This window comes from Macaca thibetana, chromosome 9 (assembly GCF_024542745.1).
Source record: "Macaca thibetana thibetana isolate TM-01 chromosome 9, ASM2454274v1, whole genome shotgun sequence".
Lineage (NCBI taxonomy): Eukaryota > Metazoa > Chordata > Mammalia > Primates > Cercopithecidae > Macaca > Macaca thibetana.
The window spans coordinates 23,358,625-23,430,713 of NC_065586.1; the positions used below are offsets into that span (position 1 = coordinate 23,358,625).

At 39.3% G+C, this 72,089-nt stretch overlaps 1 long non-coding RNA gene across 1 annotated transcript; it reads right to left on the reverse strand.

Annotated features, from left to right (window-relative positions):
- Window positions 1-16,588: 16,588 nt before the first annotated feature.
- Window positions 16,589-43,018, reverse strand: LOC126962348 (uncharacterized). Its single transcript, XR_007728661.1, has 3 exons — window positions 42,709-43,018; window positions 28,151-28,302; window positions 16,589-16,778 (listed from the first exon to the last, which is right to left on the reverse strand). It is a non-coding gene; the product is annotated as an uncharacterized LOC126962348 (long non-coding RNA).
- Between the last annotated feature and the right edge of the window lie 29,071 nt (window positions 43,019-72,089).

Sequence of the window (72,089 nt, forward strand, 5' to 3'; positions counted from 1 at the left end):
TACGTATGTTACCTTTGTTTCTTAAGAATAGTCTTTTCACAGCGTTAAGACAGGTACCTTTTCAGTCTTTTTCTAAATATTTTGCATTCATGGATATGAAATGGGAATATTTTTAGTTTTCATAGTATCAAGATTTGTATGAACTTATTATAGTGAAATAATATACACTATGATAATTTCTGTTTTATAAATTGTTTTGTACTGATTGAATGAAATTACTCATGTTCGTGTACACTAATATATAAATATTTGTCTTCTCCTAAGGTCCAAGGTAACAGGTTGTTTATGCCAGTGGATCTCCAATTTTAGCCTGCATCCAAAATGCCTGGAAGATGCTGGGTCCCACGCTGAGTTTCTGACTAAGTAGGTCTTGGGAGGGGCCGAAAATATGCCTTTGTAACAAGTTCTTAGGTTATGCTGATGCTTCTGGCCTGGGGACCCCACTTTAAGAACCATTATTTTATTTTTGTTTTTGTTTTTGTTTTTTTGAGATGGAGTCACGCTCTATCACCCAGGCTGGAGTGCAGTGGTGCAATCTCAGCTCACTGCAACCTCTGCCTCCCGGGTTCAAGCGATTCTTGTGCCTCAGCCGCCCACATAGCTGGGATTACAGGTGCCTGCCACCACACCTGGCTAATTTTTGTATTTTTAGTAGAGACGGGGTTTTGCCATGTTGCCCAGGCTGGTCTCAAACTCCTGACCTCAGGTGATCTGCCCGCCTCAGCCTCCCAAAGTGCTAGGATTACAGGTGTGGGCCACCGTGCCTGGTTGAGGACCATTAGTTTCAACATTCAGAAAGATGCTCTGCATAGGCTTGCCTGAATGCTGGAAAGTTTCTGTGACAAATAGACACAGAGAGAGGATCCCTCACAGATGTTCCAATCGTAAGTGCTTAGGTCATATATCCCCGTTTAATTTCATAACACATGGAATGCTGGCTCAGGTGACGGGGAGGGGGCTAAGGCTATAAGCCCCATTTTAGCTATTGGAGAGTGCAGGCAGGAGTGGAAGAGTGTGTTAGTTTAGCTTTGTCCAAATTGAATTGGAAGTTCAGGTGGAGCTATGCTGAAGGGAAATAAAAATTATGAACCAACACTCAGGAACAAGAACAGGGCTGCAGAGAGAAAGAAAACTAACAACTTGTTGACTACCTAATGATAGATGCCTTCATTGACTCATTTCATTTAATCCACACCAGTCTCCTGAGGGCAGGGAATAGTATTCTCATTTTTATAGATGATGAAAGAAACTGAGATTCAGAAGGTTAAGTGACTTAACACAAGGACACTCCCAAATTGTAATTGTCTGGGCCTTAAATTGAATGCCAGCTGGTTTGTTTCTAAACTTTCTATTTTATCTGTGGATGAGGGTTTGAGAAGGGAAGTAAGGCAGAGTGTCACATACTGCAAAGAGATCAGGCGGGATGAAAGCTCAGAAAGGGCCACTTAGATTTGAGGTCTGAAATGAAAAGCTTTAGCATTTTGGTTATCAGTGCAAGTCCCCCAACTGCAGAGGGCAAAGAAGGAGAAGCAGTAAGTGAAGACTCACTTTTGAAACTCACTTTGGCTCCTGCCTGTAATCCCAGCACTTTGGAAGGCCAGGCGGGAGGATCCCATTGGGCTCAGGAGTTTGAGATCACCCTGGGCAATATAGTGAGACCTTGGCTCTACTAAAATTCCCCCCAAATCAGCCCAGTGGTGTGGTGCCTGCCTGTGGTTCCAGCTACTTGACGGGCTGAGGTGGAAGGATCCCCTGAGCCTGGGAGGTCGAGGCTGTAGTGAGCTATGATCACACCACTGCACTCCATCCTGAACGACAGAGTCTCGCTCTGTCTCAGAGAGAGAGAGACAGAGAGAGCAAGAGAGAGAGAAAGCGAGAGAGACTTTAAAAAGGGAAAAGCAATAGAATGGTACCTTGAGGATTAAGATCTTCCCTTACATAGACACCCATGCAAATTGGTGGGTTGTTTATTCAGACACGGGCCATTAAAATATTGCTTCAAGGTTTTGGACTACGTTGAACTGATGTCTCTTGATAGATTTTTTTCCCGTCCCTACATCTGTTGGAACACTTACAAACAAGCAGGGTATTCCAGTCTTGTCAGACTTCTCCTGCCAAATATGCTTAATTATGTAACTGGGTGAGGTGTGCATTGCCTCTTACATAAGAACCGGTTTTTCTCTCGTTTATCAAGTTGGATTGGGCCACTTACTTCTCTTCTGTTTGTGTGCATGTGATCTCTGATGGGGAAGGTGCCGGTAAAAGCATTACTTAACTGACTTTCAGTTTTAGTTTAAGCTTTAGAGCCAGTGAGCTCAAGTTCTTAAAATGCTTAACATGGAGAAAATCAACTCTATTATATTTAAGTGCTTGAAGTGTTTTGCCAGTGATCCAAAATAAATGAAATAATGAAATATTAAGTTACTGATTCATATGGGTTCACATAAAAGATTGTGTAAAATATTATTCCATTCCTGCTATAAACTCATTATTTTGTCTTTTTATTTTGGAGTTATGTGGAGATAACTTATAAATGACTATAGATTTTTTTTTCTGCAGTATGACTACAAAAGATTCTTAGTTGATTTATTACTGAACCCCCAAATATTTAACAGGTAGAGCTAAGAGAGTGAATCATATATTAAACCTGAACCTAATGTAGCTAAAATTCTTTTTAGAAGCAGGCAGGTTATAAAGTAATTAACACATTGCTGAGATACTAATCAGTATCTAAGGGAAATGAAATTGTTTCTGTCACATGAGTTCTCTGAATTGAAATAGATTTTAGAAATGATTTATGGATTTTTTTTTTGTCTGAAGAATATTCTAGCTACATTTTCAAAACTTCTAGAAATTCTCCCTGAGGATTAGTATAAAAGTACATGTGAATCTATGCTCTTTTATTTAATTGAAAATACATATATATATTCAATTAAATAAATATAATTTGACTGGGTGACTCGCTGTGTCACCCAGGCTGGAGTGCAGTGGCGCAATCACAGCTCACTGCAGCTTTGACTTCCTGGGCTCAAGCAATCCTCCCACCTCAGCCTCACAAGTAACTGGGACTACTGGTGTACACCACCACACTCAGCTACTTTTTAAAAATGTTTTGTAGAGATATGGGTCTCACTGTGTTGCCCAGGCTGGCCTCAAACTCTTGGGCTCAACCAATCCTCCTGTAGCGGCCTCCCAAAGTGCTGAGATTACAGGCATGCGTGACTGCACCTGGCTAAGCTGTGTTCTTTTTATTCTTTACCAACATAAGAACTCAAGAGTAGACAGACACTCTGACTTCCCCCAAAGTCAACCCTACGCATAGGTGAATTTTAACAACTACAAGATTTACAGCGCGTAGGTGAATTTCACAGCTACAAGATTATAGGACTATCAGCAGTTCTATTTTTTTCCCCCATTTGGTCATTTACAAGCCAGTAATGACACCATCCTTTTCCCTCTAAATCACCTGAAAGAAATCCCAAACATTAGACTATTGCTTTGGGTTACACACTAAACAGGTAAATGATCCAGGAGGATGGTCCAGGAGGACCACTAGAACCTACTACTAAAATATGTATTTGGTACCATAATCTCTCTGGTCTGTTTCCTCATCTGTAAAATGGGGATAATAGTAGTATCCACCTAACAGAATTTTTAAAAGTAATTATTTTTAATATGAAATAGAGACAGGGTCTCCTTGTGTTGCCCAGGCTGGTCTCAAACTCCTGGGCTCAAGCAATCCTTCCACCTTGGCCTCTCAAAGTGCTGGGATTTCAGGCATAATCACCATGCCCGGCCTAGAGTTGTCATGAAGAGTAAATATTAATACATGTAAAGCCCTTAGAACAGTGCCTACCATAGAGTAGTCCACCAATTAAAGTGACACATTTATTACCTAAGAGGGAAGAGAGAATAGGCCATCTCTCATGAAGCTGTCAGCAAAGAGTGGTAGAAATGTGGAGGCGATTGAAACTGGATGAATTTGGCAGTTCAGAATCAGATTTGATGGCACTGGGGCAAAGGACGCTGCCCAGGAGGGGTGCACCCTGACCAAGATTGATCTGTCTGCTTAGGAGGGCACTTCCCGTGGACACGGTGTCTCCCAGTGTGTGGCCAGGGGAACGCAGGGGCAGCCCACATTTGCCTTCAGTCCACTGCCATCTCTGAGCACAGGCCCCAGCCAGGGCAGCCTTTGAAGGATGCTGCTTTCTTCCACTCAAGATGCAGGGTCCATCTAACATTAAAAAGGATGCTAATTTTTTTTTTTTTTTTGAGACTCTTGCACTGTCACCCAGACTGGAGTGCAATTGCAGGATCTCAGCTCCCTGCAGTCTCTGCCTTCTCGGTTCAAGTGACTCTCCTGCCTCAACCTCCTGAGTAGTTGGGATTACAGGTACGTGCCACCTCACCCGTCTAATTTTTGTATTTTTAGTACAGACGGGGTTTCACCATGTTGGCCAGGCTGGTCTTGAACTCCTGACCTCAAATGATCCACCTGCCTCGGCCTCTCAAAGTGCTGGGATTACAGGTGTGAGCCACAGCGCCCAGTCAAGGGATGCTACTTCTTTTCCAGGCTCTCATTTCACATATCCAAATGGGAAAAAAAAAAAAAAAAAAAAAAAAAAAAAAAAACCATGTTGTTTACCTCTTTAAGCCTGTGTAGTCAGATACTTTTCTTAACCAACCTCTTTACTCAAAGAATTGCAATGCCTCCTCCAGGTGTATATTTAGAAATGTTGCCATGGTCACTGCTTCCAGTTTGGGCGTCTGTCATTTGGCTGTTGCAGCCTGCAGGTGAGACGCTTCTCACGGTCACATCGAATCATGTCTGGGCCATCGTGGGGGTGGGGAGTGAGGGGCTCAGAAAAGCCCGTTACTGCCATCAGCACCCTTGCTGATTGCTTTATGATTTTACTTTAATTGGGCAGGTCACATGGCCTCCCTGGAATGACATTCTGTCCTTTATGAAATGAGAGTGCTGGCTGAGCCTCTAGAGCACCTTCAAGCTCTGATGTCATATTTGATTGATGTGACCCCAATCACTAAAAAGTTGACTTACTCTAGGGCTGCTAACATATTTCTTACATACCCGTTACAAAAGCAAAACCAGAAACCTCTTCCACTCAGTAACAATCTCAAATAGATTGGATCTAGTGACCCCCGAAGCCACTGTGACAGTTGACTTCTCCCTGGGCTCCATTCCCTCTGGTCTGACCCCTACTGTCCCACTTGACTTGAAACAGGCTTTGCTGTTATTTACTTTCTGAAGACTCTCAAACTTCAAGCCGGTTCGTCAGAAAACCTCCTGGGCTCCTGAGACTTCATGGAAGTAAAAGGTTTTAATTCTAGTCTATGCAGGATTGAACATGGTGAGACTGTTCAAAATAAGTATCATCTAGGACTTTTCTGTTATTGACAACAGCAGATTTAATACGTGCCCAGTAATACTTTGAATAGGGTCACTTTCCAGACATGATCTTGATAACATTTGCTAGGCATTTGGCAACATTGCTTCGTGAAGTTTATAAGCAAATTGCTTAGCAACTGTGGAGAGAGGGCATGCAAATAAAATTATGAATATGGGACTACGAGGTTGCTGTGAAATTACACAATTGTGGGTTTTTATTTTTTTTCTTTTTTTGAGACAGAGTCTCGCTCTGTGGCCCAGGCTGGAGTGCAGTGGCATGATCTTGGCTCACTGCAAGCTCCGCCTCCTGGGTTCATGCCATTCTCCTGCCTCAATCTCCCGAGTAGCTGGGACCAAAGGCGCCCACCACCACGCCCGGCTAATTTTTAGTAGAGACGGGGTTTCACTGTGCTAGCCAGGGTGGTCTCGATCTCCTGACCTCGTGATCTGCCCGCCTCGGCCTCCCAAAGTGCTGGGATTACAGGCGTGAGCCACCGCACCCGGCCCCAATTGTGGTTTTTAAAATGTATTTAGGAATGACAAAATGACCATCAAGAAAGATTAATGCTGACTCCATTAGTGACCGGAGAAATGCTAGGGCAAATATAAATGAGATCATGGATATAATTCAGATGCTGAGGTGATTTGCTACCTGTACATTCCTAGCAGTCAGCTGTTTAAATATCTTGATATTCTGTATCTGGAAAACATGCACCTGTCATCTTTGGATGACAGGTTTTGTAAATTATTTTGTAAGCTTTTTGTGTTTAAGCGTGTTCATTGAGTGTTCACCTTTGGATGAAAGGTTTTGTAAATTATTTTGTAAACTTCTTGTGGGTAATGATTTTCTAATATTCTTTGTCTTACCCCAAGAACCTGAATTCATTATATTCACTATATAGATTCAGCTATTTGAAATGCTTTTTAAGATAAAAAGAGAAAATATCTACATACACAAATACATTGCATAGTGTGCTTCGTAAATATTTTAGGTGGAAATGTGTTCCCCTTCTCTGTGGGAGAAGCCTGCATAGGTTCTCGAGTAAATTTGTTTAAAATGTTCCATTTCTATTTTACCATTGCAGGGTGGGGACCTGGAAGATTTAAGTCATCTAATTGCATAAACCCAAAATTTCCTTAATATAAGTAATGTATTTTATTTTAGGTTCTGGGGTACATGTGCAGGTTTGTTATATCGGTAAACTCACGTCATGAGGGTTTGTTGGTTTGTTGTACAGATTATTTTGTTGCCCAGGCAGTAGGCCTAGTACCCAGTAGATATTTTTTCTGATCCTTTCCCTGCTGCCACTCTCCACCCTCACATAGGGCTCAGTGTCTGTTGTTACTCTCTTCATGTCCATGAGTTCTCATAGTTAGCTCTCACTTATAAGTGAGAAGGTGCGGTATTTATTTTTCTGTTCCTGCGTTAGTTTGCTAAAGATAATGGCCTTCAGTTCCATCCATGTTCCCGTAAAAGCCATGATCTCATTTTTTTATAACATATATTTTTTCAATATCAAATGATTTAATGTTAGAAATAGTTCATTTACTAATAACCCAAGCAGTTGCAGAAGTATCTTCTCTGTTCCTGAGATTTTCACCAGGCCTAGGCATATATACCAGCCTATTCTTCAGCACAACTTAGAAAGTGTTTTAAAGTTTCATCTTAAAAGACATGGATATTGGGATGTGCTTATGGTTCACCATAGCATGTATTTCATTAAAAGAAAAAAGAATGTGGGTATTTAAAGATATTTGGATATTTTTGAGTTTTCAACATTATGACATAGATACATTAAAAAATATAGGTGATAGTATTATGAATACCTAATGTACTGATCATCTGATATAGGAAGATTATTACAACTATAATTGAAGCCCCTTGTGAAACCTGCCTCCCACCCTCCTTCCCTCTCCAGGTATTTTTGTTTGTTGTTTTTTGAGATGGAGTCTTGCTCTGTCACCCAGGCTGGAGTGCAGTGGCGTGAACTTGGCTCACTGCAACTGCCACCTCCACCTCTCAGGTTCAAATAATTCTGCTGCCTTAGCATCCAGAGTAGCTTGGATTACAGGCACCTGCCACCATGTCTGGCTAATTTCTGTATTTTTAGTAGAGACATGGTTTCGCCATATTGGCCAGGTTGGTCTTGAACTCCTGACCTTGTGATTCGCTCACCTTGGCCTCCCAAAGTGCTGGGATTACAGGCTTGAGCCACCGTGCCTGGCCCCCCATCTCCAGTTTTTATACTTTTACTACACACACACACACACACACAGCCTTAAAAAATTACGCTATCTTTGGCATGTTTAAGTTTTTATATAAATTGTATCATTAATATACATATCCCTGCTTTTGAAAAGTTCAAACACTTCTATTGCTATTTAGCAATATGTTTTTTAGATATCCATTTTGGCAGATCTGGTTCTATTTCATTCACTTTCACTGATGGTTGCTATTTACTGGGTGAATAAATCCAAAAATTTTTCAGCCATTCGTATTTTTTGTTTTGTTTTTGGGATCGTGTCTTCCTCTTTCACCCAGGCTGGAGTACAGTGGTACCATCTGGGCTCACTGCAACCTCTGCCTCCTGAGTTCAAGTGATTCTCCTGCCTCAGCCTTTCCAGTAGCTGGGATTACAAGCATGCGCCACCACGGCCTGCTAATTTTTGTATTTTTAGTAGAGACAAGGTTTCACCATGTTGGCCAGGTTAGTGTCGAACTCCAGACCTCAAATGATCCGGCTTCCTCGGCCTCCCAAAGTGCTGGGGTTACAGGCGTGTGCCACTGCACCCAGCTTCTCTCCAGCTTTAATTTTTATATAAATTGTATCATAATATACATATCCTTTATTTCAAAAGGTTCAAAAACACTTTTATTGTTGTTTGGCAATATGTCTGTTTTTGTTGTTGAGACAGAGTCTCGCTCTGTCGCCCAGGCTGGAGTGCAGTGACACGATCTTGGCTCACTGCAAGCTCCACCTCCCAGGTTCACGCTATTCTCCTACCTCAGCCTCCGGAGTAGCTGGGACTACAGACGCCCGCCACCACGCCTGGCTACTTTTGTTTTTGTAATTTTAGTAGAGACGGGGTTTCACCATGTTAGCCAGAATGGTCTCGATCTCCTGACCTCGTGATCCGCCAACCTCAGCCTCCCAAAGTGCTGGGATTACAGGCGTGAGCCACCGCGCCCAGCCAGCAATATGATTTTTAGATTTATCCATGTTGACAGATCTGGCTCTATTCACTTTCACCAATGGTTGTTATTCATTGGGTGAGTAAATCAAAACATCTTTCAGCCATTCTTATATTGCTTATTTCAAAATTATTTTCAGTTTCAAAAATATTGTATTAAATATTATTTTATAATTATCCACATCTCCTTAGAAAATAATTTCTTTAGTAATATATATGTAGCAATAGGATTGCTGGGTTATAGGGTACACCCATCTTCACTAGATGTGGCCAAATTGTTCTCTAAAGTGATTGTATTAATACCGATTGATAGGCTCCACTAGCAGCGTTCCCTTGCTGATTCTCTCACTAAAATGTATCATCAGAATTTTGTAATTTTTCCAATCTGCTGAGTGTGAATAGAATAACTTAATGTTTCAATAGGAATTTCCCTGGTTGTAACTGAGGTTGAGCATCTTTTTATATATTTACTGGCCATACCGTTTCCTTGTTCTGAGAATTATATCTTTTTTCCTTATTTCTTAGGTTGCTTACGTTGTTAATGATTTATAGGAGTTCTTTATAATATTTGGTCATGAATCTTTTTTCTCCCAATCTGTGGCTTATCTTTTAATTTTTAAATGCTATCTTTTAGGCTGGCCACAGTGGCTCACGCCTATAATCCCAGCACTCTGGAAGGCCAACGTGGGCGGATTGCTTGATCCCAACAGTTCCAGACCAGCCTGGGCAACATAGTGAGACCTCATCTCTACAAAAAATACAAAAAAAGTTATAGCCAGGCATGGTGGCATGCACCTGTAGTCCCAGTTACTGGTGAGGCTGTGGTGAGAGGCTCCCTTGAGTCTGGGAGTGCCGCTGCACTCCAGCCTATCTTAAAAAAAAAAAAAAAAAAAAAAAAAAAGTTATTTTTCAATTAACAAAACATTCATTAATTATTTGAACATTTTTCTGTTTTCTAAAATTTTTCATACCATGAAATCATAAAACTATTTTCCAATATTTTTCTAAATGTTTTAAATGTTTTGTTTTCTTGTTTTATCTTTTAACCTACCTGTAGCTGAATTTTGAAAACTGTGTGGGATAGGGATCTCATTTTATTTTATTTTTCCAAAAGAACAACCAATTATTGTAGCACAACTTATTGAACACAACTTTCCTATGCTGGGAATGGGAAAAATTGTTAATCCTGTTTGGGCTTTTCTTCTTGAAACGAAGAGCGTTCAGTTATTGTCATTTCTGAGAAAACTTAATATATTATTGTCTCTGAATTTTTTTCCTGAATTTTTTTCTACTTTCTCTTTCTAAAACTCATATTATAACTACATTAGACCTTTTCATTCTCTTTTCCACATTTCTTAACTTCTTTTTCATGGCGTTTTTCACTTTGATTCTCTATCTTGCCTTCTGTGCAATTTCCTTAGATTTAAGTTACTGCTTATTAATTATTTCTTCAGCTGTGTCTAATATTCTCTTTAACATTTCCATTGAGTGTTGGTTTCAATAACTACATTTTTCATTTACATAAATTCTATTTTTCTTTTTCAAATCTTTTTGTCTTTTTAGTCCTTATTAGCCTTTAATCAAATCTTTCAATCCTTTCTATGTGTCATTAGTTTTACAGATAGCCAATTTTACTTTTAATTTAAACATATTTCTAAAAAAATCTCTGATAATTCCATTACCTGAGTTCTTCCCATCATGTGTTGTGTAGATCGATTTCATTAGAGTTTCTTTTTTCATTTGTAGATTTTGAAAGGTGAACTTAAGCAGGTTTTTTGGGTGGGAATCTTGTACAATCTCCAGAACAGATTTTAATTTCCTTCTACCAAGGATATTACCAGCTTGGCAGCAGTTCTTGTTGTTAGATTTTTGGCTTAGACGTCTCCAGACAACTGAATATAGTGGTTTATGCCTCTTTTATGTTTTTATTTATTTATTTGGGGGACTGGATTAAGAGACTGGCTAATTTTTGTATTTTTGGTAGAGATCTGGTTTAGTCATGTTGCCCAGGCTGCTCTCAAACTCCTGGCCTCAAGCGATCCACCCACCTCGGCCTCCCAAAGTGCTGGGATTACAGGCATGAGCCACTGCGCCCGGCCTCTTTCCCTCTTTTGGATGGCAGTGTTCAGTATACCCTTTGCAGAGGGGAAAAACTTTAGGGTGCCTTTCTTGACTCATGAGCCTCAGCTGAATCTCCTTTTTCTCAGAAAGACTCCAGGCCTCAACTGTTACTCATGTGGTCGTTAAGACCGTAGCCTTTTGTTTGCAAAGACAAATAAAACCCTGTAGAGCTGTCTAGCATTACTAGCTCATTCTTACCTTTCTGGTTGAAGTTTCTTCATCATTTTTGGCCACTGTAGACCTGTTACCTTACTACATTTTGTTTTGTAGCCGGAACGTTTTCCGGTTTTCCCTGTAGAGGGTGAGGTAACTCCCTCATTGGCAGAAAAGGAGGTCCATTTACTTGACTCTGCAAGCTTGGTTATCAGATAAGTGTCTTGGCTTAGAAAGAAAATGCCTTAAACAGTAACAGAACTAAACAATTACAGAGTAGAATATACATGTTTACTTTATAAACATGTAATATATTCACTTTAAAATTGGTGTTGTGCTTTTGACGGCATTAAACTGTAATTTCAGGAAAACAACTGACTCTTTACTGAAAATGTTTTTACCCTTTGAACAGGTAGTTACTGAATATCTACTATTTGCACAACAGCATGTGATACGCTTCAGATTTCAGCAGGTTAACTTCCGACCTATTTCTGTCTTTCAGCCAAAAGATAAACAAACTGATGTTTGAATCAGAAAAATGATAATCAATGCTGTGTGTGTCTTCCCTGTGAAAAATGCGTCCTTAAAACAAAACAATAAAGAGTGTAAATGGTGCTGGAATTTTGATAATTTTGTCATGAGCATACTACCCATTGAAAGTAATTAACCCTCTTGTTCTTTACTAAGTGGATATGTAGCTTAGTGGAGTACCAAGGGCTTGCAACCTGAATCTGATTTTATCTTTTTTTTTTTTTTTTAAAACAAATAATTGTGACTCAAGGGAAGACTCAATGGATATATCTATACTTATACATATGTGTATGTTCATTTTGCTCCCTTAGAAATAATATCCTGTTGTTTGTACCAATGTTCTAGAAATCTGCAAGCCTGGTTAACTCAGTAAGAGAATGCACAGGGTCGCCAGTTCACATCTATTGATTTGGTAGAGAGAGAAAGCAAGAATACAATAGTCCCAGCGTATTTATGTTTTCTCTTTCTGTGGTTTCATTTACCCTCAGTCAACCACAGTCTGAAAATATTAAATGGAAAACTCCAGAACTAAGCAATTCATCAGTTTTAAATGTCACACCGTTCTGAGTAGCATGATGAAATCTTGCGTCATCCTGCTCCATCCTGCTAAGGGTGTGACTCATCCCTCAGTCCAGCGATCCCTTTGGTCACTTAGTAGCTGTCTTGGTTATCAGATCAACTGTCCTGTTGTCGCATTGCTTGTGTTTGTCACCCTTATTTTACTTAATAATGACCCCAAGGCACGACTAGTGTACTGACTATTGTTGCTAATCCCTTACTGTGCATAGTTTATAAATTTAACTTTATCATAGGGATGTGTGTATTAAAAAAATAGCATATACAGGATTGTGTTCTACTTAGGGTTTCAGGCATCCACAGGGAGACTTGGAACGTATCCCCTGTGGATAGGAGGGGACTACTGTGCTGTGAGTAATGCCCATATCCTGTTACCCTTCTGAAAGGTCACCACAAATGGGGTTTGAAGCAAAGTGTTGTCTTGAGAATAATCAGAATTGACCAAATAATTCACGTCATATGACTATACCAGAATCTTTCTGTGCCTTTAAATGTCTAAAGGATCTCCAGGTTTAAGGATTATACAACAACTATCCTTTGAGTCAACAGAATTTATAAGAAGTTTGTTTCAAGGTCACTGTGACCTTGAAGCAAGCTGGCCCAGAAGCAATCTCCAAATGGCTCTTCCTGTGGTCCCAGACTATTGTGAAGTAGCTCAGGAACTCCAAGGGACACCCCAGGAGTATGAAGACAGAAGGACAATCAATGTCCATGGCTGCATTGCATGGCTTCCTCTGACTTTCTTTCCCCAGTGCCTGAGATGTCCATGGGACCCCCACATAGCCCATGACAATGGAAAAGCCTGTGGGGCTGTTTTGCTTTTTCCCATAGTTTAATTGACTAGCAGGTCTGAGATGGTGCCATCTTTCTTAGAATTGAATTTGTGATTTATCTGACTCACAATCAATGAATGACAAATTCATTTACAAACACTTGATGAGAATCTACTAGGTGCTTGGGTTGAAGTGACAGAGGCAATTAAGAAATGGTTCCTGCCCTGAAGGAATTCATAGGATGGTGCAGGAGTCAGAGGGGTCAATAAATCTGTTCAATACAATATGATGAGGTCAATGTGGACAGAGAGGAAGCATGTAGCCAACCTTGGGAGTGTGGGAGAGAGGGTCAGAAAGGTGGTCCTGGAAGAAGTGACCTCAGACTTAAGGAATGAGAGATTTGCCTGGGTTTGCCAAGTGACGTTTCCTCAATCACAGGAATAAAGCAAAGCTTAGGTATTCTTTAGTTGGGAACAGAGCAGGAATAGCTATTTCCTCTTATTACCCGCATACTACTCAATGTAAGGTGTCCTTCCTTCCTTCTTTCCTTCCTTCCTTCCTTCCTTCCTTCCTTCCTTCCTTCCTTCCTTCCTTCCTTCCTTCTTTCTTTCCTTTCTTTCCTTCCTTTCCTTCCTTTCCTTCCTTTCCTTTCTTTCCTTTCTTTCTCTCTCTCTTTTCTTTCTTTCTTTCTTCTTTCTTTTTCTTTCTCTTTCTTTTTCTTTTTCTTTCTTTCTTTTCTTTCTCTTTCTTTCCTTTTTCTTTCCCTCCCTCCCTTCTTCCTTTCTCTTTCTTTTCTTTTTTTCTTTCCTTCCCTCCCTTCTTCCCTTCTCAGTCCCTTCCTTTCTTTCTTTCTTTCTTTTCTTTTCCCTTTCTTTCCTTCTTTCTTTCTTTCTTTCTTTCTTTCTTTCTTTCTTTCTTTCTTTCTTTCTTTCTTTTCTTTTCCCTTTCTTTCCTTCCTTCTTTCTTTCTTTCTTTCTTTCTTTCTTTCTTTCTTTCTTTCTTTCTTTCTTTCTTTCTTTCTTTCTCTTTCTTTCTTCTTTCTCTCTCTCTCTCTCTCTTTCTTTTTCTCTCTTTTCTTTTGATACACTCTGTCACCCAGGCTGGAGTGCAGAGGCACCATCACATCTCACTGCAGCCTCAACCTCCCCAGCTCAAGCGACCCTTCCTCCTCAGCCTCCCAAGTAGCTGTGTCTACAGGCACATTATCACTCTGCCTGGCTAACTTTTTTATTCTTTGTAGTGACAAGGTTTCCCTATGTTGCCCAGAATGGTCTTGAACTCCTGGGCTCAAGTGATCCTCCCACCTCGTCCTCCCAAAGTGCTGGTATTACAGTCATGAGCCACCATGCCTGGCCTGGTGTAGCTGTTTCTTGAAGCAAACTGTTCCACTTGATTCTCCTAGTTTTTGTTTTCTTTTTGTTACCTTGACAACTTAGCCCACTACTAATATGTATGGTCTTATTTTCAGAAGCAAAAGGATTTCATCTTCTGAATGGCTTAGATGTTGTATATCATAATTGACATCTGGAAAGTGCATGGTCCATTTTCCACTGCTGGACCAGGGCTGATTTTCCCAGAGAAGATGTCACAGGAGGGTGACAATGGATATTGCATATTCAGTCTGTCTCCTCTTAGGCAACACATCAACTGCAAAAGACTTATAGTTGCTGCAGTCTGAATCTCAGCCTGGGGTCCGGGTCAAACTCAATGCATCTTATAACTGCAGTGATTAGAGCAAAGCCTTGACCATTTGCTTTGAACTCTGTTGATGAGTACAGGAATTCAAACAATGAATGGAAATGAATTTAGATTGGAGGCATGGAAAATAGATGGCAAGCTCTGAGAGTTTCCAGGGACAAAGTGTTCTTGATCTTCACTCCAGTGAATTGACATCTTCCCACATTTTGAAAATTTTTATTTTTACCATTGAAAATAATTCAATTTAACATGACCTCACTGAGGGTTCACTCTTAGGAAGCTACTTTAATGAGTACTGGGTTTAGAAGGATGAAAAAGACTTTTGCTTCAAATTGCTTTCAATGTAGATGGACTCTTGAATATACAACCATAATGCAATGATAGTGTGGATTTCACTAATAGGTGAAAAAATTAGATTTCTGTGATCTTATTACCCCTGATTCCAAGACAAAGTGTGATAAAATGCAGGAGTCACAGCCGGGCCTATATTTCCCCAGAGCTGTTTGTTCCATAATTTTGCTTGCATTCTACACCTCCGGATGCCAGCCATCATTAATATCTATGGATTTACTTTAGCACTTTTGTGGAATTCTGCAGCCGCATGCAAACTCAGTTCCATAATTGACACAAATAGATGGTCTCCAAACTCCCTGTTCCTGGAATCCCCACCTCTGCTTAGTGTCTCCTCACTCCCAACACTAACTTTGGCCCCAGTTTATTCTCAATCTTTGATTTGTCCTCTTCCCCTGTCATTCAACAAAATCATTTATTCAAGTCCTACCATTCTTGAGCCTCCGTGGGTTTTAGCAAGATTTGGCTCAAATGAAAAATGGAAAAAGCACTCCTTGGAGTTGCAACCTGGGCAATTTAAACCATTAGTGCAAATTGCAACAATAGAGCCAGAATCCTGAAAGAACTGAGGGTGGCAGTAGAGGAACAAGCATGCTATCTGGCCTTGGTGCTGAAAACAGCCAGATACAGGAATTCCAGCTTCATTCAATTTTCTGTCACAGATGGATTATTTCTCTTCGCGTTTCCTTTTGTCTTCTTTTTACCCCTTTTTAATTCAGCTTTTTGTCTTTTCTCCCTGATTCTCTTCCTCCATGTCTTCTCAATTGCTTTTGAAGAGTATGCAATTGGAGATATCATTTCTAGTTTTTTTTTTTCTTATTTCCATCAAGAAATATTAAATCTGCCATCCTGTGCTTTTTCATCCACTTAAGTCTTACTTAAATAAATAGGCTCTACAAACTTATATAACGAAGTTCATTCTCTGTCATCTTTAATGCAAAACTTAAGAAGTAATGCTGGGTGGATAAAATTAGTGAAGATATGGATTTAGGGAATTGCCTGCAGAGTTTTTAGCAAACAGTCAAACTACTTAAGTATCTGCATGAAGGGTTGGCTAACTATGGCTGGTGGTTGTTTTTGTAAATAAAGTTTTATTGGAACATAGCCATGCTTACTTCTCTACATATTATCTACAAAGTTGAGTAGTTTTGACAGAGCTGTATGGCCTGCAGATCTTTAAGTATTTACTTTCTGGCCCTTTCCAGAATTTACTGACTCCTGCTCTAGGTGACTGTATTAGTATGCTGAGGCTAAAGTATACTGAAGCAGCAAATAATTGCAAAACCTCAGTGGCTTAGAACAAAGGGTTATTTCTCATTCACATGACATGATCTTTGAGAGTCAGTTTTAATATGTCTCTCCAGAATGCAGGCTAAAGGAGCAGCCCCTAATCTGGAATATTACTGATTTAGTAAAGAGTTTAAAAGAGAGAAAGTGGAACCACAATAGCCCTTACAACTTTTCTTAAGTGGCACATGTCACTTTCACTCGCGTTTCATTGGCCAAGGAAGTCATAAGGCCAAACCTGGGGAAGGAAGTGTATTTCTCCTGCAGGGACTTCTGGTATGGCATGCTACTTTCCTCACCAGGTTACTTAAGGATTTATACTGGCTGCTTGAACCTTGAAGGTCAAGTGGTGAGCTAAGGCCATGGTGAACCAAAACTGAGAGTATCTGAGAACCTACCAAGAAAACCGGTCTCATCACCCAAACACAGTAGGCAAAGAACCAGAAAATTATCTTAAAGGCAGTTGAGAGATGGGAGGTGGTGCACATCTCCAGAGTTGTCTTGCTATCATCTAGGAGTACCTTGTATGTAAGTCCTAATAAACTCATCTACTCACCAAGCTGGACTTGTCGAAGTCGTTTTTTTGGTCTCTCTGTTCCTTCCCAGTTTTGGGGAGGGGGATGTTATAGTCCCAGGTTTTTCTTGTAACATCTGGGAGGGAGGTCCCGGTTAGGAAGATCTGGAAAAGACTTTGACAATAGTATACAGTTGGTCCTTGAACAAATTGGGGTTTGGGGTGCTGACCACCTGCATGGTGAAAAATCCATGTATATCTTTTTCTCTTTTTCAATTTTTTATTTTCAATACAGGAGTGCAAGTGCAAATTTGTTACCTGGGGATACTGTGTGATGCTGAAGTTTGGAGTATGAATGATCCTGTCACTCAGGTACTGAGAATACTACCCAACAGTTTGTTTTTCTTCCCTCCTTCCTTCCTTCCTTCCTTCCTTCCTTCCTTCCTTCCTTCCTTCCTTCGTCCCTCCCTCCCTCCCTCCCTCCCTTCCTTCCTTCCGTCCTCCCTGCCTCCCTCCCTCCCTTCCTTCCTTTTTTTCTTCCTATTTTCCTCCCTCCCTCCCTCCCTCCCTCCCTCCCTCCCTCCCTCCCTCCCTCCCTCCCTCCCTCCCTCCTTCCTTCCTTCCTTCCTTCCTTCCTTCCTTCCTTCCTTCCTTCCTTCCTTCCTTCCCCCTCCCTCCCTCCCTCGCTCCCCCCACCTTTTTTTTGAGATAGGGTCTCACTCTGTTGCCCAGGCTGGAGTACAGTGGCATGATCTTGGCTCACTGCAGCCTCGACCTCCCGGGTTCAAGGGATTGCCCTGCCTCAGTTCCCGAGTAGCTGAGACTACAGGTGCATGCCACCACACCTGGGTAATTGTTGTATTTTTGTAGAGACAGGGTTTTGCCGTGTTACCTAGGCTGGTTTTGAACTGCTGAGCTCAAGCAATCTGCCTGCCTTGGTCTCCCAAAGTGCTGGGATTACAGGCATGAGTCACCATGTGTGACCAACCCAACAAATTTTCAATTTTTGCCGTCTTCCTTCACTCCCCTGTCTGGTGGTCTCCATTGTCTATTGTTGCCATCTTTATATCCATGAGTACCCGATGTTTAGCTCTGTCTTGTAAGTGAGAACATGTATTTGATTTTCTGTTCCTGTGTTAATTTGCTTAAGATAATGGCCTCCAGCTGCATCTGTGTTGCTGCAAAGGACATACTTTTATTCTTTTTTATAGCTGCATAGAATTCCATGGTGTATATGTACTGTATTTTCTTTATCCAATCCACTGTTGATGGACACCTGGATTTATTCAATTTCTTTGCTATTGTGAATAGTGCTGTGATGAATTTGCAAGTGTATGTCTTTTTGGTAGAATGATTTATTTTCTTTTGGATATATACCTGGTAATGGGATTTCTGGGTCAAATGGTGATTCTAAGTTCTTTGAGGAATCTCTCAACTGCTTTCCAACTGATATTGTTGAGTGGCTGAACTAATGTTCATTCCCACCAACAGTGTATAAGCATTCCCTTTTCTCAACAGCCTCACCAACATCTGCTGTAGTTTGACTTTTTAATAATAGCTATTCTGGTATGAGATGGTATCTCACTGTGGTTTTAATTTGCATGGTTCTGATGATTAGTGATGATACTCATTTTTTCATGTTTCTTGGCCATTTGTATGTCTTCTTTTAAGAAGTGTCCATGTCCTTTGCCCATTTTTAATGGGATTATTTGTTTTTTGCTTGCTGAATCGTTTAAGTTCCTTTATAGATTCCAGATATTAGACCTTTGTCAGCTGCATAGTTTGTGAATATTTTCTCCCAGTCTGTGAGTTGTCTGTTTACTCTGTTGATAATTTCTTTTGCTGTGTAGAAGCTCTTTAGTTTAATTAGGTTCCACTTGTCAATTTTTATTTTTGTTGCAATTGTTTTTGAGGGCTTTGTTATAAATTATTTCCCAAGGCCCATGTCCAGAATGGTTTTTCCAGGGCTTTCTTCTAGGGTTCTTATAGTTTGAGGTCTTCATATATAACTTTTGACTCCTCCAAAACTTAATTACTAATTGTCTACTGTGTCTGGAAGCCTTACCAATAAAATCAACAACCAATGAACACGTATTTTGTGTGTTACATGTATTAATTACAATATTCTTACAAAAAATAAGCTAGAGAAAAGATAATGTCATTCAGAAAATCATAAGAAAGAGAAAATATTTTACTATTTATTAAGTGGAAGTGGATCATCATAAAAGTCTTCATCCTTGTTGTCTTCATGTTAAGTAGGCTGGGAGGAGGAGGAAAAGGAGGGGTTGGTCTTGCTGTCTCAGGGGTGGCAGAGGCGGAAGAAAATCCATGTATAAGTGGACCTACTCAGTTCAAACCCAGGTTGTTCAAGGGTCAACTGTAGTCTATTACAGTGCCTATCCAGCTTTTGTTAAGGATTCACCATAAAAATGAAAACTTCTACAAGATCTTGGGACAGAAAGGCTAATTTTTGTCCTCTCTTTCCTTGGAGCATATTAACAGTATGAGTTCTACAGTGAGTACAACCTCAGAGTTCTATGTGTCCTGGGGTGAAAGGGAACCTCAGAGCATGTGGATTCTTAGAAAGAATCTTGACCTTGCCCTTCTTCATCCTGCTACTCACAGTCACCCCCTCTCCCTATTTGAGAGTCTCAAGGTTGACCTCACCCTCCCTTCATCCTCATGTTGCAGACTGAGTTTTTTGAGAAGGAGATTTGAGTGCAGGTGGTTTACAGGGATGCACTCTCAGTATCACCAGTAGTGGAGGGAATGAAATGCAGATGCAATAGGGGCCTCCACAGATCCTGCAATGCTGGAGAAGCTCTGAAGCTTGGATCACCATTCAAAGTGGTTGCCAAGGGGCCAGGCATTGATACCTTCATATTGACCCGTCATTGGGTTGGGCTAAGACACTTAGCCACAGGCAATTCCTGCAGAGGGCCTCAGTTAAGAGCTGTCAGCACTGATACTCCCAGCTGCTCATAAATTCTCAGTTGGAATGAATCCCTGTAACAAGAAATGGATTAACAAGAGAAAAACAAACATTTATTAACATGTTTATTTCATATATTCATGGGAGATACCCATGGAATGAATAAATCTCAAAAAAAGTGGCTTTGAATTTGAGCTTCATTTTTAGGGATGTGACAAGAGACAAAGGAAAAGGACTTTAATGCTCCATGGGTGGCAATTTATAGGAAGGCAAATGACCTTCAGATAAACTCTGGTGAGTAAAGCTTGTTAATGTAGATTTCCCTGGTGCCATCTCCAGTCCAGAAGGGTCTAAAGTTGTCTCCACTGGTCAACCTTTGTTCTCCCTGGTAGAAGGGGATGTGGGCGCCGGGTATCTTTAGTATTTGTAAATCTATGTTTTGCTTTTAGGCAAAATGAAGGAGGGCAGAGCGCTTTCCTGCAACTGCTTCTTCTTAATTGCCTTCAGCTAAGCAACACTTTGAGAGGCATATTTTGGGGTGGCATGGTCTAGTATCCCAAAAAGCCAATAGACTGAGATCATCAAAGGAATGGCAGGTAGAGAAGAGGTCTAAGAACAAAATCCTGGACAATAAAAATGAGAAGCCAGAAGGGTCAAACATTGTTGGAGTTAGGGTAGAAGATGTTGTGAGCTGGTGGTAGGAGAGTAGGATGCTGGAAACTGGGGATCTGAATGGGATGCATTTGTTGGTATTAGGGTGTGACCATGGAGGTGTGTGGCTATGGGGAGAAGGAGGACAAGATCCTTGTTGGTGAAGAGCCAAACATTGACAAGCTAATGGGTTGAACATATCACCTATATCGGGTATCAAAATGCCCAAAAATTATGGCAGGAATAGTATTGGAGAGACAGTGAGTTGGGTCTAAAATCTTCAGTGACTAAGCGGTAGTGACTGTGATTCTTTCAGTGATCACAAAAATTAAGGTAGTAAGTATCTTCTAGTACTATTTTGTATAAGCTTGGTTATTTCAATTTCAATTCAGTTAGTATATTCAATTAGTATAGGTTTCAGTTTCTTTGTCTAAAAACAGAGAAGTTGGTCCAAGGTACCTCTAAGTTCCCCTTTTGTTCTAAAATTCTCTAACTTGAAAAAATATATAGATTGCCATCTTTAAAAGCTCTTCTTGTCAACTGGAGAAGAGTTGAACTCTTGCTAATTTGCAAGGGCATTTTCTTATAGCTAACAAGATAAACTAAAGGCCTTGATAGGTTAAAGGGGAGGACGATGAGGGAGGGGGAGGCAAGATTTAATTCTACAAGTGTACTAAGTACCAACCAGGGAAATTTGGAGTTAATGTTCTTGGGGGTTTCGCCATTGAAGAGAGAAAATTTTGTGGCTGTAAGTTTATGAAATGAGCCACTAGTGAGTCTTTGGCATGAGAACTCTAACTGAATGAACACCCACATGTGTCAGAGAGGATTCCCTCACTCCTCTGTTCTCCCTTGATCTTGCAGTCATGCTTCTCCACTAGAGCTCTTTTCTCATTGCATCATAGTAATTTGTTTTTCTTCTCTATTACCCTGCCAGGAATTGGAACTAAATGAGGAAAGGATTTTTTTTTATTCATTCATGCAACTATCTTCAAGCCCAATGCTTGTAATATGAGTCACTTAATAAATATCTTTTTTTTTGAGTGACAGGGTCTTGCTATGTCACCCAGGCTGGAGTGCAGTGGTGCAAGCATAGCTCACTGCAGCCTTGTACTCCTGAGCTCAAGCAATCCTCCTGCCTCAGCTTCCTGAGTAGCTAAGACTACAGGTGCGCACCACCATGCCAAGTTAATTTTTAATTTTTTTGCCGGGCGCGGTGGCTCAAGCCTGTAATCCCAGCACTTTGGGAGGCCAAGACGGGCGGATCACGAGGTCAGGAGATCGAGACCATCTTGGCTAACACGGTGAAACCCTGTCTCTACTGAAAAATACAAAAAACTAGCCGGGCGAGGTGGCGGGCACCTGTAGTCCCAGCTACTCGGGAGGCTGAGGCAGGAGAATGGCGTAAACCCGGGAGGCAGAGCTTGCAGTGAGCTGAGATCCGGGCACTGCACTCCAGCCTGGGCGACAGAGCAAGACTCCGTCTCAAAAAAAAAAAAAAAAAAAAAAAAAATTTAAATTTTTTCATAGAGATGAAATCTTTGTTGCCCAGGCTCATCTTGAACTCCTGGCCTCAAGTGATCCTCCTGCCTCAGCCTCCCAAAGCATTGGGATTACAGGCATGAGCCACTGTGCCCAGCTGATAAATATCTAATTAATGCAGGGTTGAATAGGTGATTGAATACATGAATGAAATCAGTAGGCACTTATTTTTTTGCCTTAGCATCTATAAAATAATAACCATCTTGTGGGTTGCAGTTACTGTACAACTGAAGTGTTTGTAGGTGTTTGACATGCACATTTGAAGTAGCACGTGAAAAAGCCACCTGATTAGGCAGTGTGATAGGATTACTGATTTCTGCTGATGGCCATGCCTACCTCACTCTGGGATTCTGGGATTGTACTTTTGCATGGAACATCTCTCCTTGTGCTAACTCCTGATTTGACTTGCATCACATCACCAAAGTGTTTCCAGTCATCTAGGTCTTTTGGAAACTCTGGGGCTAAGAATCCTTGAAAGACCTAAAGGAAGTATTTTGAGGAACTGGGCCCTCTCATGGCCTGTCCTTGGTAGGGGCTTTGGACTGGGATGGAAGTCTCCCATATCCATGTGTCTGGGAAAAATGCAAATGGCAGTAATACCACCAGCTCCTTATTTCTCACTGATGCTGGACAGAGACCCAGCAACCTTCGCCCTGGAAATAAGCAAGTAGTTTTGACATGAACTCTGAGGTGGGGCTTGGTTTTTCAAGAAACCCTCTCTCCTGTCAAGCCAGGTCTATTCTGGATGCTGGGACCAGAGAAGTGGCCACCACCACGTGGAGCAGTTGAGACCCATGGTGAGGTGAGGATAAAATAATTCGTTGTCTTGCTTTCATCTCTCATTAGCTGAGATAACATAGGCACGTTACTTCCAGCTATGAACTTCTCTTCTCAACTGTAAAATAAGAGGGCTGACTCAAGAGGAAAATAGCCTTTTCCAGCTCTGTCATTCCACAGTACTGTGGATTTTTCTTTTAGGGATGAAAATGGGTTCCAGTACAAGTTGTCCTCACTCTAAGGAAGCCCTGGCCAGCCACTCCCTTCTCCTCTTGAGATAACATTTTAGTTATCATCTTTCTCAGTCACCACCTCTGTCTTACAGTTTTTATTTTTCACGTCATTGTTTTCTTATTTACCATCAAATGTGGGTTAGTTTACAGACATTCTGGAAGAAGTAAAATCGACTCAGCATAGATTTATGTGGGTAACAATCTGCAGCACACACTGAAGCAAGGACATGGTATTAGGCCGTTCTCGCATTGCTATAAGGAAATACCTGAGACTGGGTAATTTATAAAGAAAAGATGTTTAATTGGCTAACAGTTTTGCAGGTTATATAGGAAGCATGATGCTGGCATCTGCTCAGTTCCTGGGGGGAACCTCAGGAAACTTACAATCATGGTGGAAGGCAAAGGGGAAGCGAGACTTCTCAAATGGTAGGAGTAGGAGTAAGAGCAAGGGTGGGGTCGGGGGGGAGGTGGCGAAGTGTTACACACTTTAAACAACCAGATCTCAAGAGAACTCTCTCACAAGAACAGCACCAACAAGATGGTGCTAAACTATTCATGAAGGATCCACCGCAATGATCCAATCACCTCCCACCAGGCCCTACCTCCAACATTGGGGATTCCGATTTGACATGAGATTTGGGTGTGGACACTGACCCATACCATTTCAGACATGAACAGGAAAAGACAGGGCCCTGTCCCCCACGATCACACACAGCCTGGCAGAAAAGTCTGTTAGCTCCATTGCTACAATTCCATTCTAAAGACTGTAGGTGCTCAATAGCATTTTTTCTCCCTCCCAACCTGGGAGCATAAATAAAATCCTAGGTTCATGACTGAGACCCCTGTAGCAAAAGACAGATTAACAAAAGGAAAAACATACAAATGTATTTAATATAAGTTTTATGTGACACAGGAGCCTTCATAGGGAAACAAAGATTCAAAGACACAGTTAAACTCAAATGTTTTTTAAAAATATTTTAAAATTTTTATTTGAGATGGAGCCTTGCAGTGTTTCCCAGGCTAGCCTTGGACTCCTGGCCTCAATTGATCCTCCTGCCTTGGCCTCCCAAAGAGTTGAGATTATAGGCATGAGCCACTATACCCAGCCAAACTTGAGTGGTTTTTTATAGCTGGTTTGATCAAGAATGGATAGTTGTGGAGAAATAAGTGGGAAAAAACGGTGTGATCTAATAGTAATAAACTTGGGGAAACTTAGCAAACCTATCTGTTCAAATTCTTCTGTGTCCCTGTGTCTTCAGAGATAAGGTTACTCCTTTTCTCTGGGTATAGGGTGGATACCTTTTACACGAGATTTTTATATCCTGCTTCAGGGGAGGACAAGTGAAGGTCAGAGAGACCTTCCTGTTTCTGCTGTTTTCTCACATTCCTTCAGCTTGAAGTATTCAGTATGTCAGGGTGCCATACTTTGGGGTAGGGTGTTTGGAATTCACCAGCACGTTTCAAAAGGAATATGAAGACGTTACCAGCAGCTATAAATACATAGAGTAATGGTCCTTTTCTTCTCTTTTCTCTTTTCTCTTCTCTTCTCTTCTCTTCTCTTCTCTTCTTTCTTTCTTTCTTTTCTTTTCTTTCTTTTCTTTCTTTCAGCAAAGACAATGTGTACCTTCTATCCTGTGTTAGTTTGGTTAGGTTCTTTTGGTTTTGTAGAATTGTTATCTTGCTGTGATTATGTTCTCTTAACAGTAAGGAAAACCATGTAAAAAGCAGGGTGTTCAAAATTCTGGGGACTGAGACTGGGAAAGAAAGCAGGCCCAGCAAGCTAGTTCTGCAGGGCTGTGATGAGGGAGAAGTTGACTTGGGTGGCACCAAAGGCAACACAGCGCCCTCTAAGGGTGGTAGTTACTGAATTATACTTCGCTGACATATGGTTTACTCATTAAAAGTCTTGGAAAAGCAAAATTTTAACTACCTTTGCTCCAAGAGAGTAAACTCTATTTAGAACAAGGGAAAGCTTTCTATTTTTTACCCAGGAAAGAGCTAACCCAGGTGTGGACTGGGAAATGACAACTTCCTAGGTTTTCACAGTGAGGTTCATTTTGAGATCTGGTAACAGGTCATAGAATATCAAATTCTTACACTCTATACCGTTAAGCACAAAAGACTTCCAAGGAAAATTGCAACGATTTTTGGATAGCGCTCACCTCTGCTTCTCTATATTATTTCAAATATTACAGAGTTGATAGCATCACACACACACACACACACACACACACACACACACACACATTTTAAGGTTCACAGCAAGGTTGAATGGAAGATACAGAGATATCCCATATATTTCTGCCACCCACCACATGCATGGCTACCCCACTATCAACACCTCCCATCAGAGTGGCACATTTGCTACTTGATGAACCTACACTAAGTCATTATCATCTAAAGTCCATAGTTTACATTAGGGTTCACTCTTGTTATACATTCTATGGATTTAGACAAATGCCTGGTGATGTGTATCCACCATAGTACTACCATATGGAGTAATTTCACTCCCCTAAAAATGTTCTGTGCTCTGCCTAATCATCCCCCATCCCCAACCTCTGGCAATCACTGTTTTTTTACTGTATCCACAGTTTTGCCTTTTCCAGAATGTTATATAGTTGGAATCATACAGTATGTATATTAAACTAAACATACTCTTATAAAACTAAACATTTTTAGCTTTTTAGGCTTTTCAGATTGGCTTCTTTCACTTAGTACTGTGCATTTAAGTTTTCTCCATGTATTTTCATGGCTTGATAGCTCATTTCTTTTTAGCACTGAATAATATTCTAGTGTCTAAATGTATCACAGTTCATTTATTCATTCACCTACTGAAGGATCTCTTGGTTGCTTCCAAGTTTTTTAGCAATTATGAATAAAGCTGCTATAAACACCCATGTGGGCCAGGTGTGGTGGCTTACGCCTGTAATCCCAGCACTTTGGGAAGCCAGGACGAATGGATCACTTGAGTTCAGAAGTTTGAGACTAACCTAGGCCACTTGGCAAAATCCTGTCTCTACAAATAATTTTTTTTTTAATTGGCTAGGTGTTGTGGTGCGTGCCTGTAGTTCCAGCTACTCAGGAGGCTGAGGTGGGAGAATCACTTGAGCCAGGGAGGTTGAGGCTGCAGTAAGCCATGGTGGCACCACTGCACTCCAGCCTGGGTGACAGAGTGACAGACTGAAACCCTGTCTCAAAAACAAACAAACAAAAAATCCATGTGTAGGTTTTTGTGGAGACATACGTTTTCAGCTTCTTTGGGTAAATTTCAAAGGGTGAGATTGCATGGTACGAGTATGTTTAGTTTTATAAGGAACTGCCAAACTGCCCCCCAAGTGGCTGTACCATTTTGCATTTCACCAGCAATGACTGAAGATTCCTATTGCTCCACATCTGGAATTTGGCCATTCTAATAGATGTGTAGCAGAAGAGCATTATATTTTACACACTTCATAGTTGAAATTTGGTTGGTTACCATTCTTGGGTTATTTATTTTTTGATAGTTTTATTGTTCTGATTATTAGTTATTAATGTCAGCTGGGCACCGTGACTCATGCCTGTAATCCCAGCACTTTGGAAGGCCTAGGCAGGTGGATCATGAAGTCAGGATTTCGAGACCAGCCTGGCCAACATGGTGAAACCCCATCTCTACAAAAAATACAAAAATTAGCTGGATGTGTTGGCATGTGCCTGTAATCTCAGCTCTTTGGGGGGTTGAGGTAGGAGAATGGCTTGAACCCGGGAGGTGGAGGTTGCAGTGAGCTGAGATCACACCACTGCACTCCAGTGTGGGTGACAGAGCAAGACTCTGTCTCAAAAAAAATTAATTATTAATGTCATTTATCATTAATGAATAACTGTCCAGAAATTTATGTCAACTGCATTTGGATGTGAAAAATACTACATGATGTGCTTGCTATTAAAGAATGTTTAATTAGGAAAAATGTCATTTTAGGAAACATATCTTTTTATGTAACTTATCCCATCTGTCTGTTACCACGATGTCTGGGCTCTAATTTCCTCTCGTGAATTGCTTGCTCTTTCAAAGTAGAACATCATTTTGTTCACTTTAGTGTTCTCTCCAATTCTTTTCACATGCTTCACACAAAGAAAGGGTGTAATAAATGCTTGACTAAAACCTTGGATTTTAGGGAAAAAAAGACCCTATGCTATAAGCAATTAAGCAAATCATTGACCTACTTGTTACTTGATGAGAGAGGACAAGTACCTTGCACCTGGTAATAGAGCTAATAAGTGGTAGAACTTGGGTTCAAAATCAGGCAGTTTGATTCTAGAGTTTCCCATCCATAGTCAGGTGCATGTATGTATTAGTAGCCACCCCCACCCCATAACTGATATCTCCTCCTTTTCCCTCCTATAGGAGCAATGCTCTCTCATACACAGGTATCCACACCTCCTTTATACAGCCCATTTGCTGTGGGGAGCTGATTCTGTTCCTGGCTACTGAGGTGGGACATGTACCCAGGTGGAGCCTATACCAATGATGGAAAACCATTCCCTGATCAGAGTTATTGCATCGGGGATGGGTAGCGAGCCTGAGACCATGTTTGCTGAGTAATTTCTGGTAAAGAAGTGTCCTCTGTTTTGGAAAAACTGGGAAACCAGCTTCTTTCTCTATCCTTAGACATGAATGGAGGCAGGGCCCAGGCAGTTGTGGATAGCCCAAATAGGACTGCTGGGATTGAAGATGACATTGCCAAGGGCAGACAGATGTTGAAGTAAACTTGGTCTTGGATGACACTGTTGAGCAATTGAACTGAACCAATCCTGAAACTAACCTTACTTCTAGCATTCAGTCATGTGAGTGATTAATTCTCTTTTATCATTTGAGGTTTTTTTTTTTTTTCCTCACCCAGTGGAAACTCTTCACGGTGACAGTAAGGGAAGATAGTATTTCTTTCTCAAAAGCTAACTGGTTAGAACTTCAACAGAGTATAGTTATCATGCTTGGAAAGAACTAATTAGATCTTAGTATTAAAATGCTATGTGATAACTGGTTCATGTTATATTTACAGCTCTATATTCAAATAAAACCCAAATGTCAGATGCTTGAATATGAATATAAAAATATCAGGACCTGCTGTTACTGCAGCTGAAACTGAATTACAGATCCCTGAGGGAGAATCAATACTTTCCCTTTAAGCCAAACTCAGGATTCCAAATAACAAATAATAAATGGGCAAGGAAAATATTTTTAAAATACCTTTACAGAGGATAAAAGTTAGGGGGAGAATGCTACTTGTCTGTTATAAGAGTTGGAAAAATCCTCCCTTAAGCTTTTTCTATATATCTTTCTTCTCCCCCAGGGTAGAGCCAATTAAATAACTTTTATGGTGAAAAATTCAGTTGTTTGAGATTATAAAGACAAATAATCAAAGATAAAACGATTACCTTGAAGGCCAGTCATGGTGGCTTACATCTGTAATCCCAGAGCTTTGGGACGCTGAGGCAGGAGGATGGCTTGAGCCTAGAGGTTCTAGGCTGCGGTGAGCTGTGATGGTGCCACTGCACTCCAGCCTGGGTGACAGGGTGAGATCATGTCTCTTAAAAAGAAAAAAAGATTATCACTTTGAAAGAAATTTTCTTTAAGATTTCATTGGTTCTCACCTTTAAACTAGAAGAGCAGAGTTTCTGTTGGTACAGCACTAAGAAAGAATAGAGAACAACAACAAAAATACCTTCAGAATAAGGGGAATGTATATTGATCATTCTTGGTTAGAAAACGTACAAGGCTCTCTTGGTACAAGGTCACCATTATGTTTTCCTTTTTTTTTTTTTTTTTTTTTTGACAGAATCTACAGGCTTAATACTTTCCTTTCCAGCTTGAAAGAATCTCTCCTCCTTTCCCCTCCTTGATACTCTATCTTGAATAGTCAAACAGAATTATAAGATGCTTGTTTAAATTGGGAAGAAAACAATCATTTTCTGCTTTTATTTTATTTGTATCAGCCAGAGTCAAGGGCCTCCAACCAGCTAATGTTATGGACACAGTATCTGGAGAGTCCTGCATTTCAAAACTTACTCTAAGGAAGACTGCTTTGATTTTCAAAGTCTCTGGACTACAGAGAGATTGAACTCTGGCTGCAAGACACTGTCTATCATAGAGCCACATGGCGAAATTGCCGTAGAGAAGAGACATAAATAACCACAACTGCCAGAAAATAAAGCTGGTAATCTCTAGAAATGCCTGGATACATTAAAATGAAATATAACCCAAGACGGGTTTTTTAGACCCCGTTGAATACTTTGTTCTCAGTCAGCTGATAAAATTTTAATTTATTATTGCATGTTTATGATGAAATGTAACATAACTCATTCGTTGTCTCCATTAATCCTCTCTCATCCATAAAAATAGCATATGTGTTGATGATCTACATTAAAGTAATTGTTTACCATGTGTAGTATTACAGCGATAATCTATAGATAATATGAAAGTTTCTAGAAAATCAAGGTATATAGAACTGTCGAAAGAGATAAATCTTTAAATATTTAAGGTTTTGATCTGCTCATATAATGAACTGGTGTTTTAGCCACTTGAGCCGCCTAGTGGTAATCTACATGAGATATGATTTCTTATTCTGAAAAACAATGTAAAAGTTTAACAGTTTCCAATTTAAAAGGAATGAACTAAGTAAAGCGAATCATAACCATTATATATTATACATTCAGCTTTTGAATTATTACTTATTGGTAGAAGATTGAATATTAGAAAATAAATTATAAAAACAGTTCTTTGCTTATTTTGTTTCTTCTAATAGAGGCCACATAGCCAAGAAAATTAAAGTTATAAAAAATTATCATTGAAGGGGATGCTTTCAATATATGTAAGAAAGAAAAAGCAATCAAATATTTAGTGTACTAAAATGAATAATGCATTTCCCAACTTAATTGTATTCAAACATAACCTTTGATAAGTAGTCTTTGGTGTAGTCATATTCTCTTAAATCTGTCTTTTAGCCAATCATTAGTCTGTCTTCTTATATTCAAGGACAAAATTGAATCACTAATCTGCTCAGTGGTCCATTAGAAATACTCTGTAACCAGATCACAGTGTGTCTAATTTTAGACTTCTTTAACTGGGAACTGCAGATCAAAGCAAGTTTCCATTTTGGCTCTATTCTGGTATAATAACTTCCAGCAGAGCTAAATCATGAAATACTGCTAACTTCACGTGTTAGAATCCACATTCATCTTTGCCGTGTTAACTTCTAAGGAGCTTTTTATTTGTTGTTCCAAGAATGCCAGGTTCTTTGGTTTCCTGCTTTCTTAAATTGCCATATGTCTCTAAATAGGTTTTTTTTCAAAATCAGAATTAGCACAAAGATAGATAGTTTTGTCTTCTTTGAATTCACCAGCCTCCCTACTTGGTAGGATTGCAAAACTATCTTATGAACCCAGCAGAGAAAATATCCTCTCTTCTTGATGATCCTGCTTGTTGGAACTCTGACCTCTCCATTTCTTCTGTGGTTTCACTGGGTAAGCTGAAGACCAGTCTTCACATGTGGTTCCTGGAAGCAATGGCATATAAAGTTGATCTAAAGTCTAGAGGATTGAAGAGCGCCAGCCTGAGAGCAGACAAAACCTTGAAGGAGTAATTGAGCAGGGTAAAAAAGGAATAGACTCTAAAAGAGGAGAAGCTTCCCTGATATATAAGGCACCCAGGAAGATCTGTGGGGGAACAAGGTAATGGCGGGAGAATTCTGCTACAACAGAATGGTGTCTGCTATTTTGCTCCCCTCCCCCCACCTTTTTTTTTTTTTTTTTTTTTAGAAATACCATTTTTCTGGATAGAATGTGTGGTCGTGGGGTAGACATATTTCCTAGGCTGGGCCAATCAGAGAATTACCCGAGTCATTTTGAACTTAGCTCTAGTGAGAAGTCTGAGATATTCTCTGGTGTCAAACTTAGAAGATGTGAATTGTGGTGCTGCTTTCTGCTTTGTGGAGAAAATCAGTCCAGAAAATGAGATGGCAGCTGAGAGCAGAAACAGGCAGAGACACAGAGCAGGGAACATGCCTGAGCCATGCTTTTTGGAACCGTACGTTTCCCCTTTTCCCTCAGCTAGTTGGAGTTGGGTTTCTGTCGCTTACATCCCAAAGAGTCCTGATTAGTACAGAGCAGATACTGCCTGCATAGTCAAGTAACTTGTTCAAGGGTTACCAGTGAACAGAACATTCTGGAAGGTAAGGGAAAAGAGCAGGTTCCAGAGTCCTGAGAAACAGGAAGATGATGATCAGGAGTGCCCACCAAGACCTGATAATAATCAAAACAGGGTAAGTGATTGATTTAATATTCATAAGACACTGAGACACAAGAGGATATGAACTTTTCATTTACCTTAAAATGCTCATTCCAGACCATACATGTTTCCTTCATTTCTTTTCTCAATATTAAAATTTTTACTAATATATCGTGATGACTAACTTTTGCAAGTAGGAAGTACCAAGATGCCTCATAATAGCTTCTGGGTTGGGGCTGATGCTAGCTGTATCAATATTGCATCTGGTATGCCGTGGCCCTATCTCAGTAAAACTGCCCCATTGAGTAAATGAGGGTTTTCCAAAACCTTCAGTCCCTAGCTGTGTTTGATATCAGGTGACCTGCCCATCCCCATCCTGTCCCTATTAGGCCAATTTGAAATTTCAAAAACGGAATCTTCATGAAACGAAGACTAAACCCACAAAATTCCAAAATGAACTTCAAAAACCCACAAAGACTGCAGAACAGTAAGTAAACTCACTTAGGGAATATGAGGGAGCGGGGCTTTCCTTTCTTCTGGGTGCATTTTTAATGCAGGTGATGCAGACATCAGGCAACACTAGGGTCTGGCTCCTGTTCAGGTGGCCTTGGTTTCCCATCTTCATCTCATTAGCCACAGGCTCTTTGAATGAGCTTATTAACTATCATGGATTTAGCTTCCACCAAGGTGCTAATGGCTCCCAAATTTACATCTTTAGTACTAAACTCTTTCTTTCTTTTTTCTTTTTTGAGACAGAGTCTTTCTGTATCACCCAGGCTGGAGTTCAGTGACCAGCTCTCAGCTCACTTCACCTTCGACTTCTGAGGCCCAAATGATCCTCCTACCTCAGCTCCTGAAATCGCTGGGACCACAGCACCACCATGCCCAGCTAATGTTTCTTTTTTTGTAGGTACAGGGTCTCCCTGTGTTGTCCAGGCTGGTCTCAAACTCCTGGGTTTAAATGATCCTCCTCAATAATAACTTAATTGTATATTTAAAAATAATAACTTAATTGTAATAACTTAATTGTATATTTAAAAATAAAGAATGTAATTGGATTGTTTGTAACTCAAAGGGCAAATGCTTGAAGGGATGGACAGGGTTATTCTCCATGATATGCTTATTTCACACTGCATGCCCATATAAAAACATCTCACATACCCACCTACTATACTCCCACAAAAAAATTACAAACATAATTTAAAAAAAAAAAAAGATCCTCTTGCCTCGGCCAAAGTACTGAGATTTACAGGCATGAGCCACTGTGCCAGGCCCTAAACTCCTTCCCAAACTCAATACTTGTGTATATAATTGTGTACTGGACTTTTTTTTCCTCATAAATCCTGGGGAAACCCCAAAGTCAATGCGTCGCTCAATGAAACTCTTCCTAAGTTCTTCATAGTCCCTGTGTCAGGGAGTGGTATCACTATCTACCTGATTGTTTAAGCCAGAAATCTGTGAATCATCAGTGATGCCCTCACTTACTGGCCCCTATGTTTTCTCAGTCATTATGATACCAACGCTATTTCTATTATTTCTCAAAAGCACCTCTTTCTATCCCCAGTACTACATCCTTAGTCAAGATTCTTCTTATTTTTTTGTATGTCTTCTTACAACAGCCTCCTAATTTCTTTTCTCAGCCTTGAGTTACTCACCTCTCAATATCATTCTCCTTTCTGGAGTTAACTTTCGAAATTGAAGATCTTATCATGTCAGTTTAAAAATCATTCATGAGGCTGGGTGTCATGGCTCATTCCTGTAATATCAGAACTTTGGGAAGCAGAGGCAGGGGGATTGCTTGAGGCCAGGAGTTTGAGACCAGCCTGGGTAACATGGTGAGACTCCCGTCTCTATTAAAAAAAAAAAGAAAATGAGGGCCAGGAGTGGTGGCTCATACCTGTAATCCTAGCACTTTGGGAGGCCAAGGCAGGTGGATCATGAGATCAGGAGATCGAGGTCATCCTGGCTAACACGGTGAAACCCCGTCTCCACTAAAAATACAAAAAAATTAGCTGGGTGTGGTGGCGGGCACCTGTAGTCCCAGCTACTCAGGAGGCTGAGGCAGGAGAATCACTTGAACCTGCGAGGCAGAGCTTGCAGTGAGCCAAGATCGTGCCACTGCACTGCAGCCTAGGCTACAGAGGGAGATTCCATCTCAAAAATAAACAAATAAACAAAAATAAATAAAATGAAAGCAAAAACATTAACCAGGTGTGGTGGTGCAAGCCTGTAGTCCTAGCTACTTGGGAGGCTGAGGTGGGAGGATCACTCGAGTCCAGGAAGTCGAGGCTACAGTGAGGTATGATTGCACCACTGCATTCCAACCTGGGTGACAGAGTGACATGGTGTGTCAAAAAAAAAAAAAAAAAAAAAAAAAAAAAAATCTTGCATGAGCTCATTTGCTAAGGAGCCGTGAGTTCTTTTGTGTGGCCTTTTCATCCTGTCCAATGTGGTGGTTAGTCAGTCCCTCCCTTAACTCCACATTCCAGCCAGGCTAGTTGCTCCTTAAATGTGCTGTGCTCCTTCCTGCCTTGGTGTGCTGGCTGCTCCTCTGTGAATATCCTCCCCACTGCTTCTGCCTGCACAGCTTCACAATTCAGCTCGGGTGCTTCCTCCTTTAGAAAGCCTTAAACTTTTTTCTCTGTGAACATGTCTACTATAGCCTTACCGTGCCATCATGTTTACTTCTAAGTTTCCCCAAATATGTTGTAAACTCCTTGAAGCTAAAACCAGCACCTGGATGTTCAATGAGTAATCAAATAGAGTATTTTATTCAACTGGTAAGTTCAAAGATGATTAAAACCAAAACTCTTCACTAATTACCCTGTTTGGTGTTTATACTCTGGGCAGAATCAGTTCTGAAACAAATAAGAAAAATGAAGATAGTAGTGGTGTTACATTAGTATTGATAAAAGACACTGCAAAGGAGGAACCTCCTGCCATTATCCACCCACTTCTGGCAGAAGAGATTGGTGGGTGAGAGAAATGAAGTATGGTAACCTAACCTGACAGAAGCTAGGGTGGGCGGAAGGCAATCATTGCATTCTGATGGAGTAATGCCTAGGTAGAGCTGTTAAGCAGCTGTAACAAACATTGGCAGGTGTCTGAACTTTAAAAGCCTTTGATTGTCCAAAAAAGACTGGAAAATACCTTTCCAGAAGAAAGAGAAAAGAGGAGTTGTGTAGCATCCTATGAGGACTCAAACAGAAGAGTAGATGTGATTTGGATTTTCATGCTCCCAACTCAAAGGAGTTGGCCAGGTAGCTGTTTTCAGTCTGTTTTCTGTTTTATCTATTTACGCTATTACTCAGTAACATTTAGCAGATAGCTAACAAGATCGCATTTAATTCTTTGGTTTTTTTTTTTTTTTTTTTTTGTATTTTTTTAAAAAATAGAGACAAGGTCTCACTATGTTGCCCAGGCTGGTCTCAAACTCCTGGACTTAATGATCCTACCGCCTTGGTCTCCTGCAGTGTTGGAATTACAGCATGAGCCACCGTGCCCCACCAGCATTTAACTCTCTGTAGGTCAACTATATTAATCCTTAAGATCTTTGCCCCTTTCTTGCTGGGACCCTTACCCATCTGAATTATCCACAAGAGATAACGTAACCTTTACCCTCCATAGAGGGGAGCTAGAGATACATTCAAGGGATATAAAATGGAGGACCTATCATACTGGTCAAATAAGAAATTTTCAGCAATGTTTATTTAGCACTGACTCAGAAGTTGCTCTAGAATTCCTATAAAAAGGGGGATTAAAGACATAATTTGTTTGAGTGGGGAGGGGCTGATGGAGATTATGGAGTAGTAGGTGAAGCTAAGTCTTATTCTGAGTCCTTGAATCCTCTTCTTGTGTTGCCATGGTATCTATTTTCTTACTGTATTATGCTGGGCATTGTGGGAGATTTTTTCAAAAACAAGTTGATAAAGATGAACTCTGCTCTCAAGAAAATTAGAGTTAAGCTAGGGGAGACAGAAATAATAAAAAGTTTAAGAGGCTGTTAATTTACCAAGAACAATTTTCTGAAGACAACTGAGGTATAGGAAAACTCTAATGTAACTTGATAGATGAGAGTCTCACAATTTTAATAGAGTAAATATGGGGTCCATATTATTGCAAGACAAATGAAATAATGAGGTGAGCCTTCGTGGCTGGTTGACCAGGACTTCTGGGTCTGACTACACTACTTAATGCTTTCAGATACAAGTTGGTACTCCTTGGTGGCCATTGTGTTTAATATCTGGTGAAATATCAATGAGAATCATTCTGGCTCTTGGGCTTGGATGAATTTTCAGGGCAGTGGCAGGGATTCTGGGAATCCCTTGGTAACTTGGTGCCCATTTTATCAGCCTAAGGCAAGGAGATTGGGCTGAGAGATTACTGGGGATGTAGGCATACTTCCTTCATTTTCCAGTTTCCTAAAACAGGGTTGCTTGCAGTCTTTCCACCCTGTCTTGCCCCCTTCTGTATCTCATGTGTCTTCTCTCCAGAAAATGAAAACATGCTTGCTCTGCCCCATTTGGAAAATGGGGTTGAGCGCAGAAAAAGACAGTGCCAATGTCCAGTTGCATTATATCTGAATTTACATTATCAAGGGGCATGTTTATTAAGGGATTTTCCTATAATAATGTTCTCTTTGAGTTGAAAGAAATCAAAGTATTGCCTTGAGGAGAAAGAATTAAGATATAATTATTGTAGAGGGTAGATATGTGTAAGTAATCATAACTAAGGTTTTTGAATTTATACTATAAGCCAGACCCTGTTCTAAGCAATTTATTGATCAGTGACCCAATGAGGTCTGTACTATTAATGTCTCCATTTTAGAGATGTGGAAATCTAGGTATTAAAAAAAAGTGATTTTTCCCAAGAGCATGTAGCTAGTAAGTGACAAAGTTAAGATTTTAACCTCAACCAGTCTTACCCTAGAGACCGTGTTTTTTAACTACAATGTTATTGTGAAGTGAACGAGTATAGGTTGCCATGTTTTTGTTTTGTTTTTAAATTAGCTCAAATTCACAGCTGGACCATAATAATTAAAAATCTTAATAGCTAGCTTTGTTATAAATGAAAAGGATATAATGAGAGTAGGAAAACCCTGCAAATACTTGGAATTTTGATTTCTAATTTCCAAAGAAATTCTGATTTGATTTCTAATCCTAGCCTCTTATGTTTTCCCAGAGGCATCTTGCTATCTTACTTGTCTTTTCTTTCTCTAGAATCTTCAGTTTTTCTCTTTTAATTCCTTTCTCTTGACCATGTCTACTCCATCTTGGGAAAAACTATGAGTGACCTAGTCTTGACTGTACCTGTTCTCTCTAGTTTTAAAAAAATACCTATTTGTCCCTTCCACTCCCTCCATTTCTTTAAGTTTCTTCTCTTGAAGGTCCAAGTAACCTCTCTGTGAAGTTCAATGACGTTTGTTTTTTCTACTATTCCTTGCTGCTTTATTTTCTGTAATACCGCAAAGTCCAGCACTTTGGCTTCTTTTTTCCTTTTCTTCACCTCTCATCTTCCTCCCACTCATTCACTGTGGGTTTCTCCAATGCTTATTTCTTAGAACTCTGCTATTCTTTTGATGCATTTTTCCCTTTGTAAAGGTCATCTGTTTTCAAAGTTTCATCTCTCCCTTTCATACAGGCTCCTTTAGATCTATCTATACCTTAGTCATTTCCTCTTACGCGAATGCCAGTATTCATTTCCAAATTCTTCCTGGAAATTTCCATTTAAATATTTTACGGTCACCATCAAGCTCCAAGTGCATAAGCCTGAGCTTATAATCAGCGTTTTCCACATGGAAATACATTTTTGAAAAAAAGACGAGGAGTCTATTGGGAAAGAACTCACTTAAAGGTGAGATTAATAAAATTAATAAATTTTAATTAATAATTTAAAAATTAATAAATTCTTATTAAATTAATAAAAATTGAAATTAATAAAATATCAAATAATTATTTTAATAACAATAATAATAGAAAAACACAAAGCATGTGCACTAAACCTGGCATCATTCTAAGTACCTTACATGGATTAACTCATTTAAACCTTAAAACAATTATTATCCTTATTTTATAGTTGAAGAAATATTAAAGCAGCAGCCCCCCACCAAATGACATCACATGGCTATTAAGTGGAGGATACAAATTCATCTCAGGCAATGTCCTTGTATTAATAGTCTACTCCTAACCAAGACATTATATTTCCATGCCCTGTTTTCTAATTTCCCATGCTCAAAACTATACTCATTAACATTCTTTTTCTTTTTCTTCCAGTTCAATCCATAACATCTCTACTTTTCTTTCAAAATGTTGTTAGTGTGTCTATCAGTCAGAGTCTGCAAAGGCACAGATGACCCATTCCATAAAGATACAGAGGCATGGTTCAGAAAACTAGGAAGAGATGAGGAGGCTCCCAGATACTAAACTATTGGGATGCTGTTACCACTCCTAGTATTGAAAGGACAAAAGGGATAAGCAATGCTCTGGGTTGCCAGTCCAGAGGAAGTTGATCGATGAATCTGGGTCTTCCCACCAGTTCCCAGAGGAACGCAGCTGCTACCGAACACTGCAGAGGCATGGCATAGGGTGAGGAGGTGAGTGTGGAAAGCAAATGACCAACCTCTCTCTCCCAGAGGCTTCTAATTTCTTGCTTGTCCTTCATAACCTCATGCCTGGATCCTTGCTACCTCTTCAATAACCTTACTTCATTCCCTTCTGCTCTATCCCACCACACATTGCCAGATCAGTCTCTGAGATGCTGCATTCCTTATGCCATTTTTCTTCTCACAACCTTGAATGGCTTGGAACTGCTCCTCAGTTTGTTGTTGGTGATCCCCAAATCCTGAGTCCAATCTCTCATTCCAATGTTATCTTCTGCAGCCCTCCTAGCCCCTTGCTCTAATTGGCCTCCTCACCATTCCACTCTCTACACACAGCTCATTTTCCTGCCGGCTTCAAATGCCATTACATAGCCTTCTGTACACCTGGAATAACTTTTGTCTTCCCTCTACATATTATATATCCTTCAAGGCCCCTCTCCTCTGCAGACCTTCTCTGACTGCTCCTACATACATGGGTTCCTCTGTCTTCTCTGGTTTTTGTTGAATTGTGGGTAGCACCAATCGGGTCTTAATTATGTTTATGTTTTTTTTCATGAGTGTGCATCTTGTCTCCTCTAGGTGAAGGGTGAGGATTCTAAATCATTGGTATGGTCCATGGTTCATTGGTGTGACTCATGTTTTAAGCTATAACAAACAATTTGAAGGGGTATAGTTCACGTATCTCAGCAAAGAGTGATCTATGCTCTAAGCTTCTTACTATAAAACCAGGGGAATTCCAGCCTCAGTTACCTCCCTCTCCTTGCAGGGTCCCAAGGTGTTCCCCTGTGCTCCTAGAAGCATGTCAAATCAAGTGCTCCAGGATCATCTCTGCAGTGCTTGGTCTTTGCTGCTGTAGGCTGCAGGCCTTACTGCAATAGGTCTTTGATGTTGATCAGTGCTCAGTAAACACCTTTCAACTTTCTTTCTGGGGATTGTTCATTTCCATGGAATCTGCATACTTTTCAATGTTCATGGTGCAAACCATCCTGTTTGCCAAGAATTGCCTGTTGGGATGAGATTATTTGAAGTATAACTAAGCTTTGTACCTCCAGAGAATTCTAGCCTCCTGACCCTTAGTTAGTATCTCTGGCATAAGTTGATCCATGTCAGCTCTTCCCCACTCTAGGGCAATGCTGGGGACGTGGCCTTCATTTCTCTTCTTTGCTCGAGAATTTCAGTGCTGGAGTTGACTGTGAGCTCTGTTCAACTGGGAAACCTCTGAGAAACTCTCTGTGACATGCTTGGACATACTTAATTCCTCTAACTGGCAAAACAATGTGTTCTCACAAGGCCCTTGCCAGCTATCATCTGTTGCATTGTTTACATGTTGATTTTTTTTTTCTCTCTGTCCTTTTCCCAATCACATACTTTAAGGTTCTAGAATGTCCTTTACTTCTACTGGGAAGGTTTAAAACTCAACCTTATAGTAGTTAGGTAGAGGCAGAGGAGTTAGAGAAAATAAGTGTATGCATTACATTACTCTTTTAGATGATTTCTCCGGCCTGATATCTAGAAGCTTTTCTCATCTTCTTGTATTTTTCTACTCTGTCTTTTTTACAGAATGCACCTTAAAATAACGAGAAATGACATGTTCTCCAACAGCCTAGTCTGAACTGGGGGAATTTTAATCCTAAGAAAGGCCAAAGTATTTCAGAGGGAGGAAGAATTTGCATGGTGGAATCAATAAATAATGGATATCTTGAGGTCTTCTGAATTACATACACACACTTGAAAAATAATTGTGCTCATTAATTTTGGAGCAAACAAATTCAACTTTCATCTTTTAAAACTGTACTATGGTTTGTAATTAGGTAACAAAATGCACTATTCTCCAAATTCAGCAGCAGTTTGCTCACTGTCTAGATGTTTCTTCCTATCAAGTGAAAAGCTATATTGCCTTTTAAGAGTTGATCACAGAAGTGAAAAACATCACCAGACTAGTTAAATCCAGACACAGGGAATGGAGGTAAAAAAGAATCCTTTAGAAAAGCTATTATCCATACAAGAACCTTCTTTTCTGAAGATTTTGGCATCATGAAGGAACTTATCTGTCTGCCTCAACTGTCATAAAATTGCACGATGTGAAACAGGAAGCTAGAGCTAGAGGGAAGCAGAGAAGGGGGCTGGGTGATTTCCTTTTGCAAACACAAAGACCTTCTTTCGTTGGAAGGAAAAGAGAAAAAACAAGCCAGAAGTTGAAGTTGGTGGGTTTGAGGGCTTGCAAATGCAGGCAGCTGAAACTTTGTAAACAGTTAGCATAAAACTCATTTTTAATCTCATAAACTTAATTTTTTCCCCTAGCATATGGGATGCATAAAAAGGAAATAAAACTTTAGTAAATTGAGCCTTACTTGTGCTTTATAAAAAAGAAATTGAATTGCTCTAATGGCAGCTGCAGCTGGCTTTCAGCTTCGAACAACCAGTGTAAATCTAGTTTTTAGTGCTTGATTTAGTAAACACTCAGCTGCAAACAGGCTTCCACAACAGCTCTGAATGCAAGGTTTTCTGTAAAGGCAGTTATGTAACCTCTGTGTGTTACGTCTTTAAAATATGTGAAGGAGAGCAGAAACCTTGATTGAGATATGTTACAATTATTCTTTCCTCTATATTTAAAGCTGCATAGACTTTGCTACTCATTATACATAGAGCTAGCACGAATGGATCCTAACAGGCCATGAATTTAAATTTATGTGCACTAGTCATTAGAAATAAACAAAAGTAGAGTACTAATAATGAGCTGGGGAGCCATAGTTGAGTTGGACACATTGGTTAGTTACCTCAAAGTGATCATCACAGCTTGTTTGTGGCTCTGCCCTTCTCTGAGCCTTATGTCAGGCTCCCACACATTGAAGAGTCTTGAGGAATCATATTCTGCTTGGCAAAGACTGCACGTGCCCGGCTTGCAATTTTTGCTAAAAATAGGGGGAAAATCTTGTTCCTGGTGAACAAGATGTAATGTCCAACTGTTTTTAAATGGATGCATAAATAACTGTTGAGATTATAATGCTAGTCTATCTAAAATATTTCCTAGTAACCTGGACTTAGAGGGGAATTTGTAGCGTTCTGGTGGTTGTCACTTTTCCCATCACTAGACATCCACAGGTAGACAAAACGAGAGTTGGCATCTTACGGCATTCTTGACAAAGGAACTTTTTAAAGGAATCCTGGGTGGGATGGCCAAGGTTAACCCTGGGAACAATTCTGAATTAGGATAAATCTGTGCCTGTTTCTTTCTCCCTTAAATGTCTTCCAATATCTCAGGCTTATTTTTAGCTGGCTGTCAACCAAACCTGCCTAAGGCATTAATTGATAAGTGTTCAGCTACTCCATTTCTCAGGGGTATTTCCAATTTTAAAAGAGACTCGTGAATGTGGAATAGTCCTAAGACCCCCGATTTGAGATGTTTGCGTGACAGGTTCTGGGGTTGATCTGGGTAGAGGGCAACTTGTTCTGAGGCTGACTCTGGACACAATGGCCCGAGTTTCGAGACGTAAATTTACACACACCCTTTTTCTTTCTTCCCACCATCTGGTTGTTCAGCTGTCAGCAACTGGAGCTATTAAACAAATGGGGACTTTAGGAAATTTGAAAACCAGCCTGCTGCACAGCATGGTAGGTGGAGAGAGAGTCACCAGTGATGCCTCTACTTGCGGCTTGCTGTTACCAGCTGAGTGACCTTAAGGAAGCCACTTCAACTCTCTGAGCTTCCGCCTGGCCTGTGGTTGCAGGATCAAATAAAATCATGAAAAAGCACAGTGAAAACTGTAAAGTACTACACAATTGCGAGATCCTTTGATTATTCAAGGCAGTGAAGGATACATACATAATAAATAGTAGCTTCTTATTCCCGGGGAGAGAGTAATTATCACCTGTACCATTGTGATTCAGAGAAATAATGTGAGCAAGTAACAGATCTTGCTATACCTGTAGATGAAAGTCTGGAACTTGCAGAAGATTACGTCACTGACTATTCAGACAATTTAAAAGGATGAAAGCGTTACAGAAATTAAAGAGAAAACATTAAGGTGAAGACACTGGGCTATTCCAGTGTAATCTGTATCCTGTAACCTGAATCCGCTGCCAGAGGTTCAAATAATACCAGATCTCTTTTTAATATTCCAGTTAATCACCTGAGAGCCTACCTGTTTATATTGGAGGTATATATTGAAGGTCCAGCTTATTATTATTATTATTATTAGAAACAGGGTCTTACTCTGTCATCCAGGCTGGGCTGCAGTGTTGTGAACTCTGGGCTCAGGCAATTCTCTCACCCCAAACTCCCAAGTTGTTGGGACTACAGGCATGCACCACCATGCCTGGCTTTTTTGTTTTTTTGTAGAGACAGGGTTTCACCATGTTGCCCAGGCTGGTCTAGAACTCCTGGGCTTAAGTGATCCACCTGCCTCACCCTCCCAAAGTGCTGGGATTACAGGCATGAGCCACCACATCTGGCTATCTTATTTTTCTTTAATTTTTGTAAAATTACATTTTAAATGAAAAACTGTACACACATGTAATTTAAAAAGTCAAAATGGTAGTAAAAGATCTATTACAAAATTCAGCAGTCTTCTGACTCACCCCTTCTCACTTCTCCCAGGTCCCCTCTCCAAAGACAACCACTTCCAGCTCTTTTAACTTCCTTTCAGCATTTAACATCTTCAAAGTTCTAAACACTACATATATATTTCTATATTTTGATTTGTCCATTCTGGACATTGTCTATCGAATTCTTATTGTAGGAAACATAACTGGTTTTCTACACTGCCTCCATTTTGCTTCCTTTTTCTCATTTTCCCAATATAGTCCAATTACAATTTTGGTTAAATCAGTATTGTTGTCATTGTAACTTTTTTTTGTCATTATAATTTTTTTATAACTGAGTACTGTAGTATACTATGGTTATTTTTTCTTTCCTTCCTTTATGTTTTTCTTAAAGTTAACCCTAATGCCCTTTTAATTTGCTTAGTTTTCTTTGTATCTATTTTTAAGTATTTCCATCTTTTCTAATGGCTGTTTTTAGTAAAATATTACACAAAACTATTCACAATAGCCTACCTATCATTTTCCCTTTGTATTTTTTGAGAAACTGCCTCTAGAGCCCTTTCTTCTTACCTCTAGGCTGGCTGGATAGTAGTCACACCTTTGGATTACTTTTGCTCCTGTTTCAGGCCTTGGTGGGCTTTCTGAACCTTTTTTTTTTTTTTTTTAACAAAACAAAAAACGCTTTTTCTAACTCTTTTTTTGTTAAAATTAGAGAATATCCTCCAGGAGTTTCGTCTAGGTTAAATGATGTTATAGTAGCAGAGGGAATCAGGATGATAACCCCTGCATACCAATCATCTGAATCACACAATTTCATTCATTCTCTCTACTTGGTAGGCGTTCTATTATCACTAGGCAACTCCCTTTACCATCGTCCTGAAAATTCTCTCTCTATTTTTTTTTTCCTCTCTCCTGGTGTGAATCTCCTCTTTCCTGTAGCCTACATATTCTTTCTTAGTTTACTCCCTCACTCTGGTGAGGGCATGATATGGTTTGGCTGTGTCCCCACCCAAATCTCAACTTGAATTGTATCTCCCAGAATTCCCAATTGTGTTGTGGGAGGGATGTAGAGGGAGGTAATTGAATCATGGGGACCGATCTTTCCTGTGCTATTCTTGTGATAGTGATTAAATCTCATGAAATCTGATGGGTTTATCAGTGGTTTTTACTTTTGCTTCTTCGGCATTTTTCTCTTGCGACTGTCATGTAAGAGGTGCCTTTTGCCTCCTGCCATGATTCTGAGGCATCCCCAGCCATGTGGAATTATAAGTCCAATTAAACCTCTTTTCCTTCCCAGTCTCACGTATGTCTTTATCTGCAGCATGAAAATGAACTAATACAGTAAATCAGTACCAGTAGAGTGGGGCATTGCTAAAAAGATACCTGAAAATGTGGAAGTGATTGCGTAACGGGCAGAGGTTGGAACAGGTTTGAGGGCTGGAAGAAGACAGGAAAATTTGTGAAAGTTTGGCACTTTGCCCAATATCCAGATAGTGATATAGACAATAAGGTCCAGGCTGAGGTGGTCTCAGATGGAGATGAGGAACTTGTTGGGAACTGGAGTAAAGGTGACTCTTGTTATGTTTTAGCAAAGAAACTGGTGGCATTTTACCCCTGCTCTAGAGATTTGTGAAACTTTGAACTTGAGAGAGGTGATTTAGGGTATCTGGTGGAAAAAAAACTTCTAGGTAGCAAAGCATTTAAGAGATTACTTGAATTCTGTTAAAGGCATTCAGTTTTATAAGGGAAGCAGAGTGTAAAAGTTTGGAAAATTGGCAGCTTAACTATGTAATAGAAAAGAAAAACCCATTTTCTGGGGAGAAATTCAAGCTGGCTGCAGAAATTTGCGTAAGTGGCAAAGACTCTAATGTTAATCTCCAAGACCATCAGGAAAATGTCTCCAGGTCATGTCAGAGACCTTCACAGCAGTCCCTCCCATCACAGGCTTGGAGGCCCGGGAAGAAAAAGCCATTTCGTGGGCCGGGCCCAGGGTTCCTGTGATGTGTGCAGCCTAGGGACTTGGTGTCCTGCATCCCAGCCTCTCTAGCCATGGCTGATAGGGGCCAATGTGCAGCTCTGACTGTGGCTTCAGAGGGTGGAAGCCCCAAGCCTTGGCAGCTTCCATGTGGCGTTGAGCCTGCAGGTGCACAGAAGTCAAGAATTGAGGTTTGGTAACCTCCACTTAGAATTCAGAATATATATGGAAATGCCTAGATGCCCAGGCAAAAGTTTGCTGCAGGGGTGGGGCCCTCATAGAAAATCTCTGCTAGGGCATTGCGGAAGGGAAATGTGGGGTTAGAGCCCCCACACAGAGACCCTACTGGGGTACTGCCTAGTGGAGCTGTGAGAAGAGGGCCACTGTCCTCCAGACCCCAGAATGGTAGCTCCCACTGACAGTTTGCACCATGCACCTGGAAAAGCCGCAGACACTCAATGCCAGCCCCTGTAAGCAGCCAGGAGGGAGGTCGTACCCTGCAAAGCCTTAGGGGCAGAGCTGCCCAAGACCACGGGAACCCACCTTTTGCATCAGCGTGACCTGGATGTGAGACCTGGAGTCAAAGGACATCATTTTGGAGCTTTAAAATTTGACTACCGCCCTGGATTTCGGACTTGCACGGGCCCTGTAACCCCTTTGTTTTGGCCAATTTCTCCCATTTAGAACGGCTGTATTTACCCAATACCTGCACCCCCATTGTATCTAGGAAGTAACTAGCTTGCTTTTGATTTTACAGGCTCATAGGCAGAAGGGACTTGCCTTGTCTCAGGACTGTGGACTTTTTGAGATAATGCTGAAACGAGTTAAGACTTTGGGGGACTGTTGGGAAGGTATGATCGGTTTTGAAATTTGAGAACATGAGATTTAAAGGAATCAGGGGCAGAATGATATGGTTTGGCTGTGTCCCCAGCCAAATCTCAACTTGAATTGTATCTCCCAGAATTTCCACGTGTTGTGGGAGGGACCCAGGGGAAGTAATTGAATCACAGGGGCCTGTGCTATTCTTGTGATAGTGAATAAATCTCACGAGATCTGATGGATTTATCAGGGGTTTCCGCTTTTTGGTTCTTCCTCATTTTTCTCTTGTGGCTGCCATGTAAGCAGTGCCTTTCGCCTCCTGCCATGATTCAGAGGCCTCCCCAGCCATGTAGAACTGGAAGTCCAATTAAACCTCTTTTTCTTCTTAGTCTCAGGTATGTCTTTATCAGGGCATCCTCAATAGCTTCCTGAGAAAATGTGCATGAAAAGCACATCTTTTGAGACCTTACATTTCTAAAAGTGTTTTAATTCTACCTCCCCTGCAATTTATGGCTGAGAATTGAACTCTAGGTTGGAAGTAATTTTTCTTCACAATTTGGAAGGCATTGCTCCATGGTCTTCTGGATTCCAGGGCTGGTGTTGAGAAGTACAAAACCATTCTGAATCCTGCTGCTTTCCACATGTCTTCTTCTCCCTCTCTTTCTTTCTAACTTGCAGAAGCTTTTTAAAACTTATTTTTGGTGGTATTCTGAACTGATGTGCCCTTGGGTGAGTCTGTTTCCTTCCACTGTGCTGGGTACTCAATGGACCTTTCAAAGTAGAAGCTGATATCTTTTAGTTCTAAGAAATGTTGCTTATCATCTTATCTCCTGTTTTCTTGGTTCTTTCTGACAATCCCATAATTTTGATGTTGGACTTCCTGGACTTGTGTTCTAATTTTCTGATTTCTCTGGCTGTTCTTCTCTTTAGATTTTCTCCTGGTTTTGGGGTTTTCTAATCCTTATGTTAAATTTAAAAAGAACACTTTTTATTCTCTGAATGCTCTTTTTTGGAGGATTCTGTTCTTGCTTCATTAATGCATTATCTTTTCTTGTGCCTCTGAGTATAAGAGTTACAGTTTTTGTTTTCAAAGTATTCTCTTCTTTGCGTTGTTTCAGTTTCCTTCTAGTTGCTTTTTTTTCTGTTTATTCTCATCTTTATCTTTCATGTAGGTTTCCTCACATTTTTGGTAGCTCTTGCATGTCTGCTCATGATCAAGATTAGGGGACTGGAAAACTGATTAGGGTCTCTGTGAATATGGTTGTACTTGTCAACTTTGAGCTTCACTGTGGGATCATGCTCACATGGGTCATTTGTTTGCAGAGGTCTTAGTGTCAGTATCATGAAGTCATTTTCTTTTCCTCTCACTGTTTTGCTAGACTTCATGAGTTTTTTTTCTTTTTGCTTAAATTTCAGGATCTACCTAGTAGCATGCACTGCAGTATCTTACTATAATGCTGTGCCTTTGAATAACTTTTTATTGAGACGAAATCTTGCTCTGTTGCCCAGGCAGGAGTGCAGTGGCACGGTCATGGCTCACTGCAGCCTTGACCTTCCAGGCTCAAGCGATCTTTCCACTTCAGCCTTCCCAGTAGCTGGGACCCCAGATATGCCCTACCATACCTGGCTAATTTTTTTTTTTTTAATTTTGTAAATACAACGTCTCTCTATGTTTCCCAGGCTGGTGTCAAACTACTGGGCTCAAATGATCCTCTCAACTCAGCCTTCCAAAGTGCTGGAACTACAAATGTGAGCCACCAGGCCAGGTCTTGAATAACTTTTGTTGCTCAGTAAGACATTTGGGAATCTTGTTTCTTTTGTCTTTTACTGACCTTCTATGCTACTCAACTATACAATGTGGCTTATTGCATAGTGTCTCTTGGTATTATATTCTTTCTGAAAAAAATTTTTTTCCCATTGCAAATAAGACAAAAAATGACGTCTTTAAAACAAAAGAAGTATTTCCCAGTTTCCTTTCTTTGAAACACATGATTTTCATCAGCTGCCTTTCTTTTCTTGGCAACAGCCATTTGGAAAATGACAAACTCCACTCACACCATCCCCATCCATTCTCCCACCATCTGCCTTCCCTCCAAGCTTAAAGAGACTGATATCTACCTGCAAGGCAAATCCAATCAACCATTATCCTCCAACTGCTAGACCCTACTAGGGGCACATCCATCAGTACATAAATTGTATAAGTCACAGAGTGTATCAAAGCTAAGGTAGGTGCCTGTCTCACCATTGGTTGAATGAGAAGGTTTCTGATATTAGAAATTGGGCTACCCTGCTTTCCCGAACCTCTCTTTTCCCATCTCTCAAAGGCAGATAATAACACTAATTGACAATGTGCTCATGAGCATTAAAACAAATCATTAGGCTGGAGGCATCTCATCAGTGCTTGAGGGCAATTTCAGCTCCTGGGGCTTTCCCAGAAGGCTTTTGAAAGCTCTGAAACATGCTCACTTGGCAGGAGTATGCAGGCAACCACTGTGCCCCAAGATATGGACTGTGGAGCGTTCATTGTCTCAACAATTACTCACTGCAAGGCATTTTATTATGGCATTGTTTTTGTTCCCCCTAAAATATTATTGCAGAAAAAACTACATTTCATTCCTAGTGTTGTTTTAAGAGGCCAGTGCTAGCAAACTACAATATTCATTCTATTCTCTCTTTTCAACCAAGGATTGTGTCAGATGGACTCCAATAAATGGTTTACAGCGGTGCATACTATGTATACACTAATTACAGACCAAACATGTCTATTCAATGAGAAAATCAATCCTAATCTGGGGAGATGGTGCCATAGCATGAAAAGATCACGGATTCTAGTGCCAGATTGGCCTGGGTTGGAGTTCTGTATCTGTCCTTTACATCAGGGTTTCCCAACCCCTGGCTGTGGACCAGTACTGGTCTGTGGTCTGGTACTGGTCCATGGTCTATTAGGAAGGGGCCACGCAGCAGGAGGTGAGTGACAGATGAGTGAGCATTACTGCCTGAGCTCCTTCTCCTGTTAGATCTGGGGTGGCATTAGATTATCATAGGAGCACAAACCCTATTGTGAACTGTGCACATGTGAGGGATCTAGGTTGCACGTTCCTTATGAGAATCTAATGCCTGATGATCTGAGGTGGAATGGTTTCATCCAAAACCATCCCCCAACCCTTGTCCACCCCTCAGCCCTTGGAAAAATTGTCTTCCACAGAGCCAGTCCCTGGTGCCAAAAACGTTGGGGACTGCTGCTTTACATGTTTGACCTTGTGGGAATTACCTGGCCTGTTAGGACTGCATTTTTTTCTTTTTTTTTTTTGGTCTCAGACGGGGTTCATAACACTTTGCAGTATTGATGTGACTATGCAGTGAAATTATAACCATAAAGTAGCTGGTACATAATTGGTGCTCAATAAATATTCATTTTCCTTTACTCTGTTATAAAACCATTTTCTGTTTTATTATGTTTATTTTAATAATATGTTAAATATACTTAAATAGGTGTGTTTATTGCAAGATAATACCAAATAGTTGTCTTTGGTAATATTCCGAATTTCATTGTAAGCTTCCCACACATTGCCTTGTGCTAACTTTTCAAGCATGGTGTAAGTCACAGCATCCCGTATTGTAACCACCATTGTATTGGTGGGATGGGTTGCTCACTGGCCAGGAGATGGGCACTATGTAGGGACAGACAGCCTCAGGCTCTCTTCCTTGTTTGCTGCTGCCATTTCTCAGTGACCCCAAAAGTTACCACTGTAAAGGCATCTCTCCCACAAATAGACTTTTCCTACCCCGGAGTAAGGTGAACAGAAAGGAAAGAAATACCATTACTATATTAGTTACAAATATATGCATGTTAAGTTCTCTTTCCCAGGTATTATTTGTGTACTTTGTTGGTTAGTTAAAGTGAACCTAACAGTGCTTTCAGCAGCACTCCTTTTATTATTCTTTCTCTCTATGTATTTGTATGATCTGATATTTTCTCTCTCCAGGCATTTGTTCTTAACTTCAGGTATCTTTCACCATTTTTGGTGGGGGAGCTGGAGGAAGGGATTTCAATCAGTTTTGAGTTTGTGAGAAGCCAATTTGTAATGAATGTCTAGTTCATTGATCATTTATTTTATTTTATTTTATTTTATTTATTTATTTTTTTTGAGACGGAGTTTCACACTTGTTGCCCAGGCTGGAGTGCAATGGTGTGATGTCAGCTCACTGCAGCTTCCACCTCCCAGGTTCAAGCAATTCTCCTGCCTCAGTCTCCCAAGTAGCTGGGTTTACAGGTGCCTCCCACCACACCTGGCTAATTTTTTTCTTTTTTTTTTGTATTTGTAGCAGAGACGGGGTTTTGCCATGTTGGTCAGGCTGGTCTCAAACTCCTGACCTCAGGTTATCCGCCTGCCTCCACCTCCCAAAGTGCTGGTATTGTAGGCATGAGCCACAGCACCTGGCCCATTGATCTTTTAATTGAGACATTTTATTAAAGTCTCATCATGCTGCATCCGTAGGATCCATCCTAGTGACAGAAACTGCAGTCAACTTCCAGGCACTCATCCAATAGTACCAGACTAGATGGGAAATATGTTTATTAGGATTATCTTAAATTACAGTTTGAATTGTTTTAAGTAGACCCTCAAATATATCATTATATGTATTCAAATTATGTTAAATTACAAGTAGAATTTTTAAGTAGACCCTCTTAATATCTGTTAAAGACCTCTGCTACACTTAAAAACTATTTTAACAATTATAGGGCATTTGGGAGAGAGTACTTAGTTCAGCTTACTTCTTAAATAGATTCAAGGATTCTTTCCCCCTCCCCATCTTTATTGAAGTTTAATTGACAAATAAGATGTACAACTTGATGTTTTTCTATATGTATACATAGTTAATAATACTCTATGGTATACTTGAAATTTGCTAAGAGGGTAGATCTTCAGTTTTCGGTGACAATCATTGACCTACATCCCCTCTACACACACACACACAAACACACACAGACAAAAAATAGAGAAAAAAACAGTAATCATGTGAATTTTGTGAATTTTTTTTAAAGGGTAGAAAGAGGGAGGTCACAAAAAGGCCGTAAAAGATGCCTCTGATTGTGTGTGTGTGTGTGTGTGTATTTGTGTGTATTGATGTATACAGCCCTGTCTGAATTGCTTTTCAAAACAGACTATTAGACTCTCCCCAGGCCTTGGTGGAAACAGGGTCAGCCAGGAATAAGGTAAGGCCAGTTGGCTCCTTTCTAAAGACGTCTCACACTTTAGAAAGACGAAGGTCTCCATGATCTTTTCCTGTTATGGTTCGTTCTTGGTAACTCCCTTGTATTCAGCAACCATCAGGCTTAGAAGCCACACAATAACAATGAATCAATAACGTATTTATTTTAACTGTTTATAAAAAAATGATAAAGTAGAGAATTAGAGTAGGTGGTAGTTAAAACCACAGGATTCAGAATGAGACAGATTTTAATCCCTTACTAGCTGTGCAGTCTTTGTACATTTTTAATCTTTAATTTCTTATCTAAAATATCAGAAAGAATAATGGTTCTCAAGTTGCAAAATAATGAGGATCACATGAAATAATTTATATATATTATATAATATCTCAATACAAATTAATTTTTAATGAGAATTTAAATAAATAATTTTATCATTTTAATGACCATATCAACATTTTATTAAACATCCCTTGTGATACCTTTCTATGTATGTAAGTTCACAAAGATATGGAAATCATTTTTTAATGTAAATAGGATCAAAGTACACATGCTGTGATGGTTAATATTGAGTGTCAACTTGATTGGATTGAAGGATGCACAGTACTGTTCCTGGGTGTGTCTGTGAGGGTGTTACCAAAGGAGATTAACATTTGAGTCAGTGGACTGGGAGAGGCAGACCCACCCTCAATCTGGGTGGGCACCATCTAATTAGCTTCCAGTGTGGCCAGAATAAAGCAGGCAGAAGTTGGAAGAACTTGACTTGTTGAGTCTTCCAGCCTTCATCTTTCTCCCATGCTGGATGCTTCCTACCTTCGAACATTGGACTCCAAGTTCTTCAGCTTTCGGACTCTTGGACTTATACCAGTGGTTTGCCAGGGGCTCTCAGACCTTTGACCACAGACTGAAGGCTACACCATTGACTTCCCTACTTTCGAGGCTTTCTTGTTCCTCAGCTTGCAGATGGTCTACTGTGGGACTTCACCTTGTGATCTTGTGAGTCAATACTCCTTAATAAACTCCCCTTTATATATACATCTGTCCTGTTGGTCCTGTTCTTCTAGAGAACCTTGACTATACATAGGCTATTCTCTTACCTGATTTATTCACTAGACTACATGTTGCAAGACATTTTCCAAGTCAAAAATATAAATTTTTCATCATCTTTTCAACAGTTATAGATAATTTTATTTAATGTATCTAAAATAATTTATATACCTACTCCTCACATGTGAACCATCATTTTGTGTCCATTTTTAAAATTAAAACATTCTGGAATGGATATTCTTATGGCTACACTTTTTTTGTGTGTGTGTACACATGTTTTTTTTTTTTTTCTTAAAAGATAAATTCTAAAGAAGTGAGATCACGGGCTCCTTAAACACTGTTTTTTTAACTAAATTGGTACTCTTTAAGAAATAGTTCCTCATCTCTGCTTGACACCAGTGCAAAGTGTTGTTTTGATAATTTTCTCAAAATGCTCCTTACTAACATATTGCATATTCTTGTTTTCATTTATTTTTAATTACACAAGTTATAGAAAATTTTCTGGTAAAAAAAAATCTATACAAATACAGAAAAATTGTCGACACCAATCTCTTCAAAAACAAACAGATAACCACTGCTATTAGTTTCTGTATCGGTACATATAGATCTACCCCATCCTTTGAAGCCCTTGTACATAGATATACTATGATGTAACCACGTTCTAAATTAAGGGCATTAAATGTTCACTTTGATAAGTAATGCTCCAGTGAAAATTCTTTACATGCTCCTTATGTGCATGTATGAATATGTCTCAGGAACAAATTACACTCACAAATTGTGAGTGGAATTGCTGGACCGAATGGTATGCACAAATGAAGCTTTAATGGATAACTGCACAATTTTCTTCCCACAAGTATTACAAATAATTCACATTTCAACAACAATACAGGAGAATGCTCATTTTTTAGACACTCTTGCCAATGCAAAAATATCAGTCTAAAATAATTTTTGCTAATTTGATGGGTAAAAGAAATGTTGCTTTAAGCTGTATTTTAAATTATTACTATTATTAATTATTATTATTATTATTTGAGACAGGGTCTCACTTTGTCCCCCAGGCTGAAGTGCAGTGTTGCAAACACAAACCATCTCAACCCTGACCTCCTGCATTCAAGCAATCCTCCTGCCTCAGCCTCCCAAGTAGCTGGGACCATAGATATGCACCACCATACCTAGCTAATTTTTAATTTTTTTGTAGAGATGGGGTCTTGCCATGTTGCCCAAGCTGGTCTCGAACTCCTGAACTCAAGCAATCCTCCTGCCTCAGCCTTCCAAAGTGCAGGGATTACAGATGTGAGCCACCGCTCCTAGCTGTATTTTAAATTAATAGTGACATCAAATAATTTTTAAACCTTAATGTCTCATTCATAGCTATTGACAATTTTCTATTAGGCTGTCTGTTTCTTATTGACTTGTAGTTTATTTTATACGTGTGTTTGTACACATATGAATGTGTGTCCATATATCAATTATTTTTCTTTTGTATATGTTGCTAACATTTTTTCTAGTTTGTTGTTTGATTTTTAAACTTTTGGATAAGGTCCTTTCTTGTATAGTTTTCAAAGTTTTATGAAGTAAAATTTATTAAAACCCTTTTGGGTCCATGAATGCATTTTCGAGTACAAGGTAATAAACACATTCTCTTATATTTTTGAATTGTTTAGCTTTATATATCCTTTAACAGCTTTATTGAGATGTAAACCATATATCACACAATTCATTGATTTAAAGTATACCAGTCAATGTTTTTTAGTATATTCTTAGAATTGTGCACCCATCACCACAATCAATTTTAGAATATTTTCATCAATCCCAAGAGAGCCCTCATATCCATTTGCAGAAACTTGATTTTACCTCAATGCTGTGGCCTTCCTCAACCTACCAGGCAACCATGAATCTAATTTTTGTTTCTTATTTTTGCTTATTCCGAATATACCATATAAATAGAGCTATATTACATGTGGTCTTTTGTAACTGGCTTCTTTCACTTAGTATAATCTTTTCGAGTTTTATCTATGTTGTACAGCTTTGTGTTTTACAATTAGATTTTTAATCCATCTGGAATTCATTGATTTCTATCAATTGGGTAAATAGTTATATATAAATTTACCTTTTAAAGAGGGACAGCCAGCTGTGCCAATGCTATCTACTGAAGATTCAGTCTACCCTTTTCCCACTAACCTAAAATGTCTCCATGGTCCACATGTATAGATCTATTTCTGGGTTTTACTTCTTTATTCTTGAGCCTGTATCACACTGATTTAAATATTTGAACTTTTTTTTTTTTAGAGATAGGGTCTCGCTCTGTTGCCCTGGCTGGCATGCAGTGGCCTGATCATAGCTCACTGCAGCCCTGAACTCCTGGGCTCAAGTGATCCTCCTACCTTTGCCTCACAAAGTGCTGAGATTACAGGCATGCGTCACCATGCCTGGCCCTCTGCAGTATAGTTTCACTGTCTGGTAGGGCAAGTCTTCCCTCATTTTTTTTTTCCTAAAATGTTCTTGATTCGTTCACATTTTCTTTTCCATTTTAATTTTAAAATTGGTTTGTCAAGTTTTGTTAAGATATTGTCTAAATTTTGACTGGAACTTCATTGAAATTAGAGTTTTTTATTTTTTTTATTTTTTTTGAGATGGAGTCTCGCTCTGTCGCCCTGGCTGGAATGCAGTGGCGTGATCTCGGCTCACTGCAACCTCTGCCTCCTGAATTTAAGTAATTCTCCCACCTCAGCCTCCCTAGTAGCTGGGATTACAGGCATGTGCCACCACGCATGGCTAATTTTTGTATTTTTACTAGAGATGGGGTTTCACCATGTTGGCCAGGCTGGTCTCAAACTCCTGACCTTAGATGTTCCGCCTGCCTCAGCTTCCCAAAGTGCTGGGATTACAGGCATGAGCCACTGTGCCCAGCCTAGAGATTAATTTTTGAAGAAATGTTATGTCACCTTTATAATATTGGGTTTTTCTGTATTTTTATTGAATTTATAGCTGTATTTTAATTCATTCAAAGGAGGATAGATATTCCATCTGGAATTAACTTTTTAATTGTTATTGATGTATAGGAATGCTATTGACTGAGGTAGAAACTGTAGAGGGAAGTGTAGAATTTGATCAAAAGATAATGAGATCTGCTTAGATCCATTCTGCCTAAGATGTTTGTGAGAAATGAAGATGGAGATATACACACCAAATATTGCACCATTAATATTGGTGACTTTTTTGGAATGGCGATAGGAAGGTAGATGGTCCGTAAAGTCTTTTGAAAAAGAATTTGACATTTGGGCCAAAAATTTGTGAAACTATTGGATTTGAAACCAGCAGAGCTTCTAACTTACTGTTGCAAATTGCTATTTTAATAAAGTAGGGAAAACCACAATGAACATTTTAATTGTATTATCGCAAGTTGAAGTCAGTAGCTATTCTTGAACTCATAGCTGGTCACACAGCTTCCTCTTTCTCCTTGGTTTTTATTTTTAATTTTTTGGGGGGCAGGGAGTGGTGGGGGATGGGGTCTCACTCAGTCACCCAGGATGGAGTACAGTGGCTCAGTCATGGCTCACTGCAGCCTCGACCTCCTGGGCTCAAGCAATCCTCCTGCCTCAGCCTTCCAAGTAGTTGGGACTACAGGTACTTGCTACCAAAGCTGGCTACTTTTTAAATTTTTTGTAGAGACAGAGTCTCACTATGTTGCCCAGGCTGGTCTTGAACTCCTGGACTCAAGCAATTCTCTTGCCTCAGACTCTCAAAGTACTGGGTTTACAGGTGTGAGCCACTGTGCCCAGCCTTTCTCCAAGGTTTGATTGCAGTTGTATCCTTCCATTATCTCAGATGTCAGCACAGCAGGTTGTAACCTAGTTTTCCTAGGCCACCTAAATGGTTAAATCAAAGGGATGATAACAGTAGCCAGTGATATTTCTCTCCTTTGCAAACAGAAACTCTTGTAGGATCCCCAATTTCTCTCTTTGATGTTCTTCTCAAATATCTCAGGAAACCCTCAGGGGAATTTTGGTGGATTTTCAAGCACAGTCCTCTTCGGTTCCTTGCAGAGCCTGATATCGCCCACTCTCCTGCTAAGCCTGTCCTGTGGTGACCTGCTGCACTGTTCTTTGATGCCCACCATGGCACTATGAAGGTGCTCAGCACAGAGTCAGGCTACCCTTTGGGTCAAGCCCCATGGACTCTCTACCTGCTGTGTCACGGACGCTGTAGAAGATGTTGTATTCTCTACCAAAGTGCGGAGAGTCTTTCTCCTTGTACCCAAACATCATGTAATACTCTTACCTGGCTAGAGCAGTGCTGCCTTGGGCTCTACACACTCTTGTCTGCGTGCGATTGAGTAGCTGGATGGGCTCAGTGATAGACTCAACATCCTCCTTACTCTCCAGTTGGCCAATAGTTCTTGGGGCCTTGACATTGAACTGAGCTTGTGTACCTGACTTCCAGCCTCTTCCATCTTGGTTCCACGCATAAATAGACTTCTAGGGTTCCATTGGGGCCTTCCAGATACCACCAAATGCCTGAATCTTAAACTGACTACAGTTTATGTTCAAGCTAGAATCCTTTCTGCTCATCTGAGGAAATGTCTAAGGAAATGACTCAGAATCATGTATTAAGTTTGAATCATCCTAGTAGGCCTGGGCCATCTGCTCATACGTGGTAAGGAAAGAATTGTGGTTTCAGGCATATGGCTTTTGCTATTAAGCCTTATTGTCCTCTCTTATTGGTGAGAATGATATATTGTTTAAAACTAAGGAGTTGTTATAGCATGTTACTGAACCTATAGCAAAATATCGTATCAGTTACATTTATGATGTGATGCCTAAACTAAAGAAATGAGTATGAGAGCAGCAATGGATGGTGCATGCAAAAAAAGGGGACATGGACCGAAAAACAGGCTATTTCTCATTTATTGGCAGCTTTTTAAAAAATTGAGAGTGACTGGGAGTTGTCAGAAAGAAGGCCTGGCAAGTGTCAATCTCCTTGAACCAGTGGTGAGTACTGACAATATTTTTTTTTTTGTATTTGTCTTTTCACTTCAAAAGGATAAGGAAATTTGGTGACCTCAACCTGTCCAAGTCTTCAGGATCTGCTGCTGCCACCGTTCACTGCAATTCCTTAGGTTTAGATTAATTGGCGCCATTGGGAACATGTAGAAGTTCATTTTAGAGAGTGCTACCTTGATGACTTTACAGTCTTACAATAGTAGGCAGAGATAGAAAGGTGAGTATCAGACATGAACTTTAGAAGCATGTTGCTTTAATCCAATCTCCACTTTTAGGGAGACCTCATGATAAAAATTTCCTGCAGCTTTCTAACCTACTCTAATATGTATCCTAAAGACATCCTGTAGTTATGTATCCTGTGTCTCATAGGCATTATTATTTAGAGGAAGCTTTCCAACTTTTGAAACTTGAGTCATTTATTCCAGTTTTATCTTTAGTGAAAATGACAGATTCTTATTTAGTTCTTCCGGCTTTAAATTGCATGTGGAATGGGATGTAAAGGAATGCATGTAAGTTCTGATGTCAGACAGACCTGAATTTAAATCCTGGTTTCACCACTTGCTAGCTGTGTGACCTTTAGCAAGTCACTTAACCTCTCTGAATTTCTCTTTATTCAAGTCTAAAGTGGGGATATAATGCACATATCATCAGGTATCATAGAAATTAAATAAAATAATGGATGTGAATATGGCTGGCATACCTTATTGTCAACAATTGTCCTTGCCCTATTGGTTATTTTCAGATATGCTGTAAATCCAAGTCATTATTTCATATTGATCTTGCTGCTTATGTAGCAGGTGACGTCAGCAAAGAAAGAGTTCATTACAGTAAAGGAAATCTTTAGAAAGCTAGTTACAGCTTGAAGATTGGACTGGGATCCAGGAGATGGAATTATTTTGCAACCTAAGATTAGTTCAGGGAAAAAGATTAATGAGTCACGTTATACAAACAGATCAAGTTAATGACAAATGAAAATGTTCTGGTTTGTAGCTCAAGTTGATTTAATAATATTTGTGCAATAACAACATTAAATTCAAGGTCTCTCCTAGCAAATTGGACTTTACCCAGAACTTTTCTCTCAGAGGTAAGGTCCTCCTCACTGGAATCAGAATCTGACTGACTGCTTTGGGTGCAGCCCACTCTGTGGTGAAATTTTAGGGCCGTCTAGAGTTCCCCCTCCCTCTGCGAATCTCAAACACTCGGCCCTTTCTCTTCCTACCTCTGATGTAGCTATTGAGGTGACTGTCGCTTTCATCTACCTCTTTCTATGAATTAAGTTATCTGAAAGAATTATAGAGTAAGCCAGAATCACAGATTAATACCTTAATTGGCACACATTTATCTGATTAACCCTAGCAGAGAATAGAGTTCCGAGTTAAATGTTGCTGAGGAAAAACAAATCAGGTTATGGAGTGGGATCCTTGGGAAGAAGCAGGTAATCTACAGGGGTTGAGCGGCTACTGATGAGAGGCAGTATGTTACCTGAGCTCCCAGGACACACTGCTTATGTTCCAATCAGTGTTGGGGTCAGTTACACCTTGTCGTGGCATTCACTGTTTTTATTTTTTGTTTTTGTTTGATTTTGAGACCAGGTCTTGTTCTGTTGCCCAGGCTGGAGCACAGTGGCATGATCATAGCTCACTGCAGCCTTGACATCTTGGACTCAAGTGATCCTCCCATCTCAACCTCCCAAGTATCTGGGACTGCAGATGCTCACCACCATTCCTGGCTAATTTTTACATTTTTTTTTTTTTTTTTTTTTTTGTAGAGACAGGATCTCACATTGTTGCTCAGGCTGGTTTTGAACTCCTGGGCTAAAGCACTCCTCCCACCTCGGTCTCCTAAAGTGCCATGATTACAGGCTTCACTGTTTTTATATTTCTGTCACTCCTACTAGGCTATAAAACCCTCACGGGAGAGGAGCTCCCTTTTCATTATCTCTGAAATTCTCTGAATGTCTTCCTTGCAGCTAGTGGGTGTATTCAATAAATGCCTTCCTTGCATCTAGCAGGTAGTCAATGAATGCCTGTTGAATGAAGAGTCACTGAAGAAAATCTTTACCTTTTTTTGTTTTTCTGCCTAGGACTGAACTTCATAATTCTGTTTCTATTTGTTGCTTCACGTAACTACCCTTCTGTGAAGTCCTTTCTATTTTCTACCCAGCTTTGGACCTGTCTTCTCCTTCCTTTTGATCTTCATGGCTATTACCTCCAATACATCTGAACAGTCTCACTTCTCAGGTGAAGTATGTGACTGTTTTTGCTTTTTCCTTCTCACTAAACTCTTGGCATGCAACTAATGCTCATAGCGACCAGGAAGAAATCCACCATTTCACTTCAATATCACATGAGCAGGAAATAATCAGAGTTCACTGTGCTTTTGAAGTGTTCTTTAAGTTCAAGTTACAGTATAAAAACTAATCAGTTTACTAATAAAGGCAAACAAATATTATTGAACACATCAACTATATGTCAAGTCTGGAAACAGACAGTAGGTGAGATAGATGCTCTAGGGTATTGCTGAAAGCACTTTGATGACTAAAATTCCATTGTCTTGAACAATTTTTAAAATCTGTTCAGGAATATTGGAAAGATTTTTACATTATAGTAAAATTCATCTTAATGTTTCTTTCACTGAAGTGAACTGCATTGATTCTTTCTCTCCTTTTTTCCTATGAGGGAACAAAATGTTCAGGTATTTTTTATGATTAAAATTTTGATTTTGAAGTGACCACAGATTCATTAAGAAATAATACAGAGGGACCCCATGGACTCTTTATCCAGTTTTCACCCAATGATAATATCTTGTAAAACTGTAACGCAGTATTACAATAGAATATTGACACCGATACCCTCAAGATACAGAACATTCCATAATCACTAGGATCTCTCATGTTACCCACTTCTTTCCTGCCAACCCCCTTCTTAACCACTGGCAACAACGAATCCATTTTTTGTTTCCTATAATTTTTTCATTTCAAGAATGTTCTATAATGGAATCATTCAGTCTGTCACCTCTGAGATTGTCTTTTTTTCACTCAGCATAATTTTCCGGAGATTCATCCAGGTTATTCCATGTATTAATACTGCATTTCTAGCCAGGTTTGTGGCACGCCCTATAGTCCCATCTCCTAGAGAGGCTGAGGCAGGAGGATTGCTTGAGGCCAGAAGTTTGAGGCTGTGGTGAGCTATGATTGCACCACTGCACTGCAGCCTGAGTGGCAGAGTGAGACCCCATCACAAATAAGTTCACTTTTCATATTACTACAGTGTAGATGGTACAATAGTTTGTTTAACCATTCACCCATTTTTAGTTTCTGACTATTTCAAATAAAGCTATTATAAACTTTTGTATATAGGTTTTGGTGTGAATATAGTCTTCATTTCTCTGGGATAAATACCTAGGAATGTGATTTTTGGGGTATATGGTAGTTACACGTTTAGTTTTTTAGGAAACTGCCAAGCATTTCCAGAATGGCCGTACCAGTTTACATTTCCACTAACAAGGTATGAGTTATCCAGTTTCTTGGCAACATTTGGTGTTATCATTATTTCTTATTTTAGCCATTCTGATATGTGTGTGGAGGTATCTCATTATGGTTTTAATTGCATTTCTCTAATGGCTAATGATGTTGAATATTTTTTCAAATACATATTTGTCATCTTCACGTCTTCTTTGGTAAAATGTATCTTCATGTCCTTTGCTTACATTCTAATTGAATTGCTTGTTTTTTACTGTTGAGTTTTGAGAGTTCTCTATATTGTCTAGATACTAGTGCTTTGCCAAATATATGCTTTACAAATATGTGGTTGCAGATATTTCCCTGTCTTTAGCTCGTCTTTTCATCTTCTTAGTAGGGTCTTTCACAGAACAAAAGTTTTAAATTTTTATGAAGTCAAATGTATCCATTTTTACTTTGTGGATCATGCTTTGGATGTCAAGTCTAAGAACACTTTTTCTAGAACCTTAAGAATTTTCTTCTATGTTGTATCTAAACGTTTTATAGTTTTACATTTTACATTTAATGTTTGATACATTTTTAGTTAATTTTTGCATATATTAATTTAGTTAATTTTGTATAGTGTGAGAGAGATTGAGGTTTATTATTTTTGCTGGTAGATGTCCAATTGCCCCAGCATCATTTGTTGAAAAGGCTAACTTTTTTTCTATTGAATTGTGTTTGCACCTTTGTCAAAAATCAGTTGAGCATATTTGTGTGGGTGTATTTGGGTTCTGTATTCTTTTCCATTGATTTATGTGTCTTTCCCTTTAACAATACCACACAGTTTTGACTGTAGCTCTATAATATGTTTTAAAATATTTTATTATTCTTTTAAAAAATTGTTTGAACCATTCTAGTTCATTTGCTTTTACACAGATATTTTGGCATAATTTTATCTGTGTTTGCAACAAAAATTCACTGGGATGGGAATTGTGTTAAACAGGTATGTCAATTTGGGGGAAAACTGACATCTTTACCATACTGAGTCTTCTAATCCATGAATACAGAATATCTTTCTATTTATTAAGATCTTTGATTTCTTTAATCAGATAGTATTATATAGTTTTTATCCTATGAGTCCCATACACATTTTGGTAGATTTTCACCTAAGTAATTTTTTGAGCAATCGTGAATGTTGTATTTTTATTTTTATTTTATCCTCCTTGTCAGTTTTTTTTTTGGGGGGTGGGAGAGAGGTGACAGAGTCTTGCTCTGTTGCCCAGGCTGGAGTGCAGTGGCATGATCTCAGCTCACAGGAACCTCTGCCTCCCAGGCTCAAGTGATTCTTGTGCCTCAGATTCCCAAGTAGTTGAGACTACAGGAATGTGCTACCATATCCACCTAATTTTTGTGTTTTTAGTAGAGATGGGGTTTTGCCATCTTGAACTCCTGGCCTTAGATGATCTGCCTGCCTGGGCCTCCCAAAGTTCTGGGACTACCGGCATGAACCACCATGCCTGGCCCTAGTGTTGTATTTTTAATTTAGGTATCCATCTGAAATCATTTATTAGTTCTAGCAGTATTTTTTTTGTAGATTCCTTTGACTTTTCTGTGTAGAAATAATGTCATGTGCAAATAGGGGCAGTTTTATTTCTTCCATTCTGATCCACCTGTCTCTTTATTTTTCCCCCTTGTCTTGCCCTGATTGCACTGACTAAAACTTCTAACAATTTGTTGAATAAGATTGGTGAGAGTGAACATCTTTACCTTTTTCCAATCTCAGGAAAGTATTCAGTCTTTTCCCATTAAGTATGTTAGCTCCAGGGTTTTTAAGATGCTCTTTATAAGTTCCCTTCTATTCCTAGTTTTCTGAGAGCTTTTATCAGACATGGGTATGAGATTTAGTCAAATGCTTTTTCTTCATTAATTAACATAGCCATGTGATTTTTTTCTTTAGTCTGTTAATATGGTAGAATATATAGATTGATGACCAGGCACACTGGCTCACACCTGTAATCCCAGCACTTTGGGAGGTTGGGGCAGGGGATCACTTGAGGTCAGGAGTCCAAGACCAGCCTGGCCAACCTGATGAAACCCCATCTCTACTAAAAATATAAAAATTAGCCAGGCATGGTGGCAGGCATCTGTAATCCTAGCTACTTGGGAGGCTGAGGCAAGAGAATTGCTTGAACCTGGGAGGCAGAAGTTGCAGTGAGCCAAGATCTTACCACTGCACTCTAGCCTGGGTGATAGAGGGAGACTCCATCTCAAAACAAACAAACAACCCCAAAAAACCCAAATAATATACAGATTGATTTTAAATGTTGAACCAGCCTTGCATTTCTTGACTAAACCCGACTTGGTCATGGTGTCTAATTCTTTTTATATTGCTGAATTCTCTTTGCTAATATTTTGTTATGGATTATTGTATCTATATTCATGAAGAATATTTTTCTGTAGTTTCATTGTTTGTACTGTCTTTGGTATGGCATTAGGGTAATAATAGCTTCATAAATAAATTGGGAAGTCTTATTGCCTCTTCTGTTTTCCAGAAGAGATAATGTAGAATTGGTGTTACTTATTCTTTAAAAGTTTGGCAGATTTCTCCAGTGAAGACTTCTGGGCCTGGAGATTTCTTTTTTGGAGGCTTAAAATTATGAATAAAATCTCATCAATGTTATATATAGGGCTATTCAAATTTATCTATATTTTATTCGTTGAATTGTGATAGTATTTTTTTCAAGGAAGTGGATCTTTTTTTCCTAAGTTGTTAAATTTATGTGTGTAAAATTCATAGTATCCATTTTACTGTGTATAGGTCTGTAGTGATATTCCATGTTCCATTCCTATAAATATTGGTAATTTGTGTCTTCTCTCTTTTTTCTTTCTCGGTCTTGCTAGATTTTGTCAATTTTATTGCTTTTCTCAAAAGACCAGCTCTTTGTTTCACCAATTTTCTCTTTTGTTTTTCGGTTTTCAATTCACTGATTTATGCTATCATCCATTTCTTTTTTGCTTGCTTTGGATTTATTTTGCTCTTCTTTGTCTGGGTTATTGAGGTGGGAATTTGGATTATTAATATGAGACTTTTCTTCTTTGTCTGATATATGTATTTACTACTGCAAATTTCTTCTTTATCATTGCTTTAGCTATGTCCTACAAATTTAATACATTAAACATTTTTATTAAGTGCAATGCATTTTAAAAATTTCCTTTGAGCCTCCCTCTTTGACCCATGGATTATTTAGAAGTGTGTTGTTTAGTTTCCAACTGTTAAAAAATTTTCCTATTGTCTTTATGTTATTGATTTCTAGTTAGATTTAATTGTGGTCAGATAAAACACTCTGTAAAAGTTCAATTCTTGTAGATGTTTTGAAATTTGCTTTATGGTCCAAGATTTTGTCTATCTTGATATATCTTTCCGTAGGAACTTGAAAGAGCATTCTGCTGCTGTTTGATGGAATATTCTGTAAATGTTCATTAGATCATGTAAGTTGATGGTGTTGTGGAATTTTTTCACATCCGTACTGATTTTCTGACTAGTTGTTCTATTAGTTGTTGACAGCAGGGTATTGAAATTTCCAAGTATAATATGGATTTATCTATTTATGTTTTTAGTTCTATTAATTTTTGCTTTGCACATTTTACTGCACTGTTGTTTGGTGCATACACATTTAGGAGTGCTGTGTCCTCTTGGTGAATTGACCCTTTTATCACTATATAACATTCCTCTCTGTCTCTGGTAACCTGCCTATATTGTTACACTTGAAGTGAGTTTCTTATATACAGCAAACAATGGGTCATGTTAATTCACTCTGACAATCTCTGTTCTTTAATTGGTATATTTACATCATCTTCATTTAATGTAATTATTGCTGTGTTAGGGATTAAGACTGACATTTGCTGTTTTCTGTTTGTTCTCACTGTTCTTCATTTTTCTGTTTTATTTTTTCCCTGTGGGTCACTCAAACAATTTTTAAGAATTCTATTTGGATGTTTCTATATAGTGTTTTTGAGTGTATCTATTTGTAGGACTTGTTTAGTGGTTGCTCTGGGTATTACATTATATATACATAATTTATCATTGTCTACTGCTACATTTACTGATTCAAGTGAAGTATAGAAATCTTACCCTTCTTTACCTTCCTTCATCCTCCTTTTTTATATGCAATTCATTGTCATTATTGTAGTAGTTGTATTCTATAAAGTCTCTCTGAATTAGCAAATACTAAACCATTGCTCCTAGGGGAAATACAAGGTTAGATTCCTGGGAGCCTCAGGTCATAATATAGCCAACTGATCAATACATAACCTTGTTTCATAGATGTTTCTATTTAAAGATACCTTTAAATTCAATTAGCACTGAATTCGTGGCCAATAGCACTATAAGTCATGCCTGAATAAAGCTTATCTAACACACATAGTTTCTCCATCAGGCACATCACAGCTTTCTTGCACTTAGAAACACTAGACAGCATGTCAGCACTACATTGGGGATCATTTTAAACAGTGCATTTGCCAACAAAATGTAAAAAATTGCAAATAACATAGCATTAGATAGACTATGAAAAAGGCACTTGTTTATAATATGAGCTGAAACAAAAGGTGACAGCCATGTTCAACCTCAGCTTGAAACATATGGGAAGACTCAAATTTTCTACCACTCTGCACATGTTTGTGAATGACTATGAAAGTGCTGTGAGTATTAATTTGATGATTACAAATAAAATTCAGTGAACTGGAAAATTCACAAATACAGAATCTATAAATAATGAGGATCAACTATACTTTTGTTCTTGCTTATTGGCATAAAATTTTCTTCTTTTATCATTTATTTTATATTTAGGGAATTTTCTTTATCCATCCTTTTGGGGTAGGTCTACTGGTGACAAGTTCTCTTTATTTGTTAATGTAAGACTGTCTTGATTTCCTCTTTATTTCTAAGGCATATTTTCACTGGACATAAGATTCTGGGTTGCCAATTCTTTTCTTTCAGCACTTGAAAAATGTGTTGCTTCCTTCAGTCTTTCTTGGCGTCTGATGAGAAATCTGTCACTGTCATTTGAATTCTTTTTTTTTTTTTTTTAGTATAGGTAAAGTTTAAGATTTTTTCTGTCTTTAGTTTTCAGAACTTTAATTATGATGTGTTTTGGCATGGATTTCTTTGAGTTTGCCCTGTTTAAGGTGGACTCAGCTTCTCAAATTTGTAGGTTTATATATTCTGCCAGATTTGGGAAGTTTTCGGACATTTTTTGGTCAAGAACTCTTTAACCCTATCTTCTTTTCCTTTTTTTTCCTTGGATTCTGATGACATGAATATGTATATCTTCTTATAGTCCTACAGGGTCCTGAGTCTCTGTTCTTTCTTTTTTTGATTTGTTGTTTAGACTAAGACATTTTTATCATTGTGTCTTCCAGTACACTAATTCTTCCATCTGTCTTGTTCATTCTGCTGTTGAGTACATCTACCAGGTTTTTAAAATTTCAATTATTGTGTTTTTCAGTTCTAAATTTTCTATTTGGTTCTTCTTTATATATTCTAGTTATTTGCTGAGACTTTCTATATTTCTTGCTAAAGCTTTCTCCTTTTTTTTTGTTTCAAGTGTGTGCATAATTGTTCTTTGAAACATTTTTATCATGCCTGCTTTAAAATATTTTTTAGGCCATTCCAACAACTCTGTCACTTGATGTTGGTATCTATTGATTGTCTTTTTGCATTCAGTTTGAGATATTTTTGCTTTTTGGTGTGATGCGTGGTTTTTGATTGAAATCTGGACATTTTCATAGTGTACTAGGAGACTGGATGTTACTTAAATCTTCTGTTTTGCTGGCAGATTCTGACACCACTCTGGCAGGGAGGAGGGAGCATTGCCTTGTTACTGCCTGGTGGAGGGAGAAGCTCACGATCCCTATTTGGCTTCTGATGACACCCAAGTAGGTAGCTCAGCTTATAACTTGGAGGGGATAAGGGTTCTGGCTTTCCATGTCATCTCCACTGATACTACAGTGAGGCTGGCCTTTTAATCGTTGGGACATCGTGAAATTTCTGACTCTCCCCTAGCCCTATTCTGACATTACTCCAGTGAGTAATATTCATATTTAAAAAAATTTCCCTTATGCCTAAGAAATAGATATAATCAAGTTTTCTTAATGAACTTTGTAGCTTTTCATTTTGATCAACTCCCTGCTGACTGGTTCTTTATTTACAGTAAATCTCTGTCTGGTGGCTGGCAACTGCCCAGATGCTTTTTTTTTTTTTTTTTTTACCCAAGATGAGCTTTTTGTATGTGCAGTTATTATGCTGTTTCATCTTTATTTCAGTTTTTTCCTGCTCCTCCTGTGGTTTATCACCATTGGCCTAGTCTGCGCCTTGGTTCTCAGTGTTTACTGCTTTTGGATGTTTATTTGTATTTCATGTGCTCTCTTCAGAGCATTTCCTTTTAAAACAAACAACACAAAAGGGGGTTAAGTTGAAGTGCTGAAAATGCAAATCAATACACCTTGAGCAAAGGTCTCTCCCTCTGGGTGGAGGGGATATCTCAAGTTGACTAGGGAAGGGTCAATAAGAGAGAGTAGCTGAGGAGCTGATTTTGAAGACTAAAACCCATTTCCTCTGAGGAAAGGAAATAGTCCAACACTATTTTAGATCATATTATCCTGTCTCAGCCACTTGGTTTGTATTGTGGTAATCAGAAGCTATAAATAGATAAAATTTGCTAAAAGCATCTTTAAGAACCATCAGGAAATGTCTAGCCTTGTTCAGGACGTTTTGGAAACTAGTGTGTTAGTAACCGATAACATTATCCGTAATTTCCCTTTTACAAATACTGTTCATGGTAATTGTCATCCCTTTGTCAATCTCTGGCATTCTCAGAGGTATCCTTTTAATTAATGCCCATATCCCCTGTTCTGCACACTCTTAGACTTCCAGATGGCCAAATCGGGTTTGAAGGATTGATAGCAAGTTATACTAATGATTTTGATTAGTTCTATTTGTTTTGCATGTAATTATTTTTTCTAAGTAATTAGAATTTAGTCACAGTATTCATACTTGATATAATTTTGTATAAAGATTACCCTAGTTAAACTCAGATATATTTATAATTTCCAAACAATTATAGAACAATTTATCCAAACCCATAGTTGTTCTGTCTTTGAAAGGAAAAAAATGTTTTTTTATTTGTTTTAAAATATGAAGTATTTCTTTTTCATGTGAAACACAGCTGATAACAAAAATCAATTGTGCTTTTGAAAATAATGTTTCCTGACAAATTATTTGCTGGATAAAATTGATATTAATTTATGACAAAGTAACCTTTTCTTTGGAGAAGGATTTGAATGGGTTGGCCTTTTGAATGTGTTTATTAGATTTATCTGATTTTAGAATCATAATTATGTCATATCTGGTGTCTAGAAAAGGAGGTATGGGTATGTTTTTCCACCTGTGTTCATGATCTTCAATAAAACATTGTATTTGTGGACTATAGCACTCAGCTAGTGTCTGAGCAGGTCTCCCTTTATCCCCTTAGGGAAAATGAAGTGGTTCTCTGGATTTATTCTGGTCAAACACAGAGCCAGGCTGAACAGGGCTTTTGCTGCTTCATCTTTGAATTCCTGGGCAGCTATGTGGCTCCCTGAGCTTCTGTTAAGAAAAGCAGAAGCATCAGGGCACCCAGATCCTGTTGGCATGTGGTAGTTGGAGATTGCTCTCCTGCCCTGCAAGTTGGGCAAATAGGATGAAAATTTCTGCACATTTGAAGGTATGTACTCTGTCAGCAATCTCTTTCTGCAAGTTTTCTTTTGGAGGCATTAACGATGAATATGAGCCGCTTTCTACAGATTCTTTAAGGTCATCCTAATCGGCATTCTTTTTCTTGTTGTTATAAAGCCTTTCAGAGACTAACTACATATTCTTTAACTCATAGCTGCATATTAATGATCTTTCCTTTGGGATTTGATTAATGCAGCTTCAACTTAAGTTTTTGTATGATTTCCTAGTAGTTACAGAGTGATCTAAACTAAAGTTCCTAGCCTGACACAATAGAGTAACTCCCGTGCATGTGCTATATGCGCAGCCTGGTTCTAGTAAATGAAGCTTATAAGCAGGCAAGGATACTGCCAATGGGGGAACTCACCGTCAGCACTACTGCTGCTGTCTAAACAGTTTAACTCCCTTTGGCTTGGTTTTCCTACGGTCACTGCCAACTGTGACTGCTGATAAGCTGAATAAGGCTGGAGGTGAACAATCTGGACACAGCTCTTAATTATTAAATGATCAACATGTCTTAACATGCACATCCTCTGAACTGGGCATCAAACAACAGGATCTCAGGGAGAGAAATGTTCCCTTTCTCTTAAATTAGCCAAAAAAAAAAAAAAAAAAAAAAAAAAAAAAAAAAAAAAAGAACAAAAACATAAAACAAAGCCGTTTTCAGGGGAGGTATAGAGTTTTCTCTATACCCTTTTGGTGGTTTGTTTGTTTTTGACATAGTGTCTTGTCCTATCACCCAGGGTGGAGTGCAGTGATGCGACTCAAGCACACTGCAGCCTTGAACGCCTGGGATCAAGTGATCCTCCCACCTCAGCCTCCCAAGTAGCTGAGATTACAGGTGTGTGCCACCTCATTTGGCTAATTTAATTTTTATTAAATTATACTTTAAGTTCTAGGGTACATGTGCACAATGTGCAGGTTTGTTACATATGTATACATGTGCCATGTTGGTGTGCTGCACCCATTAACTCTTCATTCACATTAGTATATCTCCTAATGCTATCCCACCCCTCCCCCAACCCTACAACAGGTCCCAGTGTATGATGTTCCCCTTCCTGTGTCCAAGTGATCTCATTGTTCAATTCCCACCTATGAATGAGAACACGTGGTGTTTGGTTTTCTGCTCTTGCGATAGTTTGCTGAGAATGATGGTTTCCAGCTGCATCCATGTCCCTACAAAGGACAAGAACTCATCCTTTTATATGGCTGCATAGTATTCCATGGTGTATATGTGCCACATTTTCTTAATCCAGTCTGTCACTGATGGACATTTGGGTTGGTTCCAAGTCTTTGCTACTGTGAATAATGCCGCAATAAACATACATGTGCATGTGTCTTTATAGCAGCATGATTTATAATCCTTTGGGTATATACCCAGTAATGGGATGGCTGGGTCATATGGTACTTCTAGTTCTAGATCCTTGAGGAATCGCCATACTGTTTTCCATAATGGTTGAACTAGTTTACAATCCCACCAACAGTGTAAAAGTGTTCCTATTTCTCCACATCCTCTCCAGCACCTGCTGTTTCCTGACTTTTTAAAGATTGCCATTCTAACTGGTGTGAGATGGTATCTCATTGTGGTTTTGATTTGCATTTCTCTGATGGCCAGTGATGATGAGCATTTTTTCATGTGTCTGTTGGCTGTATGAATGTCCTCTTTTGAGAAATGTCTGTTCATATCCTTTGCCCACTTTTTGATGGGGTTGTTTGTTTTTTTCTTGTAAATTTGTTTGAGTTCTTTGTAGGTTCTGGATATTAGCCCTTTGTCAGATGAGTAGATTGCAAAAATTTTCTCCCATTCTGTAGGTTGCCTGTTCACTCTGATGGTAGTTTCATTTGTTGTGCAGAAGCTCTTTCGTTTAATTAGATCCCATTTGTCAATTTTGGCTTTTGTTGCCATTGCTTTTGGTGTTTTAGACATGAAGTCCTTGCCCATGCCTATGTCCTGAATGGTATTACCTAGGTTTTCTTCTAGGGTTTTTATGGTATTAGGTCTAACATTTAAGTCTGTAATCCATCTTGAATTAATTTTCGTATAAGGAGTAAGGAAAGGATCCAGTTTCAGCTTTCTACTTATGGCTAGCCAATTTTCCCAGCACCATTTATTAAATAGGGAATCCTTTCCCCATTTCTTGTTTTTCTCAGGTTTGTCAAAGATCAGATGGCTGTAGATGTGTGGTATTATTTCTGAGGACTCTGTTCTGTTCCATTGGTCTATATCTCTGTTTTGGTACCAGTACCATGCTGTTTTGGTTACTGTAGCCTTGTAGTATAGTTTGAAGTCAGGTAGCGTGATGCCTCCAGCTTTGTTCTTTTGACTTAGGATTGTCTTGGCAATGTGGGGTCTTTTTCGGTTCCATATGAACTTTAAAGCAGTTTTTTCCAATTCTGTGAAGAAACTCATTGGTAGCTTGATGGGGATGGCATTGAATCTACAAATTACCTTGGGCAGTATGGCCATTTTCACGATATTGATTTTTCCTATCCATGAGCATGGTACGTTCTTCCATTTGTTTGTGTCCTCTTTTATTTCACTGAGCAGTGGTTTGTAGTTCTCCTTGAAGAGGTCCTTTACATCCCTTGTAAGATGGATTCCTAGGTATTTCATTCTCTTTGAAGCAATTGTGAATGGGAGTTCATTCATGATTTGGCTCTCTGTTTGTCTATTACTGGTGTATAAGAATGCTTGTGATTTTTGCACATTGATTTTGTATCCTGAGACTTTGCTGAAGTTCCTTATCAGCTTAAGGAGATTTTGGGCTGAGACAATAGGGTTTTCTAAATATACAATCATGTCACCTGCAAACAGGGACAATTTGACTTCTTCTTTTCCTAACTGGATACCCTTTATTTCTTTCTCTTGCCTGATTGCCCTAGCCAGAACTTCCAACACTGTATTGAATAGGAGTGGTGAGAGAGGGCATCCCTGTCTTGTGCCAGTTTTCAAAGACAATTTTTCCAGTTTTTGCCCATTCAGTATGATATTGGCTGTGGGTTTGTCATAAATAGCTCTTATTATTTTGAGGTACGTTCCATCAATACCGAATTTATTGAGAGTTTTTAGCGTGAAGGGCTGTTGAATTTTGTCAAAGGCCTTTTGTGCATCTATTGAGATAATCATGTGGTTTTTGTCTTTGGTTCTGTTTATATGCTGGATTACATTTATTGATTTGCGTATGTTGAACCAGCCTTGCATCCCAGGGATGAAGCCCACTTGATCATGGTGGATAAGCTTTTTGATGTGCTGCTGGATCCGGTTTGCCAGTATTTTATTGAGGATTTTTGCATCGATGTTCATCAGGGATATTGGTCTAAAAATGTCTTTTTTTGTTGTGTCTCTGCCAGGCTTTGGTATCAGGATGATGTTGGCCTCATAAAATGAGTTAGGGAGGATTCCCTCTTTTTCTATTGATTGGAATAGTTTCAGAAGGAATGGTACCAACTCCTCCTTGTACCTCTGGTAGAATTCAGCTGTGAATCCATCTGCTCCTGGACTTTTTTTGTTTGGTAGGCTATTAATTATTGCCTCAATTTCAGAGCCTGCTATTGGTCTATTCAGGGATTCAGCTTCTTCCTGGTTTAGTCTTGGGAGAGTGTAAGTGTCCAGGAAATTATCCATTTCTTCTAGATTTTCTAGTTTATTTGCGTAGAGGTGTTTATAGTATTCTCTGATGGTAGTTTGTATTTCTGTGGGGTCAGTGGTGATATCCCCTTTATCATTTTTTATTGCGTCTATTTGATTCTTCTCTCTTTTCTTCTTTATTAGTCTTGCTAGCAGTCTATCAATTTTGTTGATCGTTTCAAAAAACCAACACCTGGATTCACTGATTTTTTGGAGGGTTTTTTGTGTCTCTATCTCCTTCAGTTCTGCTCTGATCTTAGTTATTTCTTGCCTTCTGCTAGCTTTTGAATGTGTTTGCTCTTGCTTCTCTAGTTCTTTTAATTGTGATGTTAGAGTGTCAATTTTAGATCTTTCCAGCTTTCTCTTGTGGGCATTTAGTGCTATAAATTTCCCTCTACACACTGCTTTAAATGTGTCCCAGAGATTCTGGTATGTTGTATCTTTGTTCTCATTGGTTTCAAAGAACATCTTTATTTCTGCCTTCATTTCGTTATGTACCCAGTAGTCATTCAGGAGCAGGTTATTCCGTTTCCATGTAGTTGAGTGGTTTTGATTGAGTTTCTTAGTCCTGAGTTCTAGTTTGATTGCATTGTGGTCTGAGAGACAGTTTGTTATAATTTCTGTTCTTTTACGTTTGCTGAGGAGTGCTTTACTTCCAATTATGTGGTCAATTTTGGAATAAGTGCGATGTGGTGCTGAGAAGAATGTATATTCTGTTGCTTTGGGGTGGAGAGTTCTGTAGATGTCTATTAGGTCTGCTTGCTGCAGAGATGAGTTCTATTCCTGGATATCCTTGTTAATTTTCTGTCTCATTGATCTGTCTAATGTTGACAGTGGAGTGTTGAAGTCTCCCATTATTATTGTATGGGAGTCTAAGTCTCTTTGTAAGTCTCTAAGGACTTGCTTGATGAATCTGGGTGCTCCTGTATTGGGTGCATATATATTTAGGATAGGTAGCTATTCCTGTTGAATTGATCCCTTTACCATTATGTAATGGCCTTCTTTGTCTCTTTTGATCTTTGATGGTTTAAAGTCCGTTTTATCAGTGACTAGTATT